General features: G+C 33.3%; 7 protein-coding genes across 22 annotated transcripts; 4 read left to right on the top strand and 3 right to left on the bottom strand.

Moving 5' to 3' along the window:
- Positions 1–862: 862 nt before the first annotated feature.
- LOC105127816 (lysM domain-containing GPI-anchored protein 1) lies at positions 863–4,044 on the bottom strand. The gene is made up of 5 exons (XM_011029257.1): positions 2,829–4,044; positions 2,347–2,464; positions 2,058–2,219; positions 1,907–1,938; positions 863–1,392 (listed from the first exon to the last, which is right to left on the bottom strand). The coding sequence occupies exons 1-5, from the start codon at positions 3,478–3,480 to the stop codon at positions 1,121–1,123; spliced, it is 1,236 nt and encodes a 411-aa protein (XP_011027559.1). The 5' UTR covers positions 3,481–4,044; the 3' UTR covers positions 863–1,120.
- Positions 4,045–7,812: 3,768 nt separating this feature from the next.
- LOC105127815 (zinc finger protein zfs1-like) lies at positions 7,813–9,878 on the top strand. The gene is made up of 3 exons (XM_011029256.1): positions 7,813–8,257; positions 8,911–8,970; positions 9,077–9,878. Exons 1-3 carry the CDS (start codon positions 7,907–7,909, stop codon positions 9,557–9,559), a joined length of 894 nt encoding a protein of 297 aa, XP_011027558.1. The 5' UTR covers positions 7,813–7,906; the 3' UTR covers positions 9,560–9,878.
- Positions 9,879–12,037: 2,159 nt separating this feature from the next.
- On the top strand, positions 12,038–20,012 carry LOC105127814 (P-loop containing nucleoside triphosphate hydrolases superfamily protein). Of its 7 annotated transcripts, none has more exons than XM_011029250.1 (16): positions 12,038–12,399; positions 12,554–12,715; positions 12,849–12,989; positions 13,232–13,399; positions 13,770–14,099; positions 14,226–14,311; positions 15,018–15,102; positions 15,202–15,414; positions 15,975–16,034; positions 16,227–16,306; positions 16,428–16,753; positions 16,856–16,947; positions 17,027–18,334; positions 18,435–18,736; positions 19,298–19,480; positions 19,578–20,012. In XM_011029250.1, the coding sequence occupies exons 1-16, from the start codon at positions 12,145–12,147 to the stop codon at positions 19,711–19,713; spliced, it is 3,927 nt and encodes a 1,308-aa protein (XP_011027552.1). In that variant the 5' UTR covers positions 12,038–12,144; the 3' UTR covers positions 19,714–20,012. The 7 variants fall into 7 exon arrangements, with proteins under 7 accessions (XP_011027552.1, XP_011027554.1, XP_011027551.1 ...); XM_011029252.1 differs by having other exon boundaries at positions 12,539–12,715; positions 13,770–14,069; XM_011029249.1 differs by having other exon boundaries at positions 12,539–12,715; positions 13,770–14,087.
- An 8,840-nt stretch (positions 20,013–28,852) lies between these two features.
- On the top strand, positions 28,853–30,541 carry LOC105127813 (uncharacterized). Of its 4 annotated transcripts, none has more exons than XM_011029244.1 (3): positions 28,853–29,493; positions 30,031–30,203; positions 30,293–30,541. In XM_011029244.1, the coding sequence occupies exons 1-3, from the start codon at positions 29,092–29,094 to the stop codon at positions 30,441–30,443; spliced, it is 726 nt and encodes a 241-aa protein (XP_011027546.1). In that variant the 5' UTR covers positions 28,853–29,091; the 3' UTR covers positions 30,444–30,541. The 4 variants fall into 4 exon arrangements, with proteins under 4 accessions (XP_011027546.1, XP_011027548.1, XP_011027547.1 ...); XM_011029246.1 differs by having other exon boundaries at positions 28,854–29,493; positions 30,058–30,203; XM_011029245.1 differs by having other exon boundaries at positions 28,859–29,493; positions 30,031–30,179.
- Positions 30,542–31,983: 1,442 nt separating this feature from the next.
- LOC105127812 (EamA-like transporter family protein) lies at positions 31,984–36,213 on the bottom strand. Its single transcript, XM_011029242.1, has 5 exons — positions 35,700–36,213; positions 34,148–34,397; positions 33,831–34,038; positions 32,652–32,883; positions 31,984–32,425 (listed from the first exon to the last, which is right to left on the bottom strand). The coding sequence occupies exons 1-5, from the start codon at positions 35,808–35,810 to the stop codon at positions 32,198–32,200; spliced, it is 1,029 nt and encodes a 342-aa protein (XP_011027544.1). The 5' UTR covers positions 35,811–36,213; the 3' UTR covers positions 31,984–32,197.
- A 4,713-nt stretch (positions 36,214–40,926) lies between these two features.
- Positions 40,927–42,469, bottom strand: LOC105127811 (uncharacterized). Of its 2 annotated transcripts, none has more exons than XM_011029240.1 (2): positions 42,036–42,457; positions 40,927–41,391 (listed from the first exon to the last, which is right to left on the bottom strand). In XM_011029240.1, exons 1-2 carry the CDS (start codon positions 42,331–42,333, stop codon positions 41,339–41,341), a joined length of 351 nt encoding a protein of 116 aa, XP_011027542.1. In that variant the 5' UTR covers positions 42,334–42,457; the 3' UTR covers positions 40,927–41,338. The 2 variants fall into 2 exon arrangements, with proteins under 2 accessions (XP_011027542.1, XP_011027543.1); XM_011029241.1 differs by lacking the exon at positions 40,927–41,391 and adding an exon at positions 41,398–41,549 and having other exon boundaries at positions 42,036–42,469.
- A 4,918-nt stretch (positions 42,470–47,387) lies between these two features.
- On the top strand, positions 47,388–66,924 carry LOC105127808 (ARM repeat superfamily protein). Of its 6 annotated transcripts, none has more exons than XM_011029237.1 (29): positions 47,388–47,715; positions 48,371–48,598; positions 48,797–48,978; positions 49,633–49,753; positions 50,296–50,517; positions 50,772–50,988; positions 51,068–51,213; positions 51,306–51,463; positions 51,548–51,697; positions 51,768–51,816; positions 52,144–52,332; positions 53,124–53,297; positions 54,004–54,143; positions 55,490–55,616; positions 56,762–56,902; positions 57,049–57,117; positions 58,080–58,216; positions 58,919–59,036; positions 59,662–59,796; positions 59,902–60,098; positions 60,182–60,329; positions 60,420–60,560; positions 60,638–60,724; positions 60,812–61,279; positions 62,219–62,299; positions 63,039–63,085; positions 63,406–63,512; positions 65,314–65,387; positions 66,226–66,924. In XM_011029237.1, exons 1-29 carry the CDS (start codon positions 47,620–47,622, stop codon positions 66,256–66,258), a joined length of 4,182 nt encoding a protein of 1,393 aa, XP_011027539.1. In that variant the 5' UTR covers positions 47,388–47,619; the 3' UTR covers positions 66,259–66,924. The 6 variants fall into 6 exon arrangements, with proteins under 6 accessions (XP_011027539.1, XP_011027538.1, XP_011027536.1 ...); XM_011029236.1 differs by having other exon boundaries at positions 63,036–63,085; XM_011029234.1 differs by having other exon boundaries at positions 63,036–63,085; positions 63,403–63,512.
- Positions 66,925–69,656: the final 2,732 nt, after the last annotated feature.

Here is a 69,656-nt window from a genome sequence, read left to right as displayed (position 1 = left end):
AAAAAATAAATCACAAAGCTTAATTTTCAATCAATTCAATATTAAATGATGAATTAAAAAAAAAATAGTAAGAAAAAAAAAACTTGATTCATCCCGTCAAACTCACGGTTCAGGTCTTGAAATTGAAATAACCTCATGAAAAATTAATTAAAAAAATTATAAAATTTAATTTTCAATAAACATAATATTAAAGATATAATTAAAAAAATATAAATTAAAAAAAAAACAATTATTGTGAATAATGTTTTTTCGAGTAGAGGTGGATTAAAATCCCCTTTTCTTTAAATTTTTCTGCCAACTCGTTTACAAGTCCGGGCTACCTTGTTCCATCATTTTTTTTAATTGGTTTCAATGATTTTTCTTAGTATCGAGGGTGGTAAATCAATACATTATACAATATTTTGATGCATGAAACAAAGCTGACAATGTCTTCTCTGGAAGTCATTCTGGATTTTTAACTGGTTTCCCTGCCAGCTAGGTTTTTAAGTTCTGAAGAGTTATCAGCAATGTTTTATAATAGATTTATTTATGAATAATGCTAATCATCAATAAAATATAATAAAAAAAAATCTAAAAATACACAAATTATTAGACCATTATCTTATAATAGAATCAATCGGCTTTATAGTTCCCGCTAATCCAAAAACTCATGAGCGCTCGTGAAGTTTTTTTTTTTTATCATATTTTCTTAATGTTTAACATTATTTTAAATTTATCTATATGCTATATGTTTTTTATGAAAAATAAACGTGAACTTTTAGGAGGCTAAAAATACTAACCATAAATTTTACTGCAACCAAGCTTGAGAACTCTAAATAAATTTTAAGGGTTTTCATTAACATGATCGAACAGAACTGTGATGTAAAGTGCATAACGAGGGAAATACCATAGAGCTCTGGATACTTTAAGCAAAGAATGAGTCGCAAAAGAACTGCCCATGCCTCGACTTGCAGTACATAATACAGCGAATGAGTAGAAGAAAAATACCAGCCAGGCACAGAGACAGTTCACGTTTTCCCGCATCCATAAAGCAGTTCATGTGGTAGAAATAAAAATTAACAAGGTTACATACAACATAGAATTGCGATCCTAGACAGGCAAACCACACCGACCGAAGCCATCAAGACAGGCAGTTCATGGCAAACAAAAGTAGCACAGCTGCGATCATAAGAGTGGCTGATGGATTGACTGAGAAAGAAGAAGAAATACTTCCAACTGGGCCACTTGCTGGAGGTAATCCAGGAAGCGATCCAGTTGCTGGCACAACTTCGGTCTTGGGTGTGGGTGTTGGTGTACTAGAACCATCTGACTGAGGTGCAGGTGCTGGAGCAAAAGTTGAATCCTTGATCACCGTGGTGGGTGGTACTACCAGAGGAGGAAATTGTTGTGGCCCTACAATATTTTTTAACATAAAGCCAAACCAGGTTAAGAGTACCAAAAAATGAATAGCAGAATAAAACTTTGTGGATTGATTCAATTGACAACACAACACAATAAAATAGCAAATTTGTTGAATTCCGACTTTTTTACATCTCAAGTCTCAAAGTTGTGCTCATCATGTTGATGGATTAGAACATCTGGCCAGTAAGCGGTACTGTGCTAAGAGAATTCATCTAGAATTGCTAAGATGTTTTTCCAGGAAAAATACTAATGATACCTGTATAAAGATCCACATTTTGACTCGTTAAGATGTATGCTCAATATCACATCATCAAACACAAAGCAATCCCATTTGGATTAAAGGAAAAATAGAGCAGCCAGTTACTTAACATCCAACCAGTCACTTAAAAGAAAAATAACATTTTACCAAAAATATTTAATGTTCCATATCCCAAAAGAATCTCATGCCCCCAAGAGTGATCAATTTCAATTTCCCATAAATGAATATCATTTATCAAACTTTTACCTGGACATCGAGGTTGGAGATATGTTGACAGCCTGCATGGAGATAAATAAGAAAACCAAAAGGGTTCAGCCATCAGGAAGCAATGACACCACGCAAGGAATATGCTTGAGAAACTACTAAAGCATTAGCACAAGTAAGAAGAGTAGCATACGTGGTCATAATAGTGCCATTGACATATCCACCATAGCTGCAAGAAGTTACATTACACCCAGCACTACTCTGCTGCACCGTAACATTCCCAAGCATGAGATTGCTATTCCTACATTGCATGCTCGAACAAGAAACTGCCAATGAAGCAGGCATGCAGTACAAACTACAGCGACACCCACCACAAAGCAAATTAGCACCATACCGTATAAGGTGAAAAGGCCAGTTGCAGATCAAGAATATAAACAGTAAAGTCAATGAAACGGAAGGCAGTGAGCAAAGTGTTCAATTACTTGAGGTTTCCAGGTCCACAACTGCATTGGACACAGTGACTTGCAGAGATAGCGTAACTCCCATTTGGCACAATCAAACCAAAATCAGAAGCATATCTTGGAAACTTGGAAGCACAAGCTGCAACGCAAAAAATAAAGTAACACTCCTTATCCATGTTATTGACATGAACAATACTATCACTTATAAAAGAAACTATTATTGAAAACAAATGCAGCTGTGAATTTGGACACAAATTGAAGAGAAAAAAAAAAAGCAGTGCCCTTATGACATCGCGCATTTTCTTTTACCACAGTAACCAAATGGATTCAAAATAAGCTGATGTAACTACATTTTAGAAGAATTCATTGAAATCCAACAGAAATATCTACAAGATCACTAGATTAGCTAACACATGCAAACAAAATAATCACCTCCGAATAAAACCCACAAAGGAAATGACAATAACACATAACTCTATTTACTAAGCCCCGGTATATGTTACCTGGCAATGGCACAGCAAGAATATCACCAGCCTTAATTGCAGCACTCCCCATAGCATTAACATTCATCAAATCAGTAAGTGTAGTTTCGTAACGGGCGGCAATGGCAGCCAGCGTATCCACCTCCTTGACAACATAAGACAAATAAATAGCAGGCAACGAATTGTCCGTCCCATTAAAACAAGTACAAGGCAAAGGAACAACAAGGCTCTGCCCAACATCAAGCACTGAAGGATCGTCAATGGAATTCGCCTCCTTTATCTGGTCCGCAGAAACCAAGCCTGCATAGATTGAGTCTGCAATGGAAGATAATGTATCTGAAGGCCTTGTTTTGTAGTGAGTCGAGACGGATTTGCGGATTCCATCAACACATGAGCACGTGATGGGGATTTTGAGGAAGAGTTGTGAAGGGAGGATGTGGTTTTCGACATCTGGGTAAGCGATGTCGATGGCATTGGTTGTGAGGAGAGCTATTGGGTCAATTTGGAAGAGGGAGGCCACTTCTGAGACTTTGAGGTCTGTGTATAGCGTGTAGGCAAGAAGAGCATTGCAGGAATCTGAGTTGGTGCAAGGCTCAATGGTGGATTTGGAGGTCACTAAAGCTACTGCATTGATGAAAATCAAGATAAAGGTTACGGGTTTTGAGCTTGGCATCTTGGGGTTTTAGGTGTTTGCTCTGCTTTTCAAAATTTTCACCCAGAGAAGAGGATTGTAGAGCGGAAATGATGAAATGGGCAACAGCAAAGTCTTCTTTTTTAAAGAGAAAAAAATCGTAAGGTTTATGAAAAAAGGTTCAGGTGACAAGTTTTTCCTGGTTTTGGGGTTAGAGGTGAAGGGGAGTCTCGAATCACAAAAGGAAGAAGTTTTCTAGCTCTGGATTGGTACCGGAAGAGAATGTGATTTGGTTTGAGGTGATTGGATTGCTCTGCTTATGCTGCTACCCTCTAAAATCTAAGCCCGAAGGGAATTTATGTACATTGAGAGTGGGAGTTAGGATTTGATGCAAAAGACTGAATTTTGACTCCGTACTGGGAGAATTAGTCGTTGGTTGCAGGGTTTTAGGGTTTGTGACTCTACTTTTCTCTAATGTCCAAGAACAGAAAATATGCGTGAGAGAGAGAGAGTAGAAAAGGAGTGTTTTCTTTTTGAAACAGCAGAGAGAGAGCAAAGAGAGGAAGGCATGTGTGTTGGATAGAGGAGCATACAGAAGCCAGATTTCTCGATCCTCGAGTCGCATACGAAGCTCTTGTTGGACTAATTTGTCCTTCCCATGACGCTCCATTTCATAATTATAATTTACGACCTTTGTCTGATTCGAATTGTGGATTGATTAGGTAAGGTGAACTTATATATCAGAAAATTAATCTATTTTTTAAAATAAAATTATTTTCATTTAAAATAAAATTCGAGTTAGATCAATTTTTTATAGGTTATAAATTGACTTGCCATGCCTAGATTTTATAAGCATATTTCATTCTTCTTTGATTTTTTTTATTGGTATGATTGAGAAGGGTTTTTTCATTTAACAAAAAAGTTATCAATGTGTTTGTATGATTTAAAATTATTCACACGTTAAATATTTATTTAATTAGTATGTGTTATCAGTTTTTCCCATTTTCCCAATTTCATTCCATTAATAATTTTTATTAGACTTTTTTATCAAATTATCTATTTGTTTTTAATCCATGTCGTTATTATGGGAGATAACTGTTGAATGAAAAACTAATTAACTCAAACAGATGGGTAATTGTTTTTCTTTTGTAGCATGTACTTTTAGCTCCTTTTGGACTGAAGTTGAATGGGGGCTAATCGGTAATTCTGCAGTTTGCTTTTGAGATTTGGAGGCATCCGAGTGAACCCCACTTAAAAAACTATAATTCGGTTTCTTTTCAGATATGTAGGTAAGGAATTTCTGTTAATTTTCTTGCTGGTTTGTACAAGGTATTATCTCTATGTTCCACGCGACCCACCTGCGCGTGTGGTTATTATTTCTGGTTGGTTTGGTAAGTAGAAAGGGTGTCAAGGCCCGTTGAACCAACTCGCAGTTTAACGCCATCTATCAAACCAATCTCAAGTCCTCTGCGATGGATTTAATTAAGCCCATTTAGTATTCCATTCTAGATGAAAGTCAGCAAAATTTGATTTTTTTTAAAATATTATTTTATTTTGATATATCTGATATAAAAAATAATTTTTTAAAAATAAAATAAAATATTTTAATATACTTTTAAATAAAAATATTTTAAAAAATAATTATTACAACACCTTTAACATTCTTTGACTAGTTAGACTTTGATAATTGATTCACTTATTTGCATTTATCAAATATTACTGGCTACATTTCTAAAATAAAATAAAAAATATTAGCCAAGTTTGGTTCACGATCAAGAGAGTGAAGGGACCTTCGAACTATAACACCATGTAAACTGAGAATATTGAGGAATAGAAAACGTTGTTCCCGATGTTATAATATTTGGAAACTTGGCATGCAAAATAATGAATAATTATTTAAATTAAAAATCCCAGTTATGTCAAATGCTAAGTGTTGCATTTCATGTTTTTAAAATCGCTGTCTTTGGATAGTCGTTAACCAAACCTTTCTGGATACATAAACATCCTTCGTTTTTGCTAAGAATTATTTTTAAGTTTATCTCTTAGATTTAGTCAAAAAAGAAAATCATCCATGGCAGGCTCGAGGATCTTGTGAGAATTTTTTTTTTAATTTTTAGCTAAGTTTGTTCCACTTAAAATATACTTTAATAAAATATTTTTCCTCGTTGGTTTACTTAAGAAGACCTGACACTCATAAAATATTTTGCAATAAAATAAAAGAAAATATCAAAATAATGAAAAAACAACTTTCGATTCCTAAAAGATTCCTAAAAGATGAAAATGTTTTACAATATTAATCTTATTAAATAATATTGCGATAACAATTGTTTTTTTAAAATAATTTTTATTTATAAATATATTAAAATAATATTTTTCAAAAATTATTTTTAAAATTATCACATTAAAACAATCAAAATATATATTAATTTTTTTTTCCAAACAATTATTGGAACTCATTTCCAAACATTACCTTAATGAATTATACACTACACCATTAATGACATATTTTTTTCAACATGTATTTTTAACAAATATACCGAAAATTAATTCCCAAGTGATTTTCATCAAGACAACTAGACAATAAAAAAATAAAATATATATTTTATTAAATCTTTGTTATGCAAACTATTTTTTCAAAACAAGTTATTTTATATAAAACAAATGAGCCCAATGATGATTTTAATATATTCTATCCGGTGGTAGTTGGACGAGCCCAAATGCCCAGAGCAGAAGAGAAACTAAAGATTTACATAAAAGAGTCCCAGCCTATACCACCAAGCCCAGGTCGCTTGAAGGATCCCACAACCAGGAGATGTACACGGGCGTGTTTAGCTGTGATTGTGATTTAAAAAAAAAAAAGTAGAAATAATATTTAACCGTGATTTAAAAAAGTACGTATTTAATTAAAACTCGCATGAGATGAATTTCTTCATGTAAAAATAAATAAAATGTATTTTATTTTATTTTTTATAAAATTAATGTTTAAAATACAATTATAATTATGCACAATATAAAATATAAAAACTATAGGTACAAAGCAAAGCTATTAGAGTTAAAAATTTACCGGTGACAATTAGGATTTCGCTGGCCATAAAATCTTTTTCCCACGCAACGAAGGAATATCGGAACGCCCCTCTCTTGGATTGTGGTGGAGCAGTTGGGCCCCACAAACACGAGAAATTTCCTCTCCAAACACGCACGCACGCACACACACGCTCCAAACAATTTCCATGTTCCCCCCTGCTGCCATACGCAGTATGTGTACAAGCACCTGAAATCTCGCGCCAAATACGATAGACAAAAACTACTCGTATCCATCGGGCCATTAATACCCTTTTATTTTAAAAAGGCAATGGCCATAAAAATGCCAATACAAAATTTATACAGGTCAGTAATGGATTGACGTGAACACATCCTGAGTTAAATGGACATGGGTTCAGTGGGGTACATGTAGAAGAAGAATGAAATTTTTTGAAATGTTCCTTTAGTTTCTGAATTTTTTGAAAAAATTATTTTAATATCTAAATTTCATTTTCTTTACAAATTATTCTTTATTGTAAAAAGTTTTGATTTTCATATATTTATTAATTACAATCTAATCTCTTATTAAAAATATTTTTCAATTATATTTCTTATTTTAAATTATAAAAATGACTAAAATTAATTAAATAATTTAAATGTGTTTGAGGACAAGGGAAATATTAATCAAGTTTAAGTGGATATCTATTTAATAAATAAATAAATAAATAATAGATAAAATACAACTTATATCTTTTGTGAAACTAATTAGGGGTGATTATTTTCGATTCGGTTTGATTTTTATAAAAAAAAATAACCAAACTGGGAAATTTTTTTTTTTTTTTAAAAAAACTGAAATCGAACCAAAACCGGGTCAAACCGACCGGTTTCGGTTTGTTTTTTAGGGAAAAAACCAGTTTAAACTGATTTGGTTTTGTTTTTCTGGTTTGGCTCGGTTTTGGCTTGGTTTTGTCTAGTTTTTTCCGGTTTTTTTTGGTTTCGGTGTGGTTTTTTGGTTATAAAACCGAAACCGAACCGAACCGGTCTGTTTTTTCAAAATTTTAATCGGTTTTTTTTTTCAATTTGGTTTTTTCAGTTATTTTTTTCCAATTTTCTCGGTTTAATCGGTTTCTCAGTTTTTTTGCTCACCCCTAAAACTAACTGTTTGATATTGTATTTTTACTTGTATTTAAGAGCATTTTAAAAAGTATCAAATTGATATTTTTTTAAATGTTTTTTAATAATTTAAATTAAAATAAAAAAAAACTTTTATAAATTACCTTCCATCACAATAACAAATCCCATGTGAATTCATACCCACCTATTGGCCACAGGTTTATTTGATTTAAGAACGGCTCTTTTCATATAATTTTAGGCGGGAGAGTTTAAATTCCTGAACCTGGAAAAGAAAAGAGAAAGAAAAAACTAACGTAACAGTCTCCAATTGCAGATGGAATCGCTAAATAAGGCAGTAAACAAAGACTCCATACTGGTGGCATACTTGCGCGGCGGCGTCGGATCTCCAATGAAATCACCAGGCGGCGACAGATTCTCTCGCAATTACCAGCGCAGAAGCAGCGGGAGTTCCAGATCGCCGTTATCGCCGCTTGAGAATATGAAGACACCGATGGTGGATGAAGACGAAGTTCTAGTGATGGATGGAGTTCTGGTTTCGTCGCTAGTCGGAAGTGGATCATCATCCAATTCTTCCTCTTCTTCTTCGGGAAAGAGCGTGTACAAGAAGGAACTTCGCAGAGCTTGGGAGGATCTGGGACACTGCCGCTATGCCTCCAATTGTCAGGTCTCTTTCTCACGCACTCTCTTTATCAGTTTAGGAAGGACCGCTTGATTTTCAGCGAAGGAAGTTTGGAATGAAATGTTCAAGTTTATACTAAAACTCGTCTAGCTTCTTATAGCATTCTAAATCTGGCTCATGGAAACTTGTACCTGAAAATACACCTCTTCTTTTGGTAAGGAGACGAATTTGCTCATGAACAACGGTATGAAAACTAAAGAAACTAGATGTTTAAATTATTTTCTGTTGGATCCTGAGAGAGATTTGCGGGTTATGTGTGGGTTCCAAAATGTTGAGGTCATGAGTTGCTAGCTGCTGCTTAGTACCCTTTCAATTGCTAGCTGCTGCTGCTTAGGGAGTCTTAAAATGCCTTCACCTTAAACTGGAATTGCCCGGCTATGACTGGAAAGATTTTTTATTCGGTTTGCCTGCTAACCCTGCCCATGGTTGGCTGGTCATGACATACCAGCGACTATTTTTTGGCCATGCACTATTAGTCATACTGGAACCCTACACTAGCACTCCCGCGAGATTCTAGATTATTGCTGCTCTCTCTTTTAAATCTATTATGTTGATTGTGTACAATTGTCATTCGCTGTGATGCAATCACTGCTCTTCTAGTTCTCTGGTCAATTGATAAGAATATTTGTTAAATGCAGTTCGCACATGGAAATGATGAGTTTCATCCATCTGGTTTCTCCATCAAGAACAAAGAATTGGTAATTATAATGCCTTGAATTTCAGTTATAGAGTACCTTCGTACTGAATTTGGAAGAAATCAACGGTTAATACAGCCACTGTGCTTGTTTATTTGGTATTGCACAGGTACATGCTTGCAAGTCACATGCTGCTAGTCCTAGATCAAGCCCTTATGTCCAAAAGTGCCGCTTTCTTCCTTCTGCTATGACAAGTGCAGCAGTTGCAGCAAAACAAGCAGCCTCCCCTGCCATACCGGAATATACCAGCATCCGCCCCACCATCATCACATCTGAAAAATCCAGCAAGAATAGTACCACCTTAATCTCCACACCTGATGAATTTGGCAGAACCTATATCTCTATCAGGCCAGACCATAGCAACAAAATCCCAACTGCGAGCGTTAAATCTGAAGACTCTAGAATGGATATCACTACCACCGTCTGCTCTGACTACTGGTCACCACAGGATGATGGCATTGATATTGCTTTGCCACATCAGACTGACAAAGGCATATCAAGGGAAGAAGTAAATGCCTATATTCACAGCGTTCCTTATGGTCCGGCTACAAAGAATAGGTTGCCTGTATTCAGTGAATTTTGCCCTGGATAGTAGATCTCATTTGCAGAATTGCAGTACAAACGGCTTCCTTTTTCTCATGACACGTCCACGTTTAGACAGAAAATTGCTATCCATACTCTGCAGGTTGTCCAGGATCTACACTTCTATCTTTTATGGTTTGGCTCTAATTCCTATTCTTTACTTGATCATGGCTGGTTATTTGGATTAGATTGATACCATCAACTTGCATTCATCCTTACCGATATTACATTAACTACGTAGGTACAGATACAATACCGTATATATAGATTGTCTGTGCAGCTGGAATTATCATAGATGCTTTATGCTATATGTCTGCAATGAAAAAAATTCCTGGACCTGTATTTTTTCTTGCAATTTCTCTCTTTTTGTGGCTATTTGTGTGACATCTGTGGTTAATTGGTTATTTTGAAGTGACAATCCAGCAGGTTGCAGTTTCATGTTTATAGTGGGAAATTGAGATATAAATTACAATTTATGGAGAAATATATTGGAAGTGTCCTGATACCCGTGCTGCAACTGTCCTGATATTCTGACTGGAATGGCCATGGCCAGTGCTGCAGTACATCAAGAGTATTGTTGGCGGATTGATTTGAAGATAAACACAAGAGGCATTTAGAACACACTTCTCCTGGTTTATTTGTTGTGTCCATTGTCTTAATGAATGGACCTGGGTCCATGGTCGTAGAAGAGTAGAGTTCGATTAATCTTAGAAACAGCAATACCACCCTGCTTGTGCACTCCCTTTCCTGTTCTGTTCATTAAGACCATTAACATAGATTTAGACGTCCATGACTCCTATTTTGAAGTAATGTCCCCCATGAATCAAAACTTCAACATTTTTTCTTGCTCCAGTAAAGGTTTGTCAAGGTGGCATGGGTGGATTAATCCGGGATGAAGAGGATCAATGGCTTCATGGTTTGATCGGTCGGAAAACTAATATGGAAGCTGAGCTACAAGCCATTCGTCTTGGTTTGGAATTGATTTGGTCCTTGGATCGCGATCAAGTGACAGTGACGACTGACTCTTTTGAAGCACTTATCTGATTAAGGATGCTGGCAATTCTTCTCATGCTCTTGTCGAGAATTTCATAGTTGCTCTTAAATGCAGCTGGAGCTGTAGCCTGACTCATATGTCAAGGGAAGGAAATCAATGCACCGACTTCCTTGCCGAATGAAAAGCAAATGATTAGGTTCCTTCTCGAGTTTGGTCTCTTCTTCCTGAAGGTTTAAGTTCTACCACGTCAAGTTAGGTTCCTTGTAGAGTTGCCAGGTCCTAGTGTTCCCTTTTCTTTCTTTTTCAATCCGTTGCACCAGTTAAGTCACATTTTTCAATCTAACATCGAGTGTGCGGGGAAAGGTTTCGGAAAAAAGAGAACGGGCAAGGTTCAAGAGATAAGAAAATAATAATAATAAAAATTAAAATTAAAATTAATAACAGATCCCAAAGAGTTTTTTTTTTTTTTTTTTTATAAATTAACGCATGTTAAATAAAAATTTGGCAAGGTTCAAAAGTAGTTACGTTGCTGTGACAATGCAACCACGTAGAGGTTTAATAGGTTACGTATATATATATAAAAAAAATTCTCAATATTTATGTTTTTCCAACCAGTTCTTTTATTCAAAATTTTTAATTTTCAAAATCCTTGTTCTCCATATTTTTTTTATAATTATTAATTAGCCTATTAAATTAAAAATCTTAATAAAACTTGAGTCGACTACAACTGATTTGTTAATACTGAATTTAAATTTGAATTGACTGCAAGTAATTTACAATAAAATCCTATAGAAATTTAAATTTACTAGAACTAGTCATTTTTATTAATGAATATCACAAATTATATTAAAATTTAATTTTACTGTAACTTATCAATTTTAATGATAATTGTTATAATTATTGGGGGGGATCTCAATAAACTAGCTGTTTTAATTTCTAAAGATAAAATTTTTAAATTTAAACAAAATAAAAAAATAAATCAATAAATTATATTGTTAGCAACAATATAACAGCTTTTCAACATGATAATTTGAACCCCTGCCACGTGATGGATTAGATTCAGTTGCTAGATTATTAATGTTAAAATTAATTATAAAATAATATTTTTTTAAACTTTAATTAATTTAACAAACTTATTATCCGGCTCATTAAATTAAAATAACTTCATATAAAATTAATAAAAAAATAAGCTACCCTAATTATTATATAATAATTTAAAGATTAAAATTAAAAAAATTACTATAAAAATAAAATATAATAAATAAATAAATAAAATACAATACTTAAGTTTTAAATAACTTTATAGAAAATAAATTAAAATAAATTATAAAATATAATTTATAATTAATTTATAATTAAATAATAAAATTAAAAAAATCAGAATCATTATAATTTTATAAAAAAATAAATTATAAAATTTAATTTTTAATTAATTCTATAATAAAAAATAAAATTAAGTAAAATTCTAATAAAAAACCCCTCCCCTCCCTTCTCCTTTTCTCTTTCTTTTCTTCTCTGTTAACAAAACCCCCAAATCCTGAAAAAACACCCTAAATTTGTCGAAATCCTAAAATCGACTCACCAAATCAACCTAATTTAACATGGATATATCAGCCGATGACGAAGGACCAGTGGAGGTGGCGCCCGCAGCTGAAGAGATTCCGCAGCCGGAACAGAGTGTTCGCCGGAGATTGGTACAGTCCACCCTGTTCCCTCACAAATCGCCGGAAATCGGAGTGAACAGTGAAAAAAATATCGATGAAAACTGCAATGGCGAGGAGTATCGTGGGAGTCAAAATAAGAAGAAGAGAATGCAAAAGGGAAAGACAACTCCACTAACCAGAACTCCTAAAAAGGTAAGATTAAAATCGGCTGTAACTTAGGTACGGCAGACATTGCTTAAATTCTTGTTAATTCGGCGAGAATTATTCTAATTTGTGAATTTAGCTTAGTTTTTTTCTATAATTTTTTATACCGAGTGCTTTTACCAAACAGTCTATGTTGTTACAGCACAAATTACCGGGAACGGAATCCAACAGTTATCAGAAACGCGAGAAAGAATGTAATGTCGAGGATGGGAAAGGCGAAGGTGAATGTGAGGAGTGCTGTGGGAGTCAGAAGAAACGAACACGGATAGGAAAGGCAACACCACAAAGTAGAACTCCTAAAAAGGTAAAAGTAAAATTATCAATGTGCAAGCATGAATTGGTTCATTTTTTGGCGATTTGACTGGTTTAGTGTGGTTAAGATTTCAGCTTAGTTTGCAGCCAATTTATGAGCTTTATTTATTTGTTTTATTCAACAGTCAAAGGAGAAGTCACCTATGAATGGTACGCCTAAAAAGAATGGCACATGTAATGGGAAAGGCTTCTCTAATCTGGTAGAGAACCAGGGTGTATCACCACCAATCCCTAATTTGAGGTTAGAGGCCAAGATGGCAGCTGAGGTTAGTTATTTTGATACCATGAGTTCTAGAATTTTTTTTTGCTCTTTGTGCTTGTTCTCTTTGTGGGCTTAGAAACTGTTAGCTGGTGAAACTCCATGCTGCTTATGGAATTTTAATTGAAATCAGACTTTGGTGTGGAAATTGGAAATTCTTAAACTAAAAGCAATAAGTTAGCTCTTTCCAATACCTTTTGAAGTGAATTGGTGCATAACACAATCAATTTCTATTTTGTGTTTTATCAGGAAAATTCACGAATGTTTGCTGGAAGGCAAATTCATCCCTTTTTCTCATCATGGAAAGTGAGTAAGAGATGTGATGAGACAAATGCAGTGGAAAGTAATCATCACTTGGCCTGGAGAAAAGCTAAAGGCATCAATATTGGTCCTATTCATGTCTTTGAAAGGGGTCAGGTACAAATCATCTTTTGGCTATGCAACCTTGCAGTTGCAGGGTAGAACCATGGCTTGAATTTTAATTCCAGGGGACAAGTATGAAAACGAAAAATGCATTGGGAGCTATAGCATGCGTGTATCAAAGTTTGGCAGGGTTTGCAATAGTTTATATTTGTCCATGGATATCTATAAATCACCAAAAAGAAAAACATAAAATTGTAATTTTTTCAAAATCACCTCATGCAACGTACCTAGTTCTGACCTTGTGTGAATGACTGGACATTGAAATCAGTTTTCAAATCACTCTTGTACCATCAATGGTGTTAAAAGCTAGCATTTGTTTTTACTTTAAACTCGCATCAACTGAAACTTGAAGATTATTGTGTAGGATGATGCAAGGCCTCTTGATTGGAGTGATTGGATAGTTTGTGAGAAACCATTTATCGATAGCAGTTTTAGCGTAGAAAGCTCCTTCTCATCAAACTTTGAAGGCTTCATTGGATTATTAGACATAAATGATTTCCCCAGCTCATCGCATCCTCCTGGTACATCGCTTCCTCGAGATAATGCATCTTTGGATCAATGCCTTTGTCAACAAGAATTTGTGTGTGAAGCACCAGCATTAGTCTCTTCCAGATCATCTGATATTCAGTTGGGATGCTGTCAGCTTGCAGAGGATACGGACACTGTATGTATAGCAACACCTGTTAACAATCTTGTAACTTCATCCCCACCCATTTTTTAGTTTCATTTGGGAAGAAATTGTTCTCACCATAATTCAGATTGTTAAGCAACTCCGCATCTCACATTCCCATTTTTGAGATTATAAATGTGTTACTTGCAGGACTGTGAGTCTGTTGAAGTTCATATCATTTCTGCTTCTGCTAGAAAATCAGATGCTAAACAGCTAAGTGATCTTCTTCAAGAAAGGTTTGGATCATCATTGGAAATCCTACTTGTTTTACTCCCTTAGCCATATGTTGTTTGCATGTGAATTGATGACTTCTGTAACTGTTGCCACAGTTTATTTAGTGCACACTACTTTTATAAATGCAGTCCTTGAATTGTAGAGTAACGTCTTGTTGATGCTGATGCATGTAGTTGTAGCTTCAAGGGATCAGTTCTCTCATCTGCATCATATGTATAATCACTCCTGTTGCTCATTGATTCAGATTTTGATGGCTGAAAGGAGCAGTGGAAAGGTCCTTAATGAATGGAAAGAATTATACAAATGCTAGCTAGAAATGGAAGTCTGATTTGTGAATTGCAATAGCCATAAGCAAACTACATTATATGCAAAATACCAACTACCAAGTACCTGAACCAATTTAGCATTCTCTATCAGTGAATATGAAAGCAAATATTCCACTTCTACCTTCTTATATGATATAATTTCCTATTATCATCAGTGTTCAAGGTTTAATCTGCATGACATGGTGGTCAAGCAAGCAACAATAATCTAATAGCTTCAACTTGCTGCTGACATGGCTTAGCCCAAATGTATTGGTTGTCTTATCATAAAGTAGTTTGGAACTTGGTACATGAATGATAGTTTTGCTGCTGCTTTTACCTGACCAATCTCAGATTGTTAGTGTGTGTAGGTAATGTTCTTTTTATTGCATTGCTGATACTGCAGGACAGTCCCATTGTACATTAGTCGCACTAAACAGATTGAGAATAGATTATGGACAGATAAGTACAAGCCAAAGAAGGCCACTGAGGTGAGACTTTTGGAATCTACTTCTTTTATCATATTAACAGTCTTTGTTATGTGTAAACTTTTTTCTTACTGTAATAGTTTCTCCCAAAAATTCCTCCAGGTTTGTGGAAATGATGAGTCGGTGAAACTTTTGAGCAACTGGCTTCATTCTTGGCAACAAAGAGGCCATCAAGTCTGTACGGATACCTATAGTGGTGATGTATGTGATAGACAAGATGCTGATTATAACTGTGTCCAAAGTGAATCCGATTCAGAAAACAATAATGAAGGGGCCAGCCTTAAGAGTGTTCTTTTGATCACTGGACCAACTGGGGTATGGATCAATTCCATCTTAATGCTTCATGCATTCCTAATGCTTCTTCTTTTGGGTTGCCTGTGGAAAGAAATTAGTTGTGGAATTCCAAATGAAAGTTCCTCTTGTTTGCAATTCATAAAGGATAAGATTAAATTTTTTTCTGTTTTATTTTGTCTGTTCTCCAAAAAATGGAAGTTTTCTAGGAAACTTCTGGCAACTGCTTTTGTCAGCATGCTATACAATTAATAGTGTGCCCCTTGTGTTCTTCTCTGAATCATTTTTCTTAGTTTGCTTCAGGTCAGGGAAAGATTTCAGCATGTTCTGTGAAATCATTCTGATAATTCTGTTCATGTTATGAAATCTTTTGTTTTATGTTTTACAATTTGGATATGGACTATTCTTATTCATACTTTAGTTTAGAGGACTGTTTAGAATATTTGATGTAGAGAGTTTCTTTCCAATACTAAATAATGAACTGTATTGTCAAAAACTGTCCATAAATGCTGTGTGTATCAGTGTTAATTTAGAGCAAATTTTACTTCCATCTCAGTAGTTAGACATATTCTCTTTTGTTGCAGAGCGGGAAGTCTGCTGCTATCTATGCTTGTGCAAAAGAAGAAGGATTCAAAGTTCTGGAGGTGCTGCTGCTTAAATACTAATTTTCAAAATTGTATTACAGTTTTGGGGGCTTTCTTAGATGTCACGCTAAACATTGCATCCTTTTTTTTTTTTTTCCTGGGCAACATATAGGTTTTAATCCTTAGAGTGAATAGCATAACATTATTGCAGTAAAGAGAAAACTAAATGTTTTGCCATATCATCATCCTCAGGTCAATGCATCTGATTATCGAAATGGAGCTTTGGTGAAACAAAGATATGGAGAGGCATTAGAATCCCATTTCCTTCATTGGTTTGTCGATATTTAGCAGCAATGCACAGAGTTCCTTTAATTTGTTTTCCAACCTTATGTGACAGTTAAAAACCTTTGGGAATATAATCCTCTATTCTACAATAAAGTGTATTACTTCCAGGTCACAGAAAACTCATGTGGAACCACAGAGCAACAACATTACAGAATTTTCCTCAGCCCTTCCTGACAGTAAATTGACACAAGATTTCTACAGAAAAATGGCTGAGGTGGTACCAATATCAGATGAGGATAATTCTCTTGGAGCCACTGAGGCCACTGTTAAGTTTGATTCCAACGACAGCACAATTGCCTGTGGTCAAGGGAAACTTAAACACTTGATTCTTTTTGAAGATGTGGATCTTGCTTTTACTGAAGACCGTGGCTTTGTCGCTGCAATACAACAAATAGCTGAAAAGGCAAAAGGACCTGTGATACTGACGAGCAATTGTAAGAGGCTTGCTGGTTAAAATTGTTTCCTGTTGCTTGACATGTTTGTTCTGGTAGTTTCTTTTTTTATCATCGCTAATCTGTGATTGTGGTGATTACCAGGTGAAAACCCTGATCTTCCTGCCAATTTGGACAGGCTAGAAGTTTGTTTTGTGTTGCCATCAGAGAAGGAGCTTCTTCAGCTTGCAGATATGGTATGTTCTTCTTGTTATGTGCTTTCTCATGGTTTTGATTTTGTATCTAGCTTAAATTGATGTTTTTATTTACTCGTAGGTTTGTTCTGCTGAGAAGGTCAACATTCAAGCTCATCTACTAAAGCAAGTGGTTGAATATTGTCAAGGAGATATCCGAAAAACCATTATGCATCTTCAATTCTGGTTTCAGGGCAGACAAATTAGAAAACTGTCTCCAAGTAGAGAAGCACAAAGACTGTTTGGTCCTCTGATGTTTGGTCCTGAGGCTGGGCATCAAGTTTTGCCAAAGATGATGCCATGGGATTTCCCTTGTCAGTTATCTGAGCTAGTTGAAAAGGAGATTACAACTTCATTGTCTATGATGGTAGAAAATTCTGTCTCATTGGAGGTCATAAAAGAAGATTTTGAAGATAAAGAAATGCAGAATAACATAAAGATTCATAATTATGGCAAAGACAGTGGTACAAAGACCAAGAAGGAAGCAATGTTAAGCCAAAATTGCTTTGATAACGATTGCAATCACTTCAAAATCCCATATGATTCATGTGATGTTTTCAATTCCCCTGGAACCCCGGTGTCATTGACTCCAAGAAAAAATAGAAGGAAGCTCGATGTAGTAATGCCTTCTGATTCTGAAGATGAGATGGTCAGTGAGAGAGTTACCTTAATTACAGACAGGGATACTAAATATGAATTAATCCTTGAAGCTGATGGTGGATTTCCCTCTCATTGTTTAAGCATGCAACCATCAACTGACATGCAACTTTGTTCTGGAGCGGAGAAACTAGATGAAAATCATAGTAAATATCCAGATACAGGAATTAATTTACATGTAAAACAGACATGCATGTCTGTTGATGCATCATGCGTGCCAGAATCATCATTTGCTCCTGAAACTGAAATTAATAATGGAACAGAGGTGTCATTTAGCATGGTGTCCTGCACTCGAGTGGGTGATGCTTTCGAAGAAGTTTCAATGATCATGGAGTCAAAGCAAAACCTGTTGCCTGTTGAAACTGACAATATTGACAGATATGTGCCTGATATGTTGGGAAGTACTTGTGATGTGATTGCAGAATTATCTCCTGAAGAGGTAGAAGATTCTCGAAATGAACATGTGGAAGCTTTAACAAAAGAATATCAAGTGATGGATAAGTATAGCTGCATGGATTTCAATAAGAAATGCAAGCCAGTGGAGAAATTTCGATCCTGTATGATGACTGATTTAGTGCGTGAATCATGGAGAAAACTTTGCAATCGTCACCCAGATCTAAGACATTTTGTCACCTCAGAAGTCATAGATGCTACTGGGATGATGGACCTTGCTTATGGAATGAGCAATCTGATTTCAGAAGCTGAACTGTTGCTTTCGAATCACCGGACTTTGGTAAGTATGCATTAACAATTAAAACCCTTTCCTTGTGTATTATCCTCAGCTAATTAGTTCATGATGGTGCATTTTTATTTTTATTTTTATTTTGTTGCAGGATTCCTTGGAATCATCAGTGGTCCATTCTGAGGTAATGGATGTATCCAGCTGGTTTGATGAGAATTTGACAATGTCATCAGCAATAACGCAGCAAGGTTTTTGCTTTTATGCCAAAGAAATTGCTAATTTAGGGTTAAAAATGGGTTTGGATTCCAAGGCAGATTTCACCAGGGAGATGCTGTCCACCACTAGCATGATGGAAGTTGATAACTTGGTTAGACAGAATTTGAGTAGCAAGAGCTCACACTCTAGGTTGAGTACTGAGATGAACCAACCAGCAAGGGATGCGTCATCAAATAGGTACGGAGCTCAAATCTGTAGTCACACACACAATTTGTAGACTGACTTGAATATTTCCACGTAGTTGAATTACAGATCAAACCTCACAATTTCATATTAATTCACTGCCGTGCAATGAATCTTAAAATTCTCTTGGTACTGCGTGCATGTTGCAAAGAATCCGTGCTATTGCCATATCCTTTTTAATTTCTGAATTAAAACGGTATTTGTGAAGAGACGAAGCAAAGCTAGGTGGGACTAGATGCCTGTATAACATGCGAAATAATGGCATATAGGCTACTATCAAATGTCTAATCAAGCAGTGCATATTTTGTCTGTTTATGTATTGATTTTATGAGGATCATTCCTTTATTTTATTTTTCCCTTCCGACGTCTCAGAGCATATCTTATCAGCTCGTTTACAAATTCCCCCGTCCCCCGATTTTAAATTATTCCTTTGTACAAAAAAATTCCCCAGGGAATTTCATGCCTTGTAACTGCCAATTGCATGCATTTTTCTCTTGCTTTGTGAACCAAATCTCTATATTAACTGCAACGCTCTCTCTTAACTCATTAACTTTGGTATTCTGCAAACAGTGAAATGAAGCCTTGTCTTTTTTATATAATTCAGTCACTAGTCCCTCCGCGATCATACATGACAGTGAAAGGTGAAGCGTTCTATGAATATCTATCTTCTCTGGGCCACATTGCCAGATCAGAAGCTTCTCGATTATCGGCAAGCATTGACAGGATAGAAGGAAGGAGGTACATAATTGTGATGTAGAATTACCCAACCTTTTTAATGCTAGTAATCTTTATTGGACATTACCTCGAGTTAAATTAATTACAATTTATCATATAGGACACGAGCTTCTCGAAACTACTTGAGCGTTGGTTCTCTAATGTTGTCTCCGGAAGAAATTTCATTGCTGGGTCGGTCTAACATCTACCCGAAGATCTTGTCACAATCAATGGACAGCACAGATAAAACTATATAACCTTGTTGCCAAGGACTCACAGTGTACAGTTTACCTCTTCACTAACTCTGATATAGCTATTAACTCATTGCAGCTGCTACGAGAATTGAGGACATCATGTAAAGGAGGCGAAGCTTCTTATGACATTCGGGAATCACAGGAACAAATAGAGTGGCTGCTAATTTTATTTGTATCGATGGCATGGCCCAAGATTTGTCACGCGTCATGCCAATGAGACCTGGGGGCGAGATCTGATTTGTCACCTTGATTTGGGTGCCCGATTCCATCTTGATTTAAAGCTAATACTGATTTCTTTTTTATCTCGTATTTGAAAAGTCATATTTTTTATAGGTCATTTTTCTTCTTAGGTTTTTGTCTATATGAGATGTGAGAATATTTTGGATATTAAATGAGAGATTGATTTTATAAAATAAAATTTTACATTATTTTAAAAAAATTAAAAAAGCAAGGATTAAAATTAATCTAAATAAAAAGCATTGTTTTTTTATCTTTCATTTGCACGTGGAAATTCTCTGAGTTTTCAAGTTTTTTTCATATTTGATCCCTAAATTTTAGTATTTTTATTTGAATTCCCAAGTTCATTTTTTTATGATTAGAAGATAAAGATCCGAGTTTTTAATCAAAAACCTAATTTAATAGTTATCTTCATCTTAAAATACTTAAAAATATTATAAATTTTAATAAATTTATTTTTAAATTCAAAACACCCGTTAATCATAGCACTAACAAACTTTTCCTTATCCCAATGTACTTTTTCCCACGTGTTCAAACAACATCTCTTTCATTGAATACACGCTCTGTTTTATAGTTTTTTATTATTATTTTTATGGGATTTATCTTTATTTCTAAAATGAGGATTGTCTTAAGGTTTTTTTCTCATCTTCAGGTCTCATGCTTTGATATTTACTTTGACAAGTAATGAGTATTTTTAGTTCAGTGGATGCCTGGAATTTAATGAATTTAATGGATTATAAATTTAAAAGATTAATATAGATTTATAAAGTTTATTGGAATTTATTTAATTTTTTTTGTTTCATTTTTTAATATTTTATTGTTAATGAGAGGTGATTAATTATTATTGATAAAGTGATAAAGAATGAAATAAAAATTAGTTTGAGTGAAAAATAATTAAAAATAAAGTGAATGAATAAAAATTAAATATAACATAAAATAAAATGAACAAGAATACCAAGTGATGCAATTGAATAAATAATTCAAGTACGGTATAAAATATCAAAAAATATAATTAAAAAATATATTTAATTAAAAAAATAATATAAAATATCAAGAGATGAAATTGAATTCAATTAAAAGAATATTTTTAAAAATAAAATCAAATATGAAAGTTGAAAAAATCAACAGAGCATTAAATTGAAAGAAAATCATAACTATATAGATAATTCAAAATAAAACAAATAATAATAAAAAATAAAGATAAAATCTTTTAAAAAAATTAAAAAAATTACTTTGAAAATATACAAGGGTTGACCTTGAAACCCAACAAAAAAAAAAGGAAAGAAAAAAAAACTCTCACCAGAAAAAAACCTATCATATTTTTGCAACATCTGCTGCCCAATAATAAAAACAACAACATGAAGATTAAAAAGTCATCTTGAAAACCATAGTTTGTTTGTCAGGCGGTGTTGTGAAAACCATAGTTTGTTTGTCAGGCGGTGTTGTGAAAACCATAGTTTGTTTGTCAGGCGGTGTTGTTTGTGCCATCTAAAGATCATGGGAGAACCCATGCGTAACCGCTTGGTCATACTTGATGACTACTAAAAAAATAAAATGAAAAGATAAAAAGACCCTTTATCCAAGGCAAAGACAATTCGCATTTAAAGACTTTGTGGTTATTTTACTAAAATAAAATGAAGAAGTCAAAACTAACCCTACCCACCAGTGCATATTTTTCTTTTATTTCGATAATATATTCGTTATTTTAATGTTCACCACACAATATTGTTATAACTCCAAAAGCCATTTGTGTAACCGTGAATGACAAAATTATCATTTAATTGTTACAATCAACAATGCAAATATGTTTCTTTTAATATTTTTTAAACATAAAAACAAACCTGCTATCAGCGTTTTTTTAATTTCATAAAAGAATGAAGGAATCAGCGAGTTGCCCGGGAGCAATGGTCCGGAAGTCAGATCTCATTGACACGAGTAACCAGAAAAGACCCAGTCCACGGCGGCCCCCAACTCTGACACTGTCCTTTAATTCTTGGCGTTTGCAAGATTTATTCACTGATAATTCATTTTATTTTTTATTCAAAAAAGAGAGAGACGGAGGAATACATCTCATTGTAGGCTGTCTTCTGGTCTGGATTAATTGATCAATGACCTCTCTGACCACACTGACGTTTCTAGTGAGAAGGAAAGGAAAGGAAAGCATCCATCACTTTATGGTCGCTAGTTTCAAATTTGACAGTGGGTTTATTTACTGTGCTGCCCTTCCCGCTCTCAACTTGGATCGAACCGCCGGTTCACTGCCAGTAGCAAAATTCAACTAGAAGAAACAAATTATTGATAACTTCTTTATATTTTAACATATTTAATATTAGTACTTTTTAAAAATATTAAAAGAGATTTAATTGATGAGAAAATGAATCTTTAAATAATCTATTTTAACTTTTAGTTTTTTACATATACATAGGAATGAATTTTATTTGATGTAAACTTCATTTTAGTTCTCTATTTGTTTATCACTTTAGAAGTTAAAGATAAAGGAAGAAAAAAAAGTTTTTTTTTTTACAATAGTTCTCTATTTGTTTATCACTTTAGAAGTGCAAGATAAAGGAAGAAAAAAAAGTTTTTATTTTTACAAGAATAAAATAAAAATAAAATTTTAATTTTAATAGAATATTTAAAAGGGTAAAAAATAATGATGATATAAAAGTAAAATAACAAAACACCTTTTTAATTTTTTATGGATTAGCGCAAATCTCAGTAGGAGAAGAGAGAAAAGGAAAAAATGTATTACGTGGCTCACCACTGTTCCTCGATCGGCACTTGAAGCCCCACCCGGCAAAACATAACGCATGAACGTGGTGAATGGCTGTTCATGGCCACCAGAGAAAGTCACACGTACTGCTTGAACCTGGTGAGCTTTCTCCACATGTTAACACGTATGATCAATGCGCCACCTAAGCTGACATGCCTATTCACCTTAGTCTACTGTATTTGTTTTACTTTCAACTTTAGCCTCTCGGCACTTAATTATTATATATCAATATAATTTTATTTTATTTTTTTAATCGAGTATCAATTCTTAAGGTTTTCTTTTACATTGCATGAATCTCGTATCAAGGTATATAAAATAAATTATAAAGTTAAATTTTAAATGAAATCAATGCAAATAAATCAAATTAAATAAAAGAATTAAGTGATGAGGGAAAAAAACAATATAAACTCTCCCTCGACCTTGCTAATGAGTTCCTAATATTAGCAAAAACAAACTTATTTGTTTAGGCTTCAAATCCAGATCCCAAAACTTTAATTTTTTTAAATTAATAAAATAAAATTTTATTTTATTAAACAAACATTAATCGAATGACAAAAAAAATCATCCGATATCATGAAGATTTTAGCTGTAGCTCTTATGTGATGGAAACTGTTACACGCAGAAATATTTTCACAGTACACCTTGATAACATTATTTCATGTTAAATAATACTTTAAAATCTCAAATACTTATTCTATAGTTTTTATTTTGGATTTCAGATAACCTTTAAAAAATCTACACTCACCGACCAAAAATTAAGGTGAACTTTAGGTCAAATTAAACTTAACTTTGATTTAGAATTTCATATTTTAAGTGTTAAAAACTATTTTTAAAAAAAATATATATTCAATCCATTTTTTCATCAATTTTTTTATTTCAAATTATATATTTTAACGACAAATATTGCATTTTTAAATAATTATTTGTAATCGGGATTAATGAAGGAATATGTGCTTCTATTCAAAATACTTGAATAAAAAATTCAAAAAATAAAATTCAAAAACTAATTTGAATTTGATATAAGGTTCGGAGAAATTTTGATCATCTAGCCAACGTTTTATCAAACGATTTTGAGACCGGTTTCTAGAGAAGAAGCTGAGAAGCACTAAAGGTGGAGTTTTCAAAAATCATCCCTTGTTAGAATCTGTTTCGGAAGGCGACCAGCTGCGTGGTTGGATGCATTTCCATTCGAAACCTAATCACGTGTTTGGCGTTGTAAAACCTGATGTATTAATAAATTAAGTATTTTCAAAATTGTAAATGAGATAAAACATAGTTCCATCCTCACCTCACCTCGATCCCTTGCACAAATTTTAGTAAAGACTCATGGGTTTTTTTATTCATTCTGATAAAATTTAATGAAAGTTTTGAAAAAATAATACATGTTAGAAAAATATCTAAAAAATTACATAGTCTAAAAATAAATATATTTATCAACATCAATTTTGTACAGCTAGCATTAAGAATAACAATTATTTGGTCAAGATGAAAGATGATTGTCCCCTACAAATTACAAATTAATTAACATGTATAAAAATCAACTTAAAATTTTATAAAATTCAATGATGAACAAACAAGACTCAAGATACAATCTTCATGAAATAAAAATGATATAAGTTGATGCGACATGATAAAAAAAAATTAAAAAATAGAAAAAAAAAGGAGCTATCATAGATTTATGGAGATATCAATACTTTATTTTTAATATATTTGATATTATTTAAAAAATTTTGAATAAGTTGATGCGACATGATAAAAAAAAAATTAAAAAATAGAAAAAAAAAAGGAGCTATCATAGATTATGGAGATATCAATACTTCATTTTTAATATATTTGATATTATTTAAAAGATTTTAACAAAATAATTCTAAACATGAAAGACCATCAATTAAAATTACAATTGACTATGGCTTTTATTTAAAGTCAATTTAAAGTTAATTGTGGTCTAGTTTAGTGGTTTTTGAAGATATTATTAAATTTTTTTAATAATATTTAATATATTAAAAATAAAGCCACAATATATTTTTATAATTCATTTTATCTTTTTTTTTTCCCTTAACCATTTAATTATCTGTCTCATTTTTGAATTATTAAATTTTTATAAAATTCTAGGATGGTTTTTGTTCGAGGTTAATTTCCGTGCATGTGATATATATTTTGATCTCAACTAAACAATTGTTATTTTTATGTACAAAACTAATATTTAAAAATACAATTGTGTTTGAAATATATTATTTTCTAAATATTTTTTCAATCTAGGTTACAATCCTAGAATTTTTAACAAACTGTTTCATTTTTCGAAAAGAAATTCAGACACATGTTACAAAATCCTGAAAAACATTTAGCCGTGCTTCTCATTTTTTTTCACGATCATTGCGCTGATAAGGTTTGAGAGCGCTGCTCGTCATCTATCCACAAGTCTGTCAGTCATCGATCTAATCATCGATCATTGAACTTGACATGGTGATGCGAAAGATCACACCTCCTCTGCATTCACAATTTTCGGAGCATGCCAGAAGAGATCTGCTGATTGTAGCCTCGGCTCATTGCTAGAAAATTGGTAACAGACAATTTGAAAGACTTGGAGTGTCCTGGACTATTTAGGTCGTTCACGTGTGGGTAAAGTCAGAAATTTGCATTATGGGTGTGCACAGATGGTTCTACAACTCGGAGAAACTACAAGACCTGTCTAGGCTATTCCTCTGCATCCTGTGCTCATGGCGTGAAAAATTTGAATCAACCATGTGACATGGGTTTCACATTATCATAATAAATGGGTCATGCGAAGGCGATATGATAAAAAACAGTACAAGAGAATCTGATATAGTTACGAAGAAATTCTTTTGAAAATTAGCATGTTTATTTTTAAAAAAAAAATTGGGAAACATTTTGGTAAAAACGGCATTCTCAAGTACAGTCTTTTAGATTCAGAGAGGAGAGAAATAAAAAAATAATCATGAATGAGATTTTAAAGACTGTAATAATGACATACAATATTATTACAAAAATATCAATGAAGCAAATTAAATAATATTATTAAAAAATTACAGAAAATATTTATAATGGCCACGCGCATCATTAAAATTACAGAAAATATTTATAATGGCCACACGCATCATTCAAATACAAATACAAGTAAATTACTCTTATCATCTTTAATAATGTTTTGTGTTATCATTAAATTCATCTAATTAAGATTTTTTTAATAATATTAAGATGTTATCACCAAAGCTTCGGTATGCATTCAAAATCTTATTCATTATTTTTTTTTATCTCTTTTGAAATTAGAAAAAAAATATGGTTTTTACTAAGATATGTTATTTCCCTGAAAATAAAATAAAATAAAATCTACTTATATTAGTTTTTCCAGAACTTTTTTTATTAACAAAATACTAAGAGCAACTCATTAAATGAAGAATCAGAATTTTTATTAACAAAATACTAAGAGCAACTCCAACCCAAGTATTAAATGAAGAATCAGAGATAAAAAATAATAATATTTTGGTTTTTTATTTTTTTTCTTTCTATTTTTTATCTCTTCTAGGATTATAAAAAAACTAAATTTTACTAAATATGCTATTTCCCCATAAATAAAATAAAATCCACCCATACTAGTTTTGCCAAAACTTTTTACAAGATATCAAGGGCAACTCCAATCCAGGTGATAGATGAAGAGCTAAATATAAAAAATTAATATTTTAATTTTTTTTTCTTGTTTTTCATGTTGTCATATAAAAGCTAGACAAAATGTTATCCCTGCACATCATGTAAAAATATCAAAATACTATTTATTGATGTTGTTTTTTTTACTATTTTTTTTAAACTTTTTAAAATATTTTTCTATTTTTTTTCCTATAAGATTATTGTGATCTCATAAACCATGTCATGGATTTGATGAGTTTACTCTAATTGACTTAGATTTTTTTTTTATTTTTTAATTAATTTTTTTTAATTTTATCAATTGATGTTGAGTTAATTAAAAATTATTTAAGTTATTTTTAAATCCATCAAATCAACAGAATCTTATCAGATTGCTAAAATAATTATATATCAAATATATTAAAATACAATTGACTCTCTCCAACAGCTTTTTACCATTAAAGTGTGTATAAATCAAAAAAAATTATTTGTATACTATTTAAAAAGCTATGTTATCCATTTAACTCTTTTAAATAGTATTTTTTGTTTAGGATGCTTTAAAAGGTGTGGCTAAAACATTGGAGGCATGCTCATGAAACACTATTGGCTAAAACAATGTTTTTTTTTCCTCAATCCAACCCTTTAACAATTCAATCTATTTTTTATTTCATCATTTAATGTTAGACCCTTTAACAATTCAATCTATTTTTTATTAAGTTTTTTTATTTCATCATTTAATATTATTTTATTTTTTGAAATTATACTTTATAATTTTTTTATTTTTTTCATTAAATTTTAGTTTTTTTCCTTGATTTCGGACTTCAGTATTAAATTTGTTAGAAGCTGAGCTTCATGATTATTATTATATTTTATATGAATTTATCTTGATCCTATTATCTAGTTGCAAGTTTAATAAGCTAATATGAGCTGACTCACGTTGTTTTTTGTATTTTTTAAAAAAATTATTTTATTTTTCAACACTAGATTTGTTGAAAACTGGATTTCATAAATTTTTTTATTTTTTTTCTATAGAATTATTCTGATCTTATGATCCAAGTAATAAATTTGGTAAGTTAACCTGGGTTAACTCTGTTAATATTTTTTATCCTTTTTTTAACTTGAATATTTCTTTTAATTGGGCTATATATTTTTTTCAATCTATTTTTTACAGGGCTATTTCGATCTCATAAATCGGGTCGCGTTTTGGCGTGACAACCTGGTTCATTTCTTATTATTTTTTAATTAGTCTCTTTCTCTCACACACACATTCAATTCCACCCTCCAACGATTTAATTTTTTTTTAGTTTCTTCTTCAGTCTTATCTTTTAATATTAGGTTGTCTAAAAATTACATTTCATATATTTTTCTTTAATTTGCTCCAGATGGGGTTATCTCAGTCTTATGGATTATTTTTTTAATTAAAATCTTTAATACTAAATTTATTGAAAATAGAGCTTCATAATTCTTTTTTCTTATTATGAGGCTATCCTAGTTTCGTGACTTCATGTATATTTTTTTTCTTGCTATGAAGTTGTCATAGTTTCATGATCTAGATTATAGGTTTAACAAGTTAGCTTAGGTTCATTTTGTTTATTTTTGTCTTTTTCATTTTATATATATATAAATTTAACCTTCAATATTAGGTTAATTGAAAATTGAAGTTCGTAATTTTTTAATTTACTTTTTGTGGGGTTATCTCAATCTCGTGACTTAAGTTACAGGTTTAATAAGTTAACTCGGATTAACCTAAATTGACTTAGATAGATTTTATATCTTTTTTTAATTTAATATTTTTAAAAAATTTTATCATTTAACATTGGATTAATCAGGAATTGACATTCATAATCTATTTGATTTTTGTGGGGTTATCTTAATCTCATGACCTAAGTTATAAAATTGATAAGTTAAATTGGGTTAACTTGGATTGACTCGAATAGATTCTATATTTTTTTTAATTTAATATTTTTTTATTTTATTATTTAACATTGGATTAATTAGGAATTAATATTCATAATCTATTTAATTTTATTTATAGAGTATTATCATGATCATATAAAATGAGTTAAAAATTTATAAAGTTAAACTAGATTAATTTAATATATTATATTATTCTAATATTAGAAAAAAATAAAATCTAATGTATTTTTGTATTGATATTAAAAAAATAAGTTAAATATACATTATATTTTAAGTTTATAGTCCTTTTTGATAAAACATATTAATAAAAAAAAAGTATTCGATCCACAATGCAGAAGTGCCAATGATCTAGAATTATACCAAAAAAAACACTCGATACTGAACAAAGAATCCTCTGGCATCATCAAAATCACGACAAGCAATTCTTTGCTATCTCTCTGATTCACAGATGTTGTCAGTGATTCTCATGACCTTAACATGTAAAAAGATAAAATCATGGTTTTATATCATCACCATCGCACGAGAGCTTCTCACTTCAACTACCATCCGTCGCTCTTTTTTTCTTTCTTTTCTTTTCTTTTTTTTGTCCTTCTTACCTCCATTTTTTGTGTTCTTTTGCTTTTATTAACCCTACTCTACAGTCTGTAACTGCGTTTGCACTCCAATCAATTTTCTCCCTTGCCTGTCTCTTTCTTGTTTCCCTTCTTGAGCATATGCTACTATAATAGCATTGCTATTCCTGCTGATTCCTACTACTGTACCATTACTGTTTGTTTAAGTTTATTTCTCCTTATAAGGTCGCGGAAAAACAAAAAATGCCAAGTTCAGGTTCGTTCCTAAGGCAGATACGGGGGAGGTCAACATCTTGGAGGTGGAGCACTAGCAACAGCTGTAAGTGTAGCGCTGTCGAAGGTGCCTATAACTGCGAGGGAAGTTTTAAGCAAATGGAAGGGCTTTACATGGATGGTAATGACAATGCTGGGTTGGCTACGACGAAAAGAGTGATGGTAGTGGTGGATCACACTTCACATTCTAAGCATGCAATGATGTGGGCATTGACTTATTTGGCTAACAAGGGTGATTTGCTCACTTTGCTTCAAATTATCCCTCCCAGCCACAAAGGCAGCAGAGGAAGGACATCCGGTTCTGGTACTGATTCTTCTACTCCTTATCTTGCTAGTTCTCTTGGGTCACTTTGCAAGGCTAGCCGACCTGAGGTATGTGGTGTTTATGTTCAAGAAAGGCTATTTTTTGTTCTCTTTCTCTATCATTTCTCGAGTCTAAAATTGGTCTTGAGTTCTCCGCCGCATAAAAAATGTTGTTTCATTTTTGTTTAATTTCTCTTTCGGGCGCGTTTCGTCTGCATGAGTGGTAGATCCCATGTTGTAACTCGCAAGAGAGTATCCTCTGGCTGTGTTTGATAGATCCTGCGGAGTACTTCCCACCCTCTCGTTTTCTTTGAATGCTTTCTGTGAGAGGGAATGTCGATAATTTTCACATGGTTTAATTCATTTTCTCTCGCGTTTTTTTCTATATGATATTCCCTTTTCGGCCTCGCATTGCTCTTTGTTTCTCTTTTTTGGAGAGAGAAGGGAACAATTTTTACCAGCTTGGTTTGTCTTTTCATCTTTTACTTTTACTTTCCAGAAATGCAAAGAGGGATGTGGGGGGTGAATTTTTCAGGCACTTTTTATCTTCTTTGTCTGTCTTTGTTTATGTCACTTATTTTCTTTTCTTTTCCTTGGGCAAGAAAGAGATGTTTGATCTGGGGTAATTATCAGGTGGAAGTGGAAGCACTGGTGATTCAAGGACCCAAATTGGCCACGGTGGTGAACCAGGTGAAGAAGCTAGAGGTGACTGTGCTAGTCCTGGGTCAGAGAAGGCCCTCCACACTTTTTAGCTGGTGGGTCCAAGACTCTAATCTTTGGTGTCTCAAAACACTGTATTCCTCACCCTTTGATCTCTGAATCTATTGGATCCTTACCTCTAACATCTTGCTGGTGGGGTTTCTTGAAGCCTCTGTGCGACGAGCAACATCGAAGATTTTGCTGAGCAGTGCATCAACAATGCAGAGTGCTGGGCTATCGGTGTAAGGAAGCAGACCGAAGGCATGAGCGGGTACCTCATCACCACTAAAAGGCAGAAGGACTTCTGGCTCCTGGCATAATATCGTTTAATTAGTTAAATTAAGCTCGTTAAGTCGGATAAAATGTACCATTAGCGTCCAATCTCATGTAATAATTCATTACCAGCTGGTTCTTCTCACGTATCACTGTAATGCTATGATCATCTCCGCCGCGATGATCTCCACCGCCATTATTTTCAGTTCAGTTTGAAACTAAAAAAACTAATTAAAATAAAATTTATATTTTTTAAAATTTTAAACTGAACTGAACCGACTAACTAGTTTAAATTGACCATTTTATTTTGATAAGATTCAGTTTTTCTTTTAAAATCAACTAACTGATTGTTATTATTGCTAGTTAGGTAATTATAAATAATCAAACAGTTCAGTTTAAAACTAAAAAAACTAATTAAATTAAAATTTATATTTTTTAAAATTTTAAACTGAATTGAACCGATTAACTAGTTTAAATTAACCATTTTGTTTTGATTAGGTTCAGTTTTTCTTTTAAAATCGACCAATTGATTGCTATTACTAGTTAGGTAATTATAAATAATCAAATGAGAATTTTAAATAAAGTTTAATGATAAATTATAACAGTTGACAAATTATAACAATATAAAAAAATAATTTTCAAGTGAAATTTTAATTAAAAAACCAATAAAAAAAGACAAAAAGTAATAAGAAAATATTTTCCCAAAAACCAAGATGTTCTTCTTTGTAAGTTCAATAAACAAACACCTTCAGAGTTTATGATAAGAAATTCAACATTAAATCAAGTTATGAAAATCAAAGCAGATTTTTGAGAGCATTCTTCTGTCTATTCACAAATAATTCAAGATAATGAGATACCCATTAAAAAAAAATTAAAACCCAAATTTATTTTTTCAATAAATACAAGCAAGCAATGCAAAAATATTTGGGTTTTTCCATCTCTAATCACACACAAAACTAAGAAATTAAAAAGAAGGGAAGAGGGAGGGGCATGCGAGTAGAAGAATAGAGTTTCAATTTAAAAAAAATATATAACTAAGTTTGAAGTGGAGTTGAAACTTGAAATTGAATTGGTTAAATTTTTTAGTTTGTTTTATTTAATTTTTTTTTAAAAAAATTTAGTCACCTCTATCTCCACTGCTTAAACTTGATTGTCAACATGAATTATGCAATATCTGTAAAGATTATTATGGATACCACACGGCGTTGCAATAGTTCATCGAGTCCTAAAAGATTATGTCCATATCGGTCAGTACAGGCAATGCTTTTACGTTGTGGGTCGCGAAGACTCGGGTTATATGCGTAGCTTCAAGTGTAAACGTAGCCATTTTAGTGCTCTACACAAATCTATGGCTATTGCAGCTTGCGAGAACAGCGATCAATGATTTTTGTGGAGCAAAATATAACAGGTGATGCAGCTTCCATCCTCTGCTGTCATTACTCGTGACCATGCGAGATGCAACTGAAATAATGTGAAACATTTCAGAGCTTGTCAGAAGCGCGCTATTGCAAGAGGCTATTTATTCCTTGCAGAGCCAGCACCTTCAAGCCATGAAATTAGCGGGCAAAAATGTATGTCCGGAGCTGATTTAACTATAAATAAATACCGGATTAATGGCAAAGAACTGAATGTATTTCTATTTCTGTGCTGGAAAAAGAACTTTTGTAAAAACTTATGACTGATGTAAATGGATGCACACGCAACAAAGCGAAGTTCTCCTTGTTCTTTCCAATTTACCCCTCCTGTAACTCGTATTAACCCTATGCCAACTTCGAAGAGCCTTGATACCACGACTTCTCAATTAGACCTTATCATCTAATTTATCATTTACAAGGGGAAGTAATTCCATCCTATTCCTTGGAGTCCTGGGTGTTCGCGGAGTTCCTGGTGGTGGGGACTGTTGGGAAAGCATGTGCCTCACATACCCATAGAACGTACATCCCACAAGCGTAATAGCACATCCAACAGCATTCATAGCAGAGATTGGGTTGTGGAATATCAGCCAGGAAACTAAGACAGCAACTGCTACCTGTACACAGTAACACAAATGCATAGTGCATGCATGTCAATACCATGCTTCCCGTAGCAATAATGTGAGCTCAGTGGAAAAGCCAAAAGTTCAAAAGCCAGCCTAAGTCCAAGTGGAAAACGGTGTCATAGAAATACAAGTGTAGATTAAAGTTGCTAAGCAGGTCTGCAAGTTCAAATCTTGAGAAAAGTCATATTAGGTTATGGGATGCAAATTTTGGTCTCACCTTTAGATTTCCAGCCACATTAAATGTTACTGCAGTTGTGGAATGAATTACATAAAAGATGGAGAAGTTGAGACAAAAGGCCAACACTCCAGAGCTGAAAATGATGACGAGGGCAGGCCAGACGGACTCGTGGGTGTGAAACCAATTTATAACCCCGTTACCTTCAACCAAAATTGCTGGTAATCCCAAGATCATGGTTGCAAAAGGTGCCATGTAGTACACAGTGTTTATGCTAAGAAGAGACGGGAGAAATTGTAAGAAAAGATCAGACTGGATCTTGCAGTAATAAATCACGCAAACAATTTCACATACAATTAAAACCACGCATTGACTATGTTTTCTAAAAAGATTTCAGACTTAAATTTTGCTTCATTATTAGATAGGAATGGATTGAAACAAAGAAGACAAGCAAAAGACAAATCACTATTACCACCAAAACACCATAGGAGAATTAACAAAATCCTGGAAATGTTTCCTGTAACTCCCACAGCCAATCTAAAAAGATACCTGTTTTGATTCCCCTAACTGTTTTATCCCTTGCAAAAATGTGATGTAGAGATGCAAAGTGACCAATGAGCATGTTTTTCAAAAAATCTTTTTGGATAATAAGAAGAGAAGACTTCTATTTCAACCTCCCAAGAATCTTTAAGTGATTGTTTAATAAGGATTAAATTTCATATGGTGAACTTCTTGCCTGAAATCTGCAAATATCATACATGTCAGAATTTGTATAATATACTACAGCAAATTTTGTATAAAAGTCTGCGTGACTTCACCTGTAATAAACACAGCATGCAATATATTTCAGGTAAAATGCATTTAAAAGGCTGAACTGAATTAAATCAATTTCCAAACAATAGTATTGTACCAGTACCAGATGACATATTGCTATGAATACTGTAACGGTGAGCTTAGCTTACACTTAAAATAAGGCAAGACATGTATAATCCCCAGAGGATAAGCAAATAATTGAATGAGGATAAAATTGAAGGTATTTGGCTGGGAGTTCAAACAAGAAGAAAAAAAAGAAACAAATAGCTGGTCTTTGCAATCCAGACCCTAATAAAGAAATGAACAGGTTGTAACAGACTAGCAGTACCACAATTTTGACAGATTGGAAAAGAACAATGAAACAAGAAGCAGAAGAAGAGGAAAAGCTGACAACAACAGATGCACTACCTGTCAAATTTATATCCATGCAGCAGAGATTCTGCGAGAATAGTCTTTGTTGAAGTAGCCAAACATCCAAATAAGGCAGCACAAAATCCAAACATATTAAAACTAAGCTCAGTAATGGATGTTAGGAGTATTCCTCCAACAATCGGTATCAAAGAAGCCCAAATTCGCCACTCAAAATGTTTTCTCCAAACTAGCCACTGCAAAACAACTGTTCAGCCATCGAAGATAAGACAAAATTATAGCATGGCAACTAAAAAATACTAAACATCAGAAAATATAGAAAGTAACTTGTAAATGTCAATGATTTCAAGCCCGACCTGTGGTTGCAGGAGTAAATGACTTTATTGTTTGCATAAATGAAACTGGAATGAAACGTAAGCTCACGTTCCCCAGCACTATGTTGATGCAAAACACAAACGACATGGGAAATATCCTTCTCCAGCGATCTTCAGGTTCGACCATGATCAATGGTTTGATCTTCAGCACTTTGATTACCACATATGCTCCAATGGATGAGCATATGAAGTGAACGCAGGATACTGTTAACGGGAACTTGAAATCCAATTTCTGTGACAAGGAAACGTTTCAAATTAGAATACCTCTGATGACACCCAGAACATTAAGCAAACTCCAGTTCCAAAAGATAAACATTTGATGTAACATTTCTAAGAGGCAAAAAAAACCTTGCCAATAACCATCAAACCAACTGAAACAGGAATGACAACAGTAGGCTTTGAATAAGAGGGAAGTTTAAAGAAGACTTATCATGAGAAATTAAAGGACGAGGATTATCAGCAAAGTCATCTAATTTTAGAATCAATACACATGAAGACAGATGAGTTTCCAGGAACTCCCATGATATTCAGGTCTATGTAGAGCATTGATACTTCCGAATATGCTCCATACATCAAATACAAAAACAGAACGATTTTGCTCAGTCATTTCCATGTAGAACTTCATCAGATTTGATAATAGTCACATCAACCAAATGTTCTAACTGAATTCACAAAAACAGTTGCTAAAAAAACAGCTCAACCACCCCCTTTACACAACAAATATGACCACAAGTTAAACAAAGCCCGAAAGAAGCTAATCAGGTTTTCCAATCGATTAGCATAGATTTCCAAAACCCTGATATGAACATATTTACAAAGTGGATCTGTTGTTTCAGTCCCCCATTTAGGTTAAAGCATTTATTCAATCATGAAAAAGTGAAGTCAAATCTCACCAAGGCAAACGGGCTTGAAGAAAGTATGAAAATAATATTAAAAAGGCAGAGAAGTTAACAAAACAGTGGCCAACTCAATTGTACCCACCAACACGAAAGGCAGTTTGTCAATTTACAAAGATTCCAACAGGGTTAACCCTCTTTTCTCCCATAGTGAACTGTATGTGTCAAACATGCATATCGATCTACGACAGGAATTTTAATAATTTAATTATCTACAATAGTGACTGTGCATATGGGAATTAAATAATTTAAATTTCTGAAATATCTCGAGAGAAGAAAAATATTAAACAAAAACCTGAATACATGTAGATGCATATGTATTAATATACACCAGCCAAACTAATAATAAAAGAAATTAAAATAAAATCCTCCGCTAATAACATATATAATTACAATTGGATTGATTAAAAAGGGGGGAAAACAGAGAAAAGAAACATCAACGTTAAGATTTAAGCCACAAAAAAATAGCATTATTACTAAATTCAGCTTACCGGTCAAGTAAAATCGTTAAATAACTAATTAAAACCGCGAAATTGAGCTAAACCAGTTGGATAAATCAGAGAAATTGCATTTAAGGAGAAATTAAGCTAATCAATCATTGAAAAATGTATAGAAAAAGAAAAACAGAGAAAACGGACCTGGAAGATCCATTTGTTCATGATAATAACAGTGACATTAAAACCCCACCATTGAAGAATAGCAAGCACAGATCTAAACACACTCCACTGAAAAATCACACTCTCCTCCATTTCTCAGCCTCTTTCTTCTCCCAGAAAAAAAGAATCAGATCACGGAAAATATAAAAAAAAAAAACCCAGAATTCACTTCAATCCAAAGTTTTCCCTTCTCTTCCGTTCTCAAATAGCTGAATTCAGAATAAAAAGAGAGAGAGAGAGAGAGAGAGATAACAGAGTGTTGAGTGGGGGAGCTAGGAAAGGAAATTACAATAGAGATGAAAATAATGAGAAAGCCCTAATCGGAGGAAGAAATAATAAGAATGTGAGAGGAGAGGGCGTCACGGAGAAGGCAGCTCTTCTTCCATGTGATATGCCCCCCTCTTCTGTTTTGGGTTCTTCAAACTTCTTTGTTGAGTTTTAAACGTCTCTCTCTCTCACACACACACTCACCTGCTCCTGTTCGTGTTTATTATATGAACACACAAACTTTGTCTGTATTTTCTAGTTTCTGCTAGTATTTCTTTTCTTTTAAATTTTTTAATAAATTTAATAAAACGTAAATTATATTATGACCCGTGTATTTTATGAAAATATCACTTTTGGGCCCTATGATTTAAACATTTTCATTATCAATTTTAGAGTTTTCAAAAAGTTACATGATAACTTGAGGTTGTTTCATAAAACCTTTCCAGTATTGGAATCCAAAATATTTTTGTGCAACATTTCTCATATAGGATTATAATCCTAAATGAAATGATAAAATAGTGGACTATAAAATATCGAATTTTAATGGGTTGATCTAGTAATAATAAAAATATATTCTTAAAAAAAAACTAAAAAAAATGCCATGATTAAAGTCACTTCAAAATTAAAATATGCATAAACAATACAAAACAAAATTTATTTTCACTTCGACATTGCATAAGTGTTTTTTAGTAAATGATATTAATAATATTTTTTTAAGATATATAAATATTGTTTTTTATAAATATGAATTAAATGATAATGCTAAAATAATCATGTAGCATCTAAGATGAAATTGATTCGATTGTTCCTATCCTGATGGTGGCATTTTTTTTTCAATATGGAGCCAAAACAATTTTGTAGTTAGCCGTCAAATAAAAATAATGAAAGTGAAAGAGAAGGTTGGAAAAGAGAAGCATTCCGTTAGTTGTAGTTGATTATCTAACGACTAAGAACTAAATTGAGACTCGTGAGAAATCCAAGGGGGTGATACGAAAGATGTTAATCTATCAGGGGCTAGAATATATTTTAACATAAATACGATCCTTTACTTTTATTTTATTTATCTATGCTCCCATAAGTGTGGGTCCCATATAAAGAATTCCTAGATTATGGGGGAGTCTAAAAAGTGGGTCTACCGTTGAACTGAAATCGCAGCCATTGAATGCATTTACTTTTCGGTGGCATTGACTAGGATTTCTACGGTCTGGCTTCCCTAGTATTTCTGCTTTTTTGTTGTTTGGTACATTTGATTTTGTTTGTTAGATTTATTGCAGCATAGATGGTCTCTCTCTGTGGGTCGCTTGGTGGTGGTTTGCATGTCGGGAGGCGGTTGTAGCATGTGTGATCAAGTGATAGGTTTTGCGGTTGCGGTGGGTATTTTCTTAAGGAGCTGTGTACACAGAGAAGAAGACTGGAAGTAGCTGTTTGGGTTTGGGGGTCATTATGATCAAGGTTTCTTTCTTTAATGTGGATTTATGTTAGTATTAATAGCATATTTATTTGAAAGTTTGGTTACTTTTTAAAAGATTATTTATGTTAAAATATATTAAAATTATTTTTTTATTTTAAAAAAAATTATTTTTAAAATTAATATATTAAAACAATTCAAAATATATAAAAAATAATTTTTAATAAATAAATAATCTATTGTAAAATGAGATTTGTACCTCGTTCTCTAAAACTAATCTCTATCGTCGAATTATGATGGAACTTCACCTCTTTCATTGCTAGTAGTCAATCATAAAACATGTTTTTAAAATTTTGATATTTTATTAAAAATATTTTTTTATGTTGTTTTGGTATTTTTACATTAAAAATAATTTTTTAAAAATAAAAAATAATTTTGATATATTTATAAAAAAAACATTTTAAATCACAATTAATTTCAAACAAATTAGTGTTTGAGACGTGGTTTTAAAAATTTTAAATTTTTTTGTTTAAAAATAATTTTTAAATTATTTTGATGATAAATTTTTTCAAAAAAATATTATTTATATATTCCTTTACATAAAAACACTTAAAAAATTAAAGCTACTAAAATACAAAACAGGCACTTAGATTTGTGTCCTCGTCATTCAAGGGTCTGTCAGAGTTTTGCTGCGTGTGAGTTACAAGTGTGTTTGTTACGTCCCAGACTCAGGGCATCACTGTGAATGTTGATTAATTCAGGGATCGTTTCATGTATAATGTATTCTTTTCTACTTTCTGTTTCTGTTTTTTAATTCCTGAAATGAAAAGCATAATTATTTTTTTAATTTATTATTTGTTTTTATCTTTTGTCCCGAAAAGTAAAAGGAAGCCATGACTGTCATCTATTTTCAAAGAAATCAAAGATAAGTGATTCTGAAGGTATTGTTTATTTTTGTGTTTTAAATTTTTTTAAAAAAAAATTTAAATATTTTTATTAATTTTAAATTAATATTTTTTAATATTTTTTAATTATTTTAATGTACTCATGTTAAAAATAATTTTTAAAAAATAAAAAAATTATTAACATATATTTTATATAAAAAACTATTTAAAAAATAACTACAATTATATTTCAAAGAAACCCAAAAGTAATATGTGTGATAATTAATTCAGTCATTAAATTTTAAAAAGATAAATCAAACAAACACTTGGGAGAAGACATCAATCTTTTAGTCGTGTCAACAGGCATGCACGTCAGGGCTCGAATCCAAGTGTAATGGAAGGAGATAGGCCAAGCACTAAAATACTAATATTATATTTAATTTTACATGAAATGAGTGATGCCTGGCAGATAAATTCATTGGATAACCAAAAATAAACGGCGTAAAAAACCATATATATATATATAATGGACCAACACATAGCAGACTCTGCAAGGAAAGAGGCAATCAAGAAATTCAGAAACCCGAGGCTCGGAAGGATAGCGACACAACATGAGACAGCCATTTGGGCCTTCACAACTTGGATTAATTCCAGGTGTTCATCAGATCTAACACTACCTTTTAGCCACTTCATGAGACTCATCTTCTTGGCACCATGCTGAGCTTTCTTGAAATTAGCTTCTTTTTTTTCCATTAATCAACTCATCTACCTTCCCACTGAGTCCTTTGATATTTTAAACAAAAGTAGGACTGGACTCTTCAGACTGATCAAAGTTACCTTCAACGTCAAAGTAATAAACTGCATAAAATCTTCTCTATTCTTGACTTCTTCATGACCTTCTTCACTCTCTTCATGATCTTCTTTACATCCAGAACCCAGTTCCTGCCATTCTTGTAAATTAGGGTGTAAAGTCACAATTTTGTATGATTTTAAATGAGTTTATTAATTTTAAACGAGTAGGTATGATTTTACTAGCTTTTAAGTTTTTAATTAGAATTTACACATTAGAAACGTGTTGGCATGTAAAATCATCATGATTTTAACAGCAATATTCAACAGTAATAGTTTATATCTCGTGCTACAAGACGGAGCAATTTTTTTGCAATGTAAAAGAAGGTACATGCATTTTTTTTTTACCATAATTATGACCTATTTTTGGCCTTTAATTTTTTTACCATCAATTAACCATGTAAATTAGCTGCATGCATCGCCACAAACCTATTGGATCCTAACGTGCCTCTATATTAATTATTTAAATAACATTATATAATTGGCAAGAGATACAAGAACCCCTCCCTTAATCTGATAATTATCCAAGGAATTAAAAAAAAATATACAAATGCCCTTGCACACCCTTTTTTTTTTAAAAAGATTTCAAGGGCAAGTTTGATAATTCACTGTGCAATTATACGCTAAAAATACTCTAAGTAATAGGTATATATCATTTTGCTTTTAAAAATAAAAACGTTATTATATTATGCAAAAAAAAAATGTTCAAAGAACAATATGCTCCCCATTAATCTAGCAATGCCAAGTTAACCCCGTGAGAATATGAAAATACTTTAAAAGCAATAATTTTAAGTTTTGTCAAGAAAAGCAGTTACGTTATAATAATATTCTGATTATCAGTGTTATTAGTCTAGAACCACAATATGACTTTTAGTTGTTTTTCTTTCTTTTTTTTGGTAATTTACTCGAAAAATCTCAGGACGCATGGTATCCAAGTGGAAAAAGACCACCCTCTAGAACTCAACGCGACAGCAGGCTGTTCATCTGCCCGGGACGTCCTGTTCCATTCTTTCAACCATTTAGGCATGACGAGCGAGAACCAGGCCACTCTTCAATTAGCTTAGCTAATTAACTTTTGAATTGCCATTCTCAACCGATGAACTGTGAAAACGTACGTTAGGAAAAAAACGATTTTTTATCTCTCGAAAACATAAGAATCACAGCGTTACATGCAATCGCAAAATCGCGTGGTAAGAAAGTTAGCTGGGGATTGCGTGGAAATGCAACCGTCCCATTGTACTCGGTTTAAACTATTAAAATGATTATTGTAATTTTGATTGTTTTTTTAAGTAATTTTTATTTAAAAATATATTAAAATAATATTTTTTATTTTTAAAAAATTTATTCTTAACATCATTACATTAAAATGATTTGAAAAAATTAAAAATTATTAATTAAAAATAATATATATATATTAAAAAAATTAAAACATAAAAAAACACTCTAAAGTATTATGCCTTTACATTTGCAATTTGATAGTACTACAGAAATTGAAAGAAAATCTTAAACAGGATAATGCTATCTATCCATCCAAAAAAAACCTGTTCAGTTTTCCAAATTTATGGATAATTTAAAAGTTGATATATCCTGCTTGGTTGATACAGAAAAGGTGCATGGAGGATACAAACACTGAATAAGCATATTTGAACCTCAAAACATCACTGGTCTCGACCCCCCTAACAAACGGATCCTCTTGACTTAAAATAGCTAAAGAGCAGTTCTTTTTAAAGACCCGGACAATCCAGAAAGAAATTCGCCTAAATTCATGAATGAAGGCGCTCGAGCTCTGCACATTTCTGTATAACTTAAAAAGGAAATATTGCATATTATTTGTTATGTGAAGTGGCGCGTTTCAGCTGTTGATCTACAAATACAACAACGTAAAAAAATATAGTTTAGCAGGCACCAGATTTGCATCAAGAAACAGTACCAGTACCGGTTATTTATCTCTTGCAATGATGTTTTTAACATAAACGAAAGAAAGAGCATAACAAGCCTAGAATGTCCCCATTCAGCACCTTGGCAGCTTCTTTCTTTTTGTCACCGCAAAATTCTCATAGGTCTTGCTTACAATAGAATGCACAGAACCACTCACAATTCTACCAACATTTTGATCCACGTGCTAGCTAGAGTATGGAATTTATCCCATTGACTCCCATGAGTGCCCCAATGTCCAGCAATATTTGCAACTTTAAGAACTAGGAAAAACAGAGTTAGATTACAAGTTTAGATGCAGATGATTTTGCTTCTTCCTTCACAGCATCTCCTGCCAAAACCAATAAGTAATTAGAGAAGAAATTATCCAACAAACGGAAGACTCCACGTAGGCATAGATAGAGTGCACCTGCAAATTCATCCAAGGAGATGCTATCCTACAACTTGCACACAGTGACACCTAAATTTACTCTTAACACACTGCACTGGCTAAAGTAAACAGGGAGATGGTTACATCTAGTGAAAAACTTTGAAAACGCTCTATTGCCTGATGCGGATCCCAAATTGATAGGTTCGAGGGAGTTTATCTATGATGAGGGGTTCCTGATGCTAGACAGTTTAATTTCAATGAAGCTATCAACATAAGAAACAAAGTTCGAAGGAATCATTAAAACACGTTTTTGCATTGTATTAGACCCTTAGCAATGATCGTCAGACAATTATGAGATTTCTATTAATCTCCCCGTCACCTGTAAATCCCTCTCGGAAGTGATACGAACCCCCAAATTATATTCTCCAACCCTAATTCTACAAAACCCTACATTACGTACTGTTTACATTGTTGGAATTGCGTCATTATTCGTGAACTTCTCATTTCCACTATTCTTTAAACCCTAAAACACAAAATCGAAATCAACACAAATTAAGCTATGGAGGCACGTGGAAGGATATGCACTGATTTGTAAAAGAAAGTACCAGTTTGTGGCGGTGGTGCCTCGCCGTAGATGGCCCTGAGTCTGGCAACAGTGACCAAAGCGGAGTCGGTCTCAGCTTCGGAGAAGAGCTGTTGCTTCCAGTCCCACATGGTCTTTTTCATGGCTTTGTTCGATTTAACTAGCGAGTCCTTCTCGGCCTTTAAAGCTTCTATGTTATTTTGCTGGCTCGCGGATCGCGCAGCTAGCACCAGGAAGGATCCTACAAGGCACACGTTTATCACTGTGTTGTTGTTTGCGGCTTTTGTTGCTGCTGCTACCAGTCTGTTCGCGAACTCCATTCCTGTGAGGAGGTCTGGGCAGAGAGACTAGCAGTTCTGAGTTTTGGGGTTGAAAATGGTGAAAGAGAGTTTACCTAGGTTTGGGTCATCGAAACCCAGAGTTAGACAGGGGAGGATGACAAAAGAAACAAGAGCAGCAGGAGAGAAGATGGTAAGCAGGGGAGGATGACAAAAGAAACAAGAGCAGGAGGAGAGGAGACGGTACTCAATGAGCTGTGGGCTTAGAGCCCAAATAGATGGTCAACTTGGGCATAAAAATGCAAACCCGGGTTTAAAGAAAAAATTGTTTTCAAAAAAAAAAAAAAAAAAAAAAACGAACGCAAGGGAAGCAAATTACAAAAAGGGAAAGGAACGTGGATGAATAGCGTGTTTTGCATTGAGGTTAAATTTATTTTTTGTTAATTTTTTTTTTAACATAGTATTATAAAAAATAAATTAGAAAATACTTTCTAATATTTTGTTATGTAATAAACTGGAAATTTTTTTATTAATATTTTATTTTTTTCAAATTTATTAAAATAACAAGAAACAAATTTTATAAATTAAAAAGTTGAATAAAAATAAAATTAAAAAAAATATATAACATTTAATAAATTATTTCAAATAAAATAAATTAAAATTAAAATAATAAAAATTAAGTCAACTAGCATCACTGCCTTCAATGAACACCCTTCACAGAAACAAAATTGATTACAGCCCTTGCTAAGGTCGGGATGTGGCTGACTCTCACTTTCTCTTTCTATTCTTTTTCAATGGCTTATTTTAATATTTTTAGACTTGTTTGTTTTTATTTTTAAAAAATATTTTTATATTTTTATATTTTAAATTAATATTTTTCAGTATTTTTAGACCATTTTAATATATTAATATCAAAAATATTTTAAAAAATAAAAAAATACTTTAAAAAATAACTATAACTATATTTTTAAATGAGAAAATAAAATATTTAAGATAAAAATATAAAATTTTAAAATATCATTGATCAAAAATGCACAAAGGAATATTTGATGGAACGAGGTAAAGTTTCTCGCGTCTACAGAATACTGCAACTAAAAAAATGCATTTGAAAGCAAGATTTTTAAAACTTCATTTAAAAACTATTTTGCTTTCTTATGGTGTTTTTTTTAGATTGAATAATGGCAATTTAGTATTTTAATAAATTAAACAAATGTAAATGAAAAGGTGGGAGGCGCCTGCAACCTTCTGGCAGCAGCAGTGTATGTAGCATCTTTTAGCGGCTAAAAACCTCTATTTTATTGCATAGCTGGAATCGTTGCAACATCTTATTCACAGTGAAATAGCACATGTCAGAACAGTTTGTTCTTGGCAGTCCTTCATTTCCCCCTCTCTTTTATATTCCCCCGGAATCCGCTTTGGTCATTCATAATTTCTTATTTATCATTTTGTTTTTTTATTTTTATTTTTTATAAGAAATTTACTTATTTTTGTAATTTCAACATTCAATTTTAATTTATAATATATTATTTTTTTCTCATCCTAGTCCTCATTCTTTTTTTTATTGAATTATTTTTTTTTCAATTTCACTATTTAATAAAAAATTACAAATGTCCTCTAATTTATTTTTTATTTTTATTTATTTAATTATTATTTTTTATTTTTTATTTTTTCTTCAATTTTATCTTTCAATGTTCAATTGGTTGGTAACTGAGTTTTATAATTTTTCCAAATATGATATTTTTTGTTTAATAACTTAGATTATAAATTTAAAAAATTAACATTGGCAAACTTTTTTTTACTTTCTTGTTTTCTTTTATGATTTTATTATTTAATATTTTTTAATAAACTTTATGATTTTTTTATTTTTTTTTTTTGCAAGTGATCTCAATTTTATAACCTGGTCACAGGTTAATTTGGGATAAATCAACCTTTTTTTTTTTCAGATTATAAGTTTATTATACTAATATGGACAAACTTGAATAATTTTTTTGTTATATAGATCAAATCTCATTATTTTATATTTATTTTGATTAGAATTACGATATATTGTTTTTTTTTAAAAAAAATATTTTTTCAAAGGTTATCATGATTTTTTTTATTATTTTATTTATTTATTATCATTACCTAGTATCATGATTTTTTTATTATTTTATTTATTTATTATCATTACCTAATATTTTATCAAATCAACTTATTTAACATGGGTTTACAGCCAAGTCGTGAATTTTTCTTGCGTTCTTTAAAATGGTGCTTGCGGCCAGGGAGCATCATTTTTTACGTAAGAAAATAATCCAACCCCCCTGTGCAGCGCGAGTCCATGTCTAATAATGAACTCCGAGAGGACGAGCAATCGATGCACACCAAGATCTGTGGCCCAGCGCTGTGCCGTTAAATTTTTTTTCTATTAGTATGTAAAAAAAACATCCAGGTGACGCCCGCATGTCTCCAAGTAGTGAAAAAAACAACAATTCGCAGCATAGATCCGTCGAGGCAAAAAAGCACGTGTGATTTAATTAGATTATAAAAGAACATATAAATTGACCAATCTAAACCAAGGGGAACTTGCGCGAAAAGGCTCTCGAAATGAAGAGAAAAAAAGACGATGAAACAAAGATTTTAGACAATCAAAAGAAAGGGAAAAACTAAAAAAAATGAAGAGAATAAAAATCGGATGCAGCAAACCAAGTAATGCGATTCGGGGTAAGCCAGCCCAAGAAAAAAAAAACCAAAATCTACCTCCAAACAAATCCAATATAGAATAGTGAATATAAAAAAATAATAATAGTTAAGAAAACAACAAACCTACCAAGCTAACTAGACTTAACAACCCAGACCATGCAAATAAAATAATAAATAAAATATAAAGTTTAATTTTTAAATAATTTAATGCTAAAAGCAAAATGTATAAAAAATATATAAAAAATAAATCAATTTAAGCTAACATGTTAAATTTACCGTTAAAGTAACAAGATAATGATAAACAAACAAAAATAAAATTCAAGAAAGTCATGAAATCAAATATAAAAAAACTTAAACCTTGAAGGATTGAACTTAAAAAGGAGATTAATTCCCAAACAATCTAGTATTGAAGTATGAAATAAAAAATAAAAAAAAAATCACGGTGAATTTAAAAATAATAATAGATAAAAACAACTCAGATCATTTTCAAATTAATTGAATTGTTTTATACAAACTAAACAAATAAACATAGTTGAGCCCAACCTCTAATTAAATAAATATTAAATGATGAAATTAAAAAAAATAAACTTAAATAAATAAATCAATCAAACCCAGCCAAGTTTCATAAACCTCGGCAGCTTGGTAAAATTTATAACTCGTGAAATCTCGTATTCGGGCTTAACAGGGAAACTTAATTCTCAAATAATTTAATGTTGAATAGTAGAATATAAACAAATATTATTTTTTAAAAAATTAAAAAAATAACAATTAAGATAACATGAATGAAATTTAACGGAAAAAAATAAACTAGAAAATGATGGAGTTGTAATCTGTGAAATCTAGACCTATGCTTGACAAATAAGCTTAATTCTCACATGATTTAATATTAAATAATAAAATTTAAAAAAAACATGTCAAGGTAGAAAAATAACAATCAAAATAATAAAAATTAAATTCAATATGGAAAATTAAAAAATTATAAATCACAATTTTCTTCTTTAAATAACCACTTAAAATAAAACAAATATGACTCAAAACAACATCAAATGAATCAAACTAAACAAACTTAACCCAAGTCAGCCTGGATCAATGTAGGAAACCTGCGAGTCAATATATAAAATCATAATAAACTTATAGAATGATGGAATATAAAAACATTTACTAGAAAAATAGAACTAAAAAAAAAAAACCCAAGCCAACCTATGTTGACTATCTAAACATGCAATCCAAGTTATAAGGCTAACATTATCCCATAAAAAGATAAAAAGACAACCAATGGAAAAATTACGAAGCCAGATCATTGACTAGTAAAATATCGATAGATAAAACTATTTTTTTAAAAAAAATATGATAAAAAACAAAACAAATAATAATTAAAATAATAAAAATTGAGGCTGGCATCAAAATTAAACGAGATAAAATGTTGATGGTGCAATTAAAAAACAAATTTAACTAGGAAAAATAATAAAAAACAATAAAAAAATAATGACTATACATGAAAGGTAAACAAATCAAAATATGATGAAATTGAAAGAAAAGTGAAATTGTTTAAATTATTTAAAATGAAATACATAACAAAAAATATCAGATACAAGAAATCAACAAATTAAAAGATTATTATAAAACTTTGCAGGGTTTGATATTAAAATCAAGAGGGAAAAATAAATTTATAACAAAAAAAAGTTACTGGCATTAAATTAATACAAAATCTGTAACATGTACCGCTCAATCATGAAGAAAAGAAGCTGTCATGAAAATTTAAATATTTTCATGAAAAATAAAACATGGTTACAAGATATTGTTGCACATGCCATTCAAATAATATGAATGTTGTTAGGAAGGTTCACGTGAATAACATGCACCGTCAAATTTTTAATATTAAATAATATTTTATATTTGTAAAACAATCAAATTATCTGTCTCTAGTCCTCCACTAAAAATAAAAATAAAATCACAATGAAAAAACTAAAGAACCCTTGAATACTAGTCGAAAATATTTTAGATTAAAAAGCAGTCAAGTCATTCCACTGTGCAATAAAATGAAAAAGTTCAAACAACTCATATACCATTTCAATAATTTTTACTTTAAAAAATCTTCTAGTTATTTTACCGTGAAAAAACATAAAAAATACCTAACTACCTCCGCTGTCAATGTCATTCTTTTAGTTAGAAAAGTAAAATTATATTTTTATTGTTCTAGTTCATAGCAACAACGAGTCTAGCTAGTGTAAAAATGCTATAGAAAAACTCTTCCCCTTTCTAGATTTTTTTTGGTTAATTGTTAATAATGATAATAATAATATTTTTCTCAAAAAACATGCTACAACCTTTTGTTTCCGTTATGTGTTGCCGACCTGGCACGATCCTAGCCGCCTCCCAAGAATAACCCACGGCCCATTAACCGGTTGATCTCATGTCCGCCCACTATACGGAAATCTCAACGCGTGAAAACCACGCGAAGCATCGGCGGGATCTTACCCGCTTGAAATCTCTCCTTCCCTCTCTAGAAACACGCTCTTCGCATTTGAGCAGATGCCAGTCCCAAACCAACAACAACAAAATTTCCCTCCTCTCGCTTTACCTTCACTCTCTTTCCACTAAAAAAACCAGTAAACTAGGTTTTCAAATCCTCTCTTCTCCAGCTATTCAATGGACGAATCTCCGCTTCAACTCGTTTCCGAAATCGGCGACCATCTCGGTCGACACTCTCGGCCCAACAAGGACTTGCTTGTCAAATCGCTCCGTGTATGCGTATTTTTCCTTTATTTTCACGAAAAATAATTCCTCGCAATAACACAAAAACCCTTGGTTTTGTACTGACTCGAATTTGTTCACTGTAGGCGTTTATTGAACTGTTTTTAGTAATTCACTTTAGAGAATTCGGGGTTGCTTCCAGTTTCTCTAAATATTTCGAACTGGCCTTCTTTTCACGAAAAATAATTCCTCGCAATAACGTGTTTGTAGTAATTGAACTGTTTGTAGTAATTCACTTTAGAGAATTCGGGCTTGCTTCCAGTTTCTCTAAATATTTCGAATTGGCCTTTTCTTCATGTTTTTATTTCTTGAAAAAGTTGAAATAACGTGTGAGTTTTCGCACATATATTATTTACTTACCCGTTAATACTAGTATTGTTACGGAATCGGGATCGATTAATTTATACCTTTTTTTTTCTATTTACTAATCACTAGTTGGTTTCTCCAAGAAAATAATGCTGATATGTAATTATTATTTTTTGTCTATTTTGAAAATTTCCGCTTCTGAATCAAATCTGATTTTGGATTTCTTTTTAATTTTTGAAAGTAACGTGTAATAATATATGAGATTTTCTCTGTACATCATTATATATTTATCTGTCAAGGTTGTTTAGATTTGGTTAATTTTAATAATTTTTATCTGTAGCAAGCTGCAAATGCTTTGTCACAAATTGAACAGCCTTTGGAAACTTTTAAAAAGGCAGAAGCTACAAAGAAGTTAGAAGCTGCTATAAAGCCCTTGAGGAAGTCTATTCTGAAGCACGATCTTATTAAGCATACTGACAAAGAAGTCAAACTTTTGGTGGCAATCTGTGTCAGTGAAGTGTTTCGTGTCTTGGCACCGGAGCCTCCTTTCGAGGACAAATATCTGAGGGTAATGAGACTCTTTCCATGCTCATACTTGTGTTTTTAGCGTGTTATCTCAATTTCTGGATGCTCTTCTTTACGCGCATCTGTGTGCTTGTGAATAGAAGTAACATGCATCTTCATGTTTGCAATTGTGCTGACATCTCTTCAGAATATTGATAAATAATGACTGCGACTGACATTGATCCGGTTTTCTTTTTCGAAGGATATATTTATACTTTTTCTCAACATGTTCAAGGAGCTCAGTGATACTGCTAGCCCACACTTTTTGAGGAGAGTTAAAGTATTGGAAACTGTGGCACGTTGTAAATGTTGTGTGATCATGCTGGATGTTGACTGCCACGATCTTGTTCTTGAAATGTTCAAAATTTTTTTCTCTTCTGTGAGGTTAGAATGCTCTCTCTTTTCTCTTTTCTCGGGGTTTTTTTTATATTTGTATTTGTTAATCCAGTCAACATAATTGAAAATAGCGTGCTTGATTTATTCTCTATGGTTTTCTTGATGTTTTCTTTTTCCTCTTTTTTCTCCCTTTTGGATCTTAACTATGTGCTGTGAAGCAAACTTGGTTGACTCAAGCTGAAGATGTTGGAACTCTCAATTAAAGTTACATAGTACAGCACCTCCTTGTAATGAATACTTAATGATGGTGTCACCTCAGAGCCTAGACACTTGGCTCCTGCTAATATCATAGTCTCCATGTTTAACTAGATTAAGTATATGAAATCAAATTTTCTTTCCTGCACTGATCTCGTTACCAATATATATACTCCCTGTCTTTTTAACCTGGGTCCTTTGCTCAGCAACTTCCAGTCAATACTCACGGTATGACCATTTGTGGATATTTTTTCTTTTATTGTAAAAATTTGATCAGCCATTGAGTTTTGGAGGGAGATTAAGTCATATAATTGAGGTTACTTGTTGTTTGCATGTAGCTCAGGCACTTTCTTTAGTTTTATAATAATATGTTTAGGCCGTTTGCTGTTTTCCTTGCCTTTATTGCTAGTGCAGCACTATTCATGGCTCTGTATTCTGCCTTTGTAGGGAACATCACCAGCAGTCTTTGATTGATGAGATTCTGTCTATAATGAAACATGTTTTAAACGAGGAGGCTTCTCAAGCACTTTTGGATGTGATTTTGCTGAATCTTATAAAGGAAGGAAAGGTAAGTATTTGTACAATATCTGGTTTTGGTTTATACAGCTCGCAGCGATTATTTCTTGTGACAAACTTGTTAAATGTGAGATTATATTTTAGACCAGTGATTTTTGCTTGTACAGTGGACAAATGCATGAAATTTATATGTTAGATCTAACTTGACCAGTTCTTTCATTTTGGGTTTTGAATGTCTTTTGACGGGCATTTCTTGAATGGAGCAAGTAGTCCAACCGTGTAAAAATTCATGCCTGAAATCTTGCCAAGGGTTCGTGATTCATGGCTGAAATATATAAATTACTATGACAGGAAATCTATTTGTTATGCCTTAAGTATGGCTTAAATTCGTGGACCTCTTCTTGCACTAGCTTGAGGCTTTAGGTTGGATGTTTGAACATGCGGTGTTTGCTCTCTTGACTAGGCCTATCAGTGGTTTGGTAGTAAACTGGTCTAGCTCTAACATTTGGATTCATATGAAATCCTTTCTGCTTTGGGCCAATTCCTGATGCCTGACTTCATCATGCCCCCTTCCCCTTCTGTTTTTCCCCACAGGCTGCAACTCCTGCTGCATCTCAGCTTGCTGCATCTGTGATCCAAACTTGTGAAGAAAAGCTTGAACCATTTGTTTGTGGGTTTTTAACATCTTGTTTCTTAGACAGAGATGCTGTTGAGAGCGAGCTTAAGGAATTTTACCACGAAATCCTTTTTAAAGTTTTCCAGTGTGCTCCTCATATGCTTCTTGGTGTCATCCCCAACTTGAATCAAGAGTTACTGGTACGACATCCTCCTCTAACTCATTTATCCTAACCTATCATTGCATTGCATCTTCTTTTTGAAGGTATATGACATCTCACTTTTATCACATGGGCTGAATATTGCAAAGTTTTTCCATGTCTTCTTAAAGGAACATTTGTTGCTTTTCCTATTACCTGCAATGTACCCTTATTTGTCCTGTTTCTTTTCCTCTTTTTATTTGGAAAGTTATCCTCTAATCTTCATTAAAATAAACTTTGAATTCTATTGTCTAGACAGATCAGGTTGATGTCCGAATAAAAGCTGTTAATTTAATTGGAAAGCTCCTGGCACTACCTGAGCATCATGCTGTACAGAAATATCACAATCTTTTTGTAGAGTTCAAAAATAGATTCTCTGATAAATCAGCAGAAGTTAGACTTAGTGTTTTGCAGTGTGCTAAAGCGTGCTACATAGCCAATCCCTCTGGGAATGTATCATGTGAAATACTTAGTAAGTGATTCAGCAAGTGAGTTTACTTGTCAATAAATAGGGTCTTTGAAATCTAACCTGTCTCATGTCAATGAATCAGCTGCTCTTGAAGGTCGATTGCTGGACTTTGATGATAGAGTCCGAACACAGGCTGCTGTTGTTGCCTGTGATCTTGCCAGGACTAACCTGAGGTTTTTTCCACCCGAACTAATATCAAAAGTTTCTGAAAGACTTCGGGATAAGAAGGTAATTCTTCTTCAGAAGTTTCTGCTCACTTGAATGAAAGCTGTCTACTTATGTGGGAAAAAAATCTGGTCTAACTCATACTTACTGTGCAGATATCTGTCAGAAAGAAGGCTTTGGAGAAGTTGATGGAGGTATATCGAGATTATTGTATCATGTGTTCTGAAGGCCTCATGACAGCAAGTGATCACTTTGAACAGATTCCTTGTAAAGTCTTGATGCTTTCCTATGATAAAGATTGTAAGGATTTCAGGTCTGATCCTTCACTTCTTTTGACTAGTTAATCCACCAATCTAAATTATGTTATTGGATGTAATATTTTATCTATATTCTCCAGGCCCCACAACATGGAGCTTGTTATTGCAGAGGACTTATTTCCTGTCTTTCTTCCTGTCGAGGAAAGGACAAGGCGCTGGATCCAGTTGTTCTCCCTTTTCACTTCTTCTCACGTGAAGGCACTGATATCTATATTATCTCAGAAGGGAAGGTATTGATAATGAATGCTACTGTAATTAGGATAGAAATGGCTGTTTTTGACCACGTGTCTTTGTTTTCAGACTGCAGACTGAAATGCAAATTTATTTGGCACAACGGAAGAAAGAGAAGGTATAAACTAGAGCATTGTGGCTGATAATAAGAAGCTTTTGACAATTTCACTTGCTTGTCCATTTTGATGAAACTTTAGCAGATCAAGTGTCTGAAATTTTCATGCATATCGGATTAACGTGATTGATATAAAGTGCACATATGCATGCAAAAAGTTTTTATGTACTTCTCACCTTTTGACCTGAGTTTTTTGTATGAATGGCTAGAGTATGACTTTTATTATTTGACTTTTGTTAAACGTCAGAGTGCTCAGTAGCACAGCTTCATGCATTTTTGTTTATTAATTCTTGGCTGTGATATATGTTTTTTTATAAATACATATTGCAGGACTGCAGTTCAGAAGACATGGAGAGGAGAATAAAAAATTCATTTGTGAAAATGTCAGCATCCTTTCCAGATCCTTTGAAAGCAGAAGAGTGCTTCCATAAATTGAACCAGATGAAAGATAGCAAGATTTTCATTGCACTGGAGCAATTATTGGATGATCGAACAATTAAAAGTGCCCAGCAAACTAGAGTGTGTAGTTCACTTCTCTTCCTTCTCTGGTGTAATTGAAAGAAAATATCAATCACAATACAACTTATGTCCTGCCTTATTTATTATTACCGTCAACTATCTTTCTGTATTGTTGTCACATGCTGTAAATGCTTCTATTGATTTGCTAAAACAAAGGATCTTAGTGAGCTGGGTCAATTTTATAATGGTTGTCTTGAATTCTTTGCATCTTCATCTTAAAATGTTCCATACTATGCGAGAATCAAATTTTACTTCTTGCTAGAGACTTCAAGTTGAAACTTAGTCAGGTTTCAGGTTAACCGTGTCATGTTATAAACTAGAAAATATTTGCTCCAGTTACAGAAGCTCAATACACTCAATCTTATTCTCAATTTTGCTAAAATAATGTGAAAGGCACTCATTTTTTCTTTAAGCTTCACACCTATCTTATCGGCACTACTGGATCAGACAGGGTGCACTTTACTGATTCTTGCTGCTCTGTACTTTACCTCCTTTGCCGCCATGATTTCCAGTTTTTATGTTGCTGTAACTTTCTAGTCCTATTGTATGATGAGCGACTGTTTTTTGTGTGTTTATGTGCTCATCTTACTGCTGTTTTCTTCTATGGTTTGAGAGTTCTATGCAAATGGAGATGAGTCTGGCTTTTAATTCGATGGATGTGTCATTTTCCTTTAATAAGTCCTATTCATGAGCTTACTTCAACCTTTGTTATTTGTGAAATATATAATGTGCTTCCCTTCCTATTTTAAATATTACCTAATTTATTGTATATTACACGCTCTTTTTCTCAGGATAAATTTCTGAAAATGATAGGAGACAAGCATCCACATTTTGAGTTTCTACAATTACTCTCCTCAAAATGCTCATTTAACATATTCAGCTCAGAGCATGTTCAATATATTTTAGATCATATCTCCAGCAGTGGTTTTGAACAACATCTCAAGGCCTCTGCTAAATTGCTTCTGGTAAGGATTATTGCCTTTTTAGATATGCATAAAGCTCCCTTTTTCCTCTTTTTTTTTTTTTCAAGTGGTGATGAAATGGCATTAAAATGCTCTGTTGGGATATGAGATCCAAAAATTAGACAAAACTGATGGCAAATTCTTGCCCACTAGACTGTGAACTCTTCTCAAATTTACAATGGTTGGAAATAATCAAGTTTCTTGATGAAAACAAAATTTGTTCTATATGTTTTTTTCTCAAATTTTATAGGTGGCTGCATGGGATTGCAAAATGTTTTTCCCTCCTTTAGATTAGAACAGCTCGGCTTCAAGATTTAAATATTTGAATTTTATTTAAGTGGTTGTCAATGTTCAGGCAATCTTCTGCATGATTGTTAAGCTAAGATGATATCACTTCAGAATTTACTTAAGGAACACATTTGATCTACTAGCTTGCCACACACTAGCATTTTAGTCCCTACTTCAACAGAAGCTTCAGAGTTATTTGGTGCATCAATATGCATTGTTCTTTATAGTGGTGGTAGCAGCCTTGGAATAGGATTTGATTTGTAGAAGCAGTCAACATATATTTTAATTTTAGAGCTTCTTTAAGTGTTATAATAGCAATGTTAATGATGCTCAAATTAGAGCTTCTTTATCATATAAATTTGCATTTTCCTTTATTGAAAATCCAGTTCAATCAATATAACTGACACATTGCGTAATTTAGGCGATTATCAGTGTTTACCCCTCTTTTATGCGGGGTTTGGAAGAGCAGTTTCAATTGTTGTTAGAAGAAAACAATTCAGTTAATGATACGCTGGTTGAAGTCTTGGCCAAGGCAGGCCCTCATATTAAAGCCAAATTCAGGTAACTTCACCATGCTTTATGATGATATTGGGACTACATTTCATTTTGTAAGCAAATGTAACTATCCGTCTGTTCAAAATCTGGGTCAGATTATATATGCTAATTGTATTCTTCATGTTTAATCCAAGTGAATGTGTTTGAGGGAGGTGTTAGTTATTACTAGGTATAATAGTGAATAACTTAGGTTGTTTCATAATGATTTTAAAAAAATATTAATTTGAAGCAAAGAAAAAAATTCAAAAAATTAAATTTTTTTCTAAAGTATTTTTGAAACACAAAAACTTGAATGCTATTTCATTCAATGTTGTCAATATGCATTGAGGTGCTTGCCTAGGCACTCCAAGCGAGGCAAGGCAAGACCCCAAAGCACAATTTAACTAGGCGTTGCCTAGGCACTTGCCTGGAGTGCAAGCATCGTCGGCCGTTGAAGCAAACACCTAGTCAAAATATATGTTCCTTTTCCCTTTTTTTTAATTGGTATGTGTTTTGATCAATTTGTCCATATTCTTTCTATGCACCACCAAAAATAATTTAAATGTATATTTGTAAAATTAAAGAGTAGGGTTTAAAAAAGAAAAAAAAATGAGTTGGAGGCACATTTGGCAGCCACGCTTTTCCAAAGAATGAGGTACATCTTTTTGTTTGTTTTTTCTTCATTTATTTTCATTCTTCCTTTTCTTTCGGTCTTTCTCTATCTTATTTCTCCTTTACCTATCTTTCCTCTTACTTTAAATATCCATGGTGTTATGGTGCCAAAAAAATCATTTTTTTTTTAAAATAAAAGAACATTTTCTCAAATCTCAAGTTCATCACTTATCAAAACTTCACAACTGAATTTTTTTTTCTTGCTGTGTTTACTTTTTCTTAAACTTCCAATTTTTTTAATCAACTCAGTTTATTTCAAACTTCAAAGTATTTTGAGTTTCTCTTTGATTTTCTATTCTTTATTTATAACGTATATGTTTTTGATATATATATATATATATATTATAATTTATACATATAATATGTTTAATTTATCGCATCTTGCCTTGGTTCATTTGGGCAAGCACCTAGCGCTTACTTTTTCTTAAACTTCCAATTTTTTTAATCAACTCAGTTTATTTCAAACTTCAAAGTATTTTGAGTTTCGCTTTGATTTTCTATTCTTTATTTATAACATATATGTTTTTGATGTATATATATATATTATAATTTATACATATAATATTTTTAATTTATCGCATGTTGCCTTGTTTCATTTGGGCAAGCACCTACCGCTTCAGGCATTTTACAGACTTGGTGCCTTTTAGAGCCTTTCGCCTTTGACAACATTGATTTCATTCGACTCTTTGTTCTCCATGCAGCGAGTTTTATCCATTGTTGGAGAGAATATGCCTCAAGGGAACTCGTTTTCAGTCGAAGCATGCTGTTTCTGCAATTGCTTCATTGGTTGGTTCTTCTGATGAGTTCATTTTCTCAAAACTTTGCAAGGTGTGGGCTCCCAGCTTCTCTTTATTCCTGTTTTTTGTATCCATACTTTAAGCTATTAGCTATTGTCTCATTGCCTACTTTTGATGCCTTTAAAAAGAAAAGATGATAAGACAATCTTGTTTGCATGATGCTGTAAGAAGATTATTTCCTTGAGTCACAATGCCATTCTGGGGCTATTGTAACTCAATACCGAATTAGCCTAGCCCTTGTAATATGAAAAGATTTCTCATGAATTATCCAATGGCTCCGGCTATCTTAGGCTAGAACAATACACAACATAAGGTGCTGTTTTTTTTTTTTTTTTTTTTTTGGGGGGGTTATTTCCTGGTTTCTTAAGACAAATAACTATTTATTTTTCATACAATTTGACACTGACATTTACAAAAAAAATCTTTTAACTTTCTGATGCATATTGGATCAGGTAATGGAGATTATCATATCCTATAATTTGAAATTCTTTTCTCTTGTTCTGTTTTGGGACCGCTTTCTTTTTTCTATATGGTGAATGCTCATGTTTGATTTCACACACTTGCAATATTGCACATGTTTACCAATTTTTGTTCATATTAGAGGGACTTATGATTGGGTAATCATGAGGTGGTTGATTGTTAGTGTTAGGGGGAAGGGGGAGCTAGGTTTAATACCCACCATGGAGGGATTAAATCTTAAGCACCAAAGTAGAGGCAGGGTTCTAACTTGGCCACCCTCTTGCATAGGGTGTAAACAAGTTCAATTTCAAGCAAACAGTAGGAATTGAACTTGTGACCTCTTGATAGAAGCCAAGAGGCTCAAGGCCACTACCATTGAGCCAAATTGGTGCCAAACAGGAATTCAATGTATTCCCTTTACATAGTTTTATGTCGGTGTTGATAGTTTCACTTTATATTTATTTATTGTTTGTCCTTTTAAAATTTGGTAAGCTTCACTTCTTTAGTGAAACTTGATTTGAAGGAACAGTTTTTTATTTTTTTCAATTTCCTCAGGGACTGAGCAACTTCAATCCTTTTTTCTTGTACATCACAAATGAATGTCTTTTGTCACAGCATGAATAATTCCTTATTGTTAGTGTTTATCTAAATGTGTAGTATTTTCTAATAAATATGTGCTTGTGTTTTGATTATCATGGCTATTTTACATCTTTACAGGAACTTGTGGATTCTCTATATAGTGGGCTGAACACCCCAACCATATTGCAGTCCTTGGGCTGTATTGCGCAACATTCTGTTTCAGCATTTGAAGCTCAAAATCAAGAGATTAGATCATACATATTTGGAAGAATTTTTCAAGTAATATAAGCATGATAAATTTATCTTCATCTAATATTGTTCATCCAGAATAAAGCAGCAAAAAGAAATTTTGCATAACATCTCATGTACTGCGTGAATTTGTGTGTGGAATGGTGTGGCACTTACTGTGGATTCTTTCTTTGTAGGTGGAATCATCTGAAGATGAACCTTCAGCTGATGAGACTTCTGAGTGTTGTGATTCTTGCAAGCTGAAGGTGAGCATTATGGAAGGGAAATTTCCCACAGAATTATCAGTCTAAAGTGCAAATATGCAGTGATTTTCTGTGTGAAGACTGCTTTAAACCACTAAATTTTGAACTTATTCCCTTGAGACTTGGTTAACTGACAAATCATTAAAGTGTGAGTATCAAGCAATTTTGGTACAAGGGAGGACTGACTAGATTCCTTTGATCGCTAAACAACTTTAGTGCTAGCATATCTAATATAGATAAGAAAATTAGCGGTTGTACCAGCAGCTAAAGTTGAAATCAGAAAGAGCAACAAGTGTTGGGATGAGATTCCAAATCTTGTAGTTTGTTCAGTTTCTCTGCTCTAATGATATTGCTCCATGTTTCAAGTATTAGTTAATCGGAATTTTTTTTGTTTCATTATTAATGATGTTGGATCTTAAAATAAGTTGCCATGATATGATTGATTTTGCAAAGCTATGAAGAAGTAAAACATCCAAGATAAATGAGTAGTTTCTTGGACATATTTAACTTGAGCACTCTATCAAGTTTTTCCAAATCATTCTTGTACAGTAGTTGTGATTCTTTAACAGTGATCTTGGTCATTCTTTAACCATTATTTGGACTGATGCAGGTGGGCAAAACCATGAGTTTGATTTGCTTATCTATCATCTGCTAAGTTGTGTCTTCCTTGTACAGTAGTTGAGATGATCGTCTATTAAATGGTTCTGTGCTGTTCAAACCATCCCCTGTACAGAACTTGGCATAATCCAAAACCACTAGTTTGTTTTGCATAATTATGAGTTTGATTGGAGATAAATCAAATCATTGGTTCTTCACACCATCCTTGTACTGTAGTTGAGACAATCCAAATCCATTTGCGTGATTTGTTCGGTTGTGAGTGGTGTATCTGTACTTTAAGTTTGTGAGACACTTCACATGCTTTGTAGCATACCCTTAAAGCTTATTTTTGAGTGTTATCCTTGCAGATTTATGCGCTGAAAGCACTTGTCAAGAGTTTTTTGCCACATCGAGGATCTCATGGCAAGCGGCATATCAATGAATTGCTAGATATTTTGTCAAAGTTGCTTCAAACAGGCTATACTATTGATGGAATCACCTCATGGTATTCTTTGGAAAAAAAATTCATTTCAGCAATCTCAATATTTGCTACGCACACTAAACATAGATAAATATATGAAGCACATAGGTCATCATTACTCTTCCCAATGACAAACCTGTGTTTAAATGCATCAAATATTTGATGTGTGATTTGTCATATCTATTGATACCAGTTTCTACTAATATGCATGACCAAAAGATCTATCTATTCTGCAGGCTTGAGTTTGAGATATGCGCAGAATGGATAGATCTTTTTGTCATGCTTGTTAGTATTTATATTGGTATCTATAGATATGACAAATCACACATCAAATATTTGATGCATTTAAAGTGAGGTTTGTCACCGGGAAAAGTAATGATGACCAAATAACATAAACATGTTCATGCACATTGGTTTTCCTTGGGTATATAATAGGTGAAATTCAGTTTCCTAAGCTTCTCCTTGTGACTGTTAACATTACTCTGAAAAATCATATTTTACACTGATGAATACATTATAATTATCTTTATTATCAATACATCTCAATCAACACATTGTAGTAGCTTTTTGGAATAAAATAAGGAAATGGGATCATGATTTGTATAAATAAACAAAATATGGACTCTGGATGTAAATTACATACCTATCAGTTTTCGTTCCTTGATTTATTTTTTTCCTGATGTAAAACCTGGCTCTTAAAATGTGTTACTGGACTTTTTTGGGCAGCGACCGCGACAAGCCTCACGTCAAATTAGCTGCTGCGAAATCTGTTCTGCTGCTTTCTAGGAGATGGGATTTACATATTTCTCCAGAGATTTTTCGCTTTACAGTTTTGATGACAAAGGTATGTGAAAAGATGAAGACAAGTTTCCGAAAGCATCATATGGAATTTAGGGAGCTGTTGATGCCTGCTTCATTTGCATAACATTTCCTTTAGGAGATGAAATAACATCTACTTGCACCATTTGTTTCTTTTTACTATGTTGCTAAAGTATCAGTGGCTAGTGCCACGTACTTGTTTGGGGAAAGAAACTATTTGGTTTTTATGAAAATGACATGAAAAAAATAACAGTATCTTCTGGCCTGATGATTCTGATGGGTTGAAAAAAGATCATTATGGAGAAACTTATTCTTGGATTGCTGTCTGTTGGATGTTTGTTTGGGGATATCTAGGCAACTTTTAAAATCCTTTTATAGATCACTTATCTTGAAAGGCTGTTGTTGTAATCAGTAAAACAGCTAGTAGGCTCATTGACAATGAATAAACTGATCATTCAGTTCTCTTCCCAAAGCAATCAATATGTATGTATGTTTACTTTCAAAATTTAAAATTATGAACCACCATGTATCAGGTGGATAAATCACCACAGAGATGGTATTTCTTGTTGGTTGCTCTGCTAGTATGTTTTATAAGTGAATTTGCTATCTTCCCGCAACATTTTCTTTGTTTTACTTTTATCAAACTGCAGGAACCCTGTCCCTTTGTCGGGAGATTATTCCTTGATAAAATGCATAAGCTGTTGAAGGAGCATGCTATACCGACCAGATATGCTTGTGCTTATGCATTGGCTGCATCTGATCACTGCAAGGATCTGCAAGATGCTGTATGTTTTTGTCCCTTGTGTGTGTGATTCTTATATAAATATAATTTCAAATACTATATGTTTAGTCTCACATCAAATAATGTCTGTGGATACTGTTTGCTCTAGTCATTTAAATACATCGAAGAATTTATCAAGGAATATAGCAGAAAAGCTCAAATTCGTCAAACATCCGGAGTGCAAGAAAGCTCACCTATGGATTATCCAGCATACATTGTTGTTTTCCTAATCCATGTTCTTGCACATGATGCTGGCTTCCCTCCTGATGGCTGTCAAGATGAGCAAGTATATGCTCAGTTTTGCAGGTGGGTAATCTGAAGCAAACTAAGTACTCATATTCATATAATTTTAGTACCTTGATGTTACTCATAATGCTTCTCTTCTGCAGTCCCCTCTTTTGGGCCCTACAGGCATTGGTAAATGCTAGTATTGTCAATGGTGACACGGGACTTATTAATGAAGCAGCCTTGTATTTGCTCAGTATTTTTCGTGCTATAAAAAAAACTGAGGATGCTGTTGATGCTCATAAAACTCCTGTTAGTATTCTCACTTAGAGAGTGCCTCCTTTGTTCACCTTCTGATTGTTATAGTGCTATATTGATTCCAAAATATTATTATGAATGCAGAAGCTGCTCATTCTGGCAGAGATTGGGATCTCCATAGTAAATGAATTAAATCATAATGTCATTTCCCCATCACTTGCCCCCAAGCAGATTTCGCTGCCATCATCATTATATAGAATTAGTGTTGTTAAGAAGTGTGATGAGGCAAGTTTTCTTTTCTTAAGGATCTATGTTTTCTGGTGAATTAGCTTGTTAACTTCTAATTTTTTCATGATATGCAGGCTAGCTTGAAATGTCTCACTAAATTCAGTGTTGATGAAAGTTTTGTCAAACGAGTAGTCCACATTCTCAAATCTCAAATATCTGGGGTATATATCTGGAAGGCATCTTTAACCTAATTCCCCTTTTGTTTCATATTTCTTTAATGATTTCATGTTGTATTTTGTTTATGCTAGGCTGCAACCACTACTCTTTCCGAACGTAGGAGAAAGGGTCAAGAGGTTACCATTCAGTCTTCTGATGTTGAACACCACACAAGCAACCCAGCATCACAAAAGATTGCTAGTTTGTCATTAACGGGTACAAGAGAAAAGCAAAAAACTGCAGCTAAGGAAATTGGTTTGGGATGTAGACAAAAGCGTGCCCTTTCTCCCATTGATTCTGAATCCGTGGTATCGCAGAATGAGCGGTCTGGTATTGCCATGCACAAAGATGATGCAAGTAAAAGTTCTAAATCCATCTTGGAGAAAAAACAGCGCTTGTTATCTCGTGCTTCTGCAACCACAAAACCCTTAAAGCTCGAATCTCATGTTTCGAGTGTAGACAGAATAATTCCTTCTTTGAAAGAAAATGCCGAGGCTAGTAAAAGTATTACTCCCTCCAATTATCCCAGGGCTGAGCTTAAAGAACCTCACAGTTTGAGGGTAAGTATGATCTCTATCTGCATGTATGTATCTGGGTGCATGTGCTTGTGTTTGTGTGTGTATTTCACTTTTAGAATTTTGGGTAGTATTTCTTCTTTTTGCACTGCTTAATAATTCATTATCAAGAACGAAGCTCACATCAGAAGATACTCTGAATACTATCTCCAGCTAATGAGGACTCTAGTTGAAGAATTACTCTGGGAAATTGTTGAGGCAATATGATATAAACAACTGATTTTTTGTCGTTTCTTGTCAGGTAGAGTGGTCGAATCCTCACAACACTAATCACAGAATAAAAATACAGATTGTGGGTTTATTGTGAAATAAAGGACGAAACAGTGTAATGTATAAACTACCTTCCCTTATTGTTCACCAAGCAAGTCATGGGTGAGCCATCAAGGAACCTGAATACATCAATATATTCCATATAAGTTCTTATACCCCTATACCAGATAGATGTATTTAGAAGATAGCTAAATCTTATTTGTTGATAGATCCATGTTTATAGGAGCTTATGATCACTTTGATGGAGAGATAAAGAGAGAAAACTGTGTTAACATAAGCAGGAGACTATATATGTGGGAATATCACAAGAAAGAAGCAGTGATATCACAATTCAGAGGTAAAATGTGTAACTAAAATGGACTCCATATCAACTGTTAGATTGAAAGGAAATTAGTAATTGGGAAAGTGTGTATGGCGTTCATTTAGTTTGCTCATGAAAATTGAAAGATGATCGCCTATATTCATATACCGAGGTGTATATCCCCTTCAGATGAACAGTTACTTCACTACTACTGGAAGATGTGTGTTTTTTTTTATCAGCTATGTCATTTAATGAACACTCTGTGACTCCACTCTATCTGGCACTCTGTCTATCACATCAATTTTTTGCAGGCTATTTTTCTCTTGTAAGTTTGGTTTTCACATTGTTTGCAGATTTCTTATGATAGTGGTGACCTTATATGCTTGGATAGTGAGAGCCATGAGACTGTGAGTGATAACTACCCATTGGAAAAGGTGATAGCTAAACTCTGTGATCCCTAGTTTTGTTAACAAAGCAACTAAAAGACTCTGGCACTTTTGCTAGAATTATGTGTTAACTGTAGAGTTGGGATGTTTGCAGTTCCTTGATATTTCAGTTTTGGTTATGAATTTGATTGACTCATGTGTTGGTGACAGCCCTAGGAAACTTGCAGAGCTGATTTAAACACAACAATGAACGGAGTTTATGTGCATTTGAAACCTTGAAAACACAGAAGTGTGTTGTTTTTGTAAGCCTACTTTTACCATAAAAGGCATTATGGGTATTTTATTACAGAAGTAATATAAATTAATTGTCAGCATGAATCCAAATAATTAGTTATAATTTGCAAATAGCAGGGATTAATTTAAAATTCTATTAAAAAACACAGGGACTAAATTATAATCTATCTCATTAAATTTGTCCCACAATTTTGTAGCAAGTTTGTAGTGGTCTCATCTTCCCCTTGGAAACTCATTTTCGGGAGGCAAGATGTCAAGATATCATATCCTTTGACAGAATATCTTAAACTTAAATTTAGAGAATTATGCTCTTTGTTTCATATTCTTTTCAATTCTTTGATTCGAGGTGAGGTTTATTATTCTTCTATACCTCTGACAGGCTACTATGTTTTTATGTTATCTTACACCACGTGTCTATTTTGACAATCAGAGCCATTGTTGATTGGATCTTTCCTTTCCTTTTTCTTTCTTGGTTTATGTTTTGTGTCAGCAGGAGACCTTGCTCACCAAGGTGTCAAACACCTTCCATCCAATTCATTGGTAAGCCATCAATAATTGCCAATGTTTTTAGCAGTGTCCAACCGTATATCTGTAGGCATATCATTCATGCTACTTGCTGAGTTGATCCGTTGGTTCTTCAATTGAAGGATGATGCACATGTCATCTCATTTTGTCGTTTATGGACAGCAGAATTGGAAAGAAAATTCAAAATCTTTGATTTTAGTAGTTAATTTTCTTGAGATGGTTTCAGTAGAGTTCCAATAAACTGTTTTGCTCTCTCTTAGCTCGTGTTTTCAAAATTCTCCACCCCAATTCTATTGCTTTCACACCAATCCTGTTGGGTGCCCTTCTTTCAGCTGTCAAAGAGAAACTTGTAGTGCATTTGGAGATGGTACTGTGAAACCGACCAAATGCTTAGCAAGCATGGAAAGTGGAAGGTTCTCTGAAGGAGTGACTTCTTTTCCTGGTAAACTTCTGCTATCATTGCATGTTTTTTCCTGGTTTAATGAAACATTTGTTAAAGGAATATTGAATAAATGTTAGCTTACAGCAAGAAGTACTCATATTTTGCACTGTCTTACTTCCAGTCTTGAACTGTTTCCTTTTTCAGATTTCCTCAAATATCGATTAATATAAGGTTTGGTTTTATAGTGACGGTAATGCACAGATTAAAAATAGGATCAAATATCACAATTTCTATTTCTGAAGCAATAACTTTGTAAATAATTGCCTTTTCATTTGAGTACAATTGCCATTCCTGGCTGCTTCTCTAGGCAATAGTCTCCGTAGATGCATCTGCAATTGAGAGATGATTCAATACCTGCTCCTGCTCCCTCATTACATTAATGCAGGTTCAATGGTGAGAGGAGGCAACAGTACACTGGTAGTATTTCTATAATTCCTTCAAATAATTTGGTTGAGAGGAAATGTTTCTTTGAGTCATCTATTTGAAAGTGTTGTCATCATACAACAATTAGTAATATGAACTGCTAAAAATTCTGTACCAATTGGTTAGATTATTAGAATATCATAAGCTGCCCTTAATAAAGCTTTACGAACCACCAAGGGAATTCTTATAGAAACAGAATACTCAATCCCTAGATTTGGGGCACTCGTTATGAAACAAATACTTTTTTGAGAAGTATATGGTGGCTCATGGCTTCTTGAAATGCTGGTTTAGAATAAACTGACTTGGGATTGAACCCTGAACAGTATGTTAATGCATCTTTTAGATTTGAAAGATGTTAACAATATTAAAAAAAAAAATACATCATTGATTTCCATCATATGACAAGAACTTTGAGAAAAGGGAGCTCTTGAAGCTACTGCATTCATCTGAAAGGTTTTATTTGTCTCTACATGGTGCTTAGCTGAAAATAACAGTTTGGAAGCTATATTCTGCATTTCATAATTCCTTGCATGTAACAAGCATGTAGCAACAGGCCCATCAAATTGGTGCCTAACTTGGATACTTGGTGCTTAGGACACACATTGTAAAACCCCACCCCGGTCTAAATACTTTCTTTTTTATTTTTTATTTTAAAAGGGGACAGAGATAGGTAAGTATATTTAATATAAAGAGTAAGAAATTAACCAAGGGCTAAACTATAAACATATATGAAAGTGTGGGTCTTTACACAAATCCTCATTTAGAAAGTTTTTATTTGTTTGGAGTCCTTTTTATGGCATGTCATAATGTTATTACATGACACATGAAATATGACTTTTGGGTTATGAATCAGAGTTCATTACATTGGGGACTGAAAGAGATCTTAATGCATCATGATTTAATAGTGAAAAATGTTTTCTATGGTTCCCCAGTATCATTTTTGACCTTCTGTTTTCAGTTATCCATCAAATAAAGTATTTATATTCATCTTCCCATAATGGAGATGTTGCATCTAATGACGTGATTGGTCCGTTCTAGCAATTGGTCAAATAATTGGTCGGCCCTTTAGAAATTTTAACACTCATGTTTCTGTATTTACCTGTTCACCAAATTTAACTTAATACCCAAGCTCTCAAATAGATGCCGCCACCTCCCATGTCAAGCTGTGTGAAACTTGCTATCCCTGTTCAGCTGTGTTGGCATATTAGAACACCTCAAGTGTGCACGATCTGCCTTGCAGACAAAGCTGTGTCTGGCTTTGGGTGAAATTTGTTGCTCATTTAAGTTAATGAATTGTCAGAAGCTGCACTACAAGTGTCCTTCACGAAGTTATTCAGGTGCTCTTATGAATGATAAAAAAACTGACTTTTTGGTGCAGCTAAGGGAAAGAAAGGACAGAAAGTTCTCTTGGACATATCAGCGTCAGAAATCATTGATGAAAATGAAGATTGTGTAAGCCTGACTTGCTTTACCTTCATTTAATATAGCATGATCTGAAAGTTACCATAAAGTAGGATTTGCAGACTGCTTTCTGATGAAAAAGTGAGCATGACTCTCTACAAACCCAGACCATGAAAATGTTTATAGTAATGTTTCATATTTTTGTCTAACCTAAAGTGGACAATATTTTTTTGAATTAAATATCCTAAAATGACACTATCCTTTGTTCTTAAATTATCGAGGGGAGTTTTCTAGTAATATTTTATTTGTGAGTTAGAGTAAGGTTAATTTGCTGAGAATAAATTTCTGAAAATAAGAATCTCACTATAAGGCATTACCAAACTTACCAGTGAATATAAAAATCAATCCCTTACCCTTATGGTGGCTATATCTCAATTTGGCAAAGGTAACGTCATATCTGTTGTTTTAAATCGAATTCATATTTCATATTGTGGGATACTGCACCTTGTTCCTTTCTTTCTTTTTAGCTACACTGCATTTCTTAATTGGGGGTTGAATCTGCACTTTTTCTGCTTTTAAGCCTGTCACGTTGTTCAAAATCTGGAAAATTGATATGTTGTTCGTTCTCTTATTTGTTTGCTTTTTTGCAACAACGAAGTTGTAGTTGATTTGTAGGGCGTGTTTGGCACTGCAGCCAAAACGCTGTTTGTCCAAAATTTGATTTTGTTTTTCTTGAAATGATTTTTTTGTATTGTTTTGATGTGCTAATATAAAAAACAAATTTTAAAAAATAAAAAAAATATTATTTTGGTGTATTTTTGAGCAAAAATCACCTTAAAAGTCTTCTTCTATACTCCCAAACAGTTACTTACAGTGTTGCTTCTTTCAGATTGCCAGAAGAACAAGGCGACAGAAAGTCTGAGTTACAAATGGGCCGTTCGTGTTCAGAATTAGATCTATGAGTTTAAAACCTACAACAATTTGGATGAATTACCCCGTGACTCTTGATGAATGCCAGTCTTCTCCATATCATCGAGGAAGCGTGGAAGTCATATCTCATAGTTTTTCTCCCATCTATTCCTCATTATTGATATAGTAATTATAGAATTTGAGATCAGGTCCTACCCTCACTCCCTTTGCCGGAGAATAAATTTGGCAAGGTCTAAAAAAATGCCAGAGAATCAATGCTGTATATAATTTTTAAACGTACTTCTTTATCCATTTCTAACAAATAGGAGTACCAATTAGAGAAGAAAGTGTTCACTGAACATGTTTTTCTCGCCATGGAGGCAGAATCTGTTCCAAGGAATTATGATTGGTATACAAATTAAAACTACTTGCTGAGAGAAGGAATGCCTACTTAAATTCCTGATGTAACTAGTTCATAAAATAATTTGTTTTCTTGAGGGTTCATTTTTTTATGGGTGTTGGCATGATTGGGCTTCATGGTGGGCGTAATGCTGTCTTGCACAATTTCTTGTTCATTGCTCTTAGTCTGGTCAAACCTCAAAATGGCTACCAAATATGTAGATATTTTCAATTATCCCTTCGAAGTTTTGTATCAATCTTATTCCCAAAGTTACCAGAATTCTGAATTAAGTCTTTCCCTGCATATTTCATTATTCATCTAAATTGTAGATTTGTTTTGGCAAGAAACTACATCATTGACCCTAATCCAACAGCTGATAGCTTTTTCTGGTATGCCCTTGCGCTTGCTAGGTCCTAAATTCTCTAAATCAATTTAACTTGGATGTTTGGTGAGCTATTGAAGAGATTGTTTATTCCTTTACTGCACTGCACTATGTTCCATAATATTATTGTCAAAACATTAACTTGTCAATTTCAGGTGGAAACAAGCGCTTCCAATTGATTACTGATCCGAATATATGGCTCGATATGCTTGCCTTTCGGGGTTAACATCCTCGGTTTATCCACTTTCTAATTTCAAGCTTCATTTTTTTGTTTTGTTTTTTTTTTTTTTTAATGATTCCTGCAAATTCATCTCATTGGAAATGGTTCTATTGCCGCTCCTTGAAATGGTTGGAAACAAGTGGATGTGTAGCTTGAATACATGTTTCAGGTTCCCTTTCGAATAGCTTGTTATAATTTTTACATCACGTTTTTTTTTTTATTACCTTTAAATATAATAAATATGTTTGGTTTGGCTTAACATTGACGTAAATAACAAAAATTTTACAAATTTGAGCCAAAATCTTACTTTAATCACAATCGAAAGTTAGGATTTTCAACTTATTAATTTAAACTTCAAAATTATTACCCTGATTTAAATAAGTTGTTAAAGAGCTATCATTTTTTATCAAACATCTAATTTAACTCTATCATGAGTTATCTATGACAATTCAAAAGTCATTTATTGTAAATCATGTCAATGGGTCGTTAGTGCTTTTACACGAGTCATTGATGACTATTTTCAAATAAATTATCATCAATATTACCCATCTGTTAATACAGAACATCCATTTAATTTCCCTTTCAACAGTTCCTCTGTTTTGTGTTTTTGGCAATGGGCTTGAGGGGGTGATGGGTGAAAGTAGTAAAGCTTGGGGTACTTGAATTTTTAAAAAAGCTTCATGAGGAAGGTTTTATTTTTTAGCATTAATTACAGGGATGTTATTTGTAGAAATCAGTCTCCTTGGCAACTGGCGACTAACCGAAATGATAATTGAGGATATTTATTTCTTCAGTCGTCCTCTCCAGGACTAGCACTCAAGAGTACCTCGAAACTACATGTATATGTGCAATTTTTGTACCAAATGCGCATGAGCAATTCTATTTTTTTCCTTCTTCTGGTATAGAGGACAGTTTACGTCAAAACAGAAACTAGCGTCCCAGAAGAACTAAAGTAAGAGCATCATTATGGAGAATATCAGTTAAGCCTTTAGGACGAACTGGAAGAACCTTGCAAGACACATATCACCAGAAGATCCCAACTTTGCCAAGAAATCCGCCCCGCGATTAACCTCTTTCAAAGTGTGCTCGAAAGAAACAGACCAATTTCCGAGACAAGGATGATAAATATCAGAAATGATATATAGAGGGAGGGATGAGACCGCAGAACACCAATGGAAATCGCATGGACTGCCTCAAGCGAATCTGATTCGATCACAACTTGCGATAGCTAAAATCCCAAGCAAGAAGAAGGCCTTGTATAATAGCTTCCAGCTCAACCACCATGATAATTGTGTGCCTATATAACGTGAAAATCCCAGCAGCCATCTACAACTTCATCTCGGAGAATGCCAGCAATACCAGTGTGAGATGAAGGGCCAAGGAAGCTACCACCAGTGTTAAATTTCACTGAACCACTTGGAGAAGCTACCTTATTAGCAAACAGGACACGACAGAATTTTATCATCTAAACCACCAGAGCCTACCACAATCCTTAACAAGAGAGTTAATTTGATGGAGCTGTCGAGACATTGACAATATGGACCCCTGAACTACCTCTTGATTCCCCGCACACCAAATAATCCAGCATGCCGTCACAAACAAACGGCGATTCTCTCACTGCACATGACGATCAAAGAAATGATCGTGTAATCGATCCAACCAGGTAAAGGTAAAGAAGTGGTGTTGAGAGCGAAACACAAGGAGTTGCTGTCAAATCGCCTTAGCCCACGGACAATCACGCAAAACATGCAGTTCTGCCTCCTGTTCACTTCCACAACGGCTGCATATCGGAGAAGTTGCCGTACCTCTTTGAAAACGCAAAACATTGGTTGGTAACCGCTGCCACTCTAGATGCCGGAGAAAAAAGCGTGCTTTTGGGGATATCTATTTTCCATGATATCCTCCAACGATAATTTTTTTTTTTTTTTTTTTATTTACGTGGAGTGTCCGGGTCAGCTTACGCGCACCACGACTAATCCCCATGGTCTACTGAACATCCTGCAAGCCCAGTAAGCAAGTAAGGCACCGCGAAGATGACAGGCGTGCATGGTGAGGTTCGAACCCAGATGCAGAGAAAGGAGACAAGCCCCTTCCACCGCTAGGCCAAAACCTCACTTGCCCTCCAACGATAATTTATTCCGACAGGATAAGGAACTCGCGCAACAAAGTCAAAACCAGCCTTAGTTGTATATCATCCAGTGTTCCCAAGCTAATGTATCCTCTGTAGAGAAGACTTTAGCAAGAGGAATAGCAAGCAAAGAATCTCCAACATTCACAGGCAAAGGTGCGCGGAGAAAGGATAAATCGCATGAGACAGCATCAGAGACAATGTCAGCTACCAATAGACTCCTGTCACAAACATCCATAGAAGGCACTAAATAAGCAAGTGGACATGAAGACAACCACCTA

This window comes from Populus euphratica, unplaced genomic scaffold (genome assembly GCF_000495115.2).
Source record: "Populus euphratica unplaced genomic scaffold, PopEup_1.0 scaffold93.1, whole genome shotgun sequence".
NCBI lineage: Eukaryota > Viridiplantae > Streptophyta > Magnoliopsida > Malpighiales > Salicaceae > Populus > Populus euphratica.
This window is presented reverse-complemented; position numbering and strand designations above follow the sequence as displayed.

Excerpts from the sequence above, each read along its gene's own strand:
- LOC105127808 (XM_011029234.1), top strand. The coding sequence starts at position 47,620 with ATGGACGAATCTCCGCTTCAACTCGTTTCCGAAATCGGCGACCATCTC. Across the intron at positions 48,979-49,632 it reads ATTTTTTTCTCTTCTGTGAG|GGAACATCACCAGCAGTCTT; the intron begins GTTAGAATGCTC and ends CTGCCTTTGTAG. Across the intron at positions 57,118-58,079 it reads GTGATTCTTGCAAGCTGAAG|ATTTATGCGCTGAAAGCACT; the intron begins GTGAGCATTATG and ends TTATCCTTGCAG.
- LOC105127812 (XM_011029242.1), bottom strand. The coding sequence starts at position 35,810 with ATGGAGGAGAGTGTGATTTTTCAGTGGAGTGTGTTTAGATCTGTGCTT. Across the intron at positions 34,039-34,147 it reads ATTTACTCCTGCAACCACAG|TTGTTTTGCAGTGGCTAGTT; the intron begins GTCGGGCTTGAA and ends ATGGCTGAACAG. Across the intron at positions 32,426-32,651 it reads ATGTGGCTGGAAATCTAAAG|GTAGCAGTTGCTGTCTTAGT; the intron begins GTGAGACCAAAA and ends TACTGTGTACAG.
- LOC105127814 (XM_011029248.1), top strand. The coding sequence starts at position 12,145 with ATGGATATATCAGCCGATGACGAAGGACCAGTGGAGGTGGCGCCCGCA. Across the intron at positions 15,103-15,201 it reads AGCCAAAGAAGGCCACTGAG|GTTTGTGGAAATGATGAGTC; the intron begins GTGAGACTTTTG and ends AAATTCCTCCAG. Across the intron at positions 16,948-17,026 it reads TTCTTCAGCTTGCAGATATG|GTTTGTTCTGCTGAGAAGGT; the intron begins GTATGTTCTTCT and ends ATTTACTCGTAG.
- LOC105127815 (XM_011029256.1), top strand. The coding sequence starts at position 7,907 with ATGGAATCGCTAAATAAGGCAGTAAACAAAGACTCCATACTGGTGGCA. Across the intron at positions 8,258-8,910 it reads GCTATGCCTCCAATTGTCAG|TTCGCACATGGAAATGATGA; the intron begins GTCTCTTTCTCA and ends TGTTAAATGCAG. Across the intron at positions 8,971-9,076 it reads CCATCAAGAACAAAGAATTG|GTACATGCTTGCAAGTCACA; the intron begins GTAATTATAATG and ends GGTATTGCACAG.
- LOC105127811 (XM_011029240.1), bottom strand. The coding sequence starts at position 42,333 with ATGGAGTTCGCGAACAGACTGGTAGCAGCAGCAACAAAAGCCGCAAAC. Across the intron at positions 41,392-42,035 it reads GGCACCACCGCCACAAACTG|GAGATGCTGTGAAGGAAGAA; the intron begins GTACTTTCTTTT and ends TGGTTTTGGCAG.
- LOC105127813 (XM_011029244.1), top strand. The coding sequence starts at position 29,092 with ATGCCAAGTTCAGGTTCGTTCCTAAGGCAGATACGGGGGAGGTCAACA. Across the intron at positions 29,494-30,030 it reads GCAAGGCTAGCCGACCTGAG|AGATGTTTGATCTGGGGTAA; the intron begins GTATGTGGTGTT and ends TGGGCAAGAAAG. Across the intron at positions 30,204-30,292 it reads GTCCAAGACTCTAATCTTTG|CCTCTGTGCGACGAGCAACA; the intron begins GTGTCTCAAAAC and ends GGTTTCTTGAAG.
- LOC105127816 (XM_011029257.1), bottom strand. The coding sequence starts at position 3,480 with ATGCCAAGCTCAAAACCCGTAACCTTTATCTTGATTTTCATCAATGCA. Across the intron at positions 2,465-2,828 it reads TCTTGCTGTGCCATTGCCAG|CTTGTGCTTCCAAGTTTCCA; the intron begins GTAACATATACC and ends TTTGCGTTGCAG. Across the intron at positions 1,393-1,906 it reads TCTCCAACCTCGATGTCCAG|GGCCACAACAATTTCCTCCT; the intron begins GTAAAAGTTTGA and ends AAAATATTGTAG.